At 34.9% G+C, this 72,089-nt stretch overlaps 1 protein-coding gene and 1 pseudogene across 1 annotated transcript; both read right to left on the reverse strand.

The window, feature by feature from the left end:
* Positions 1 to 19,998: 19,998 nt before the first annotated feature.
* Positions 19,999 to 45,852, reverse strand: LOC149159953 (putative pectate lyase 8; annotated as a pseudogene).
* A 1,605-nt stretch (positions 45,853 to 47,457) lies between these two features.
* On the reverse strand, positions 47,458 to 49,251 carry LOC149159954 (putative pectate lyase 18). The gene is made up of 4 exons (XM_089434473.1): positions 48,912 to 49,251; positions 48,143 to 48,788; positions 47,939 to 48,042; positions 47,458 to 47,818 (listed from the first exon to the last, which is right to left on the reverse strand). The coding sequence occupies exons 1-4, from the start codon at positions 49,112 to 49,114 to the stop codon at positions 47,458 to 47,460; spliced, it is 1,314 nt and encodes a 437-aa protein (XP_089290599.1). The 5' UTR covers positions 49,115 to 49,251.
* Positions 49,252 to 72,089: the final 22,838 nt, after the last annotated feature.

Genomic DNA, 72,089 nt, shown 5'->3' on the forward strand with positions numbered 1-72,089 from the left:
AGAAGTAGGGATATCTACTTGGGAAGGCATGTATAAACTGCTGGAAGAAGAAAACCCGAGAGTCATGGAGGTTGTAGTTACGACAGATGGTCGTCGGTCATCTGAAACATCACTAACAGAGCTTGCATGCTCGTTTCTACACCATGTTGCATTGAGGCCAAAGATACTTCATTACACAGAGATGGTAAAATGGGTGATAGACCATGCTGATATATATGACAGGCAATTCAAGATGCAAAACTAGGAGGTCATGGGGTCATTTACCCCACAAAATTTAAGGCACATGTATCACTTGCTAGAGCCTTAGGCCAATTATAACAAACATTTCGTGGAAAAATTCTCCAAAGAGAACAAGGATTTGGTAAACTACACGAAGAACTAGTTTGCAAAGGAAGAACCATTAAATAAGGACAAAAATGGTATGTACACCACTGGCTCCCTCGCTTCTCTGTATTGTTTTGTTGTTGCAATGTTGTGTAGGCTATTCGGAAAGCCTGATATCAATAAGTTTTCATCTGAGTGGTTACCTTTATTGGATGCAACCACCTATGCCACCATAATGGATTGGGCCCAAATATTGTCTGATAATTTAACGTCTACCATTCTGAATTATCAAACTAAAAGAAGTTTTGCTCAGAGGTTTTACCCTCCCTTCTTTCTAGCTGCCTACGTCATGGATGCTATTTGTTTTGTATCTGATTTTCCCATTATGGGATGGAAATGGACAGTACAGAACCTGCTACCTATTCAAGTCTACCATAAAGAAATGTGGGAATCCAATTTCATCCCACATTTCTATAAAATTTGTCATGGAGTAATGCTACCTATTCATAAGATGTTATATAATATAGACGCCTGATGATTCTCCCCAAAAGCCAAAATTGACATTCTCCCTATGGGAAGGTGGTTTGGGGAAGAATTATTCAGTCACATTAGGGTATTTTGGAGCATTTCTTCACCTCATGTGCTTACCTTGTATGTTCTTAACAAACTTATGGCCCGAGAGATAGCCTATTGGACCTGTGGTGTTGGGGGGGTGAGCAGAGAACTCAAGGATAAGAAGAAGGACATCTAGCCTTAATTCCCTGTGGTCTATGGGGCTTTTTCATTGTTCAATTTAGGTCACGCTTTCAAGGAAGTAGATAACATGTTATGTCTATGGCTACCTAAGTTCCCAGGGAGATAGTATGATCCCTTTTATGTTATAAAGAATTTTACAACGACGGTCAAAATAAAAGTGTTCACTAAAAAGGATGATATCTTCGACGATGTTTTTCAGCAAAAAAGATCACTCAGAGAAATCTTACATCTAGCCCAAATTCATTTTAGTCCAGTAGAACTCCAAGAGTTCAATCACTATAGAGAATGGAGATTGGCAAATGTCCCATTGGACAAATTGCGTATAGAACCAATAAGGGAGCCCACTCCCAGCATTAGCATAAGTGGAAGCTCGGGACAAGGAAAATACAAATCGAAGTTTGAAAGAGAATCAACTGAAAGGTATAAACAGTTAGGGATCAAACACAACCAAAGAAAAGGATCAGTTAAAGATATAATCTGAAGTGCCTCACAACCTCCGTCGAGAAGATAGCTCCAATAGGTGCTGATTCCGTTTTTGCAGGTCAATTGAAATTCAAGGTCGGTCAACCAACACTCGTGAAGCCAATGCTGGACATTTGCAACTTAAGGGAATAGATGCATAATTGATCATAGATACACTGTTAGTTTAAATACAGTTTATTTTTGCTTTGAATGAGGACAATCATTTAAACCTCCTCCTACATTTTTTGTAATAACTATTTTTAGTCTTTAGTTAGAAGTATTTAAACCCCTCTCATGCATTTAGAGAGGGGTACAAAAATTTGTCAAAAACAATTCTTCAGAACATGCACTTTTGCACTGTCTGAGGAGGTTTTGATAAATGAATGGAATGAGATTTCTTTATATCTGAGATTAATGTCTACTACTGAAATGCACTTCTTTACTCTTAGTGGATATTGAATTATTTGAAGATAAATCTATATTGCTGAAGCTCATGAGCATGACCTATTATCAATGGTACTTTTATCTATTAATACTTTTTGCTTATGTGCCAAGTGATATATTATTTTGAATTGTTTATATATGGAAACCTAAATGTTCAGTTATCATTTTTTGCACTTTTGTACGGTGATAACTATTCCTTTATGTCAAGTGTATGGATGACTTATTCTGCGATGTGTTTATCATAATTGTTTTAGCTAATTTGTTATATGAAACAATCATCTTTAACGTATTATTTTCTCGTAGTAATTGAATAATCTTTATTACCAATTGTTGTTGGAAATTATTCTAGATCGCATAAAAGAAGTGTTACTCCGTGATAGTTTAAATTAGATGTTTTCCTTGATTAGAATAAAATTGCACATGTTAGATTAGATTTAGAATAAACCATTCTCCCCATAAAACTTTTAAAAGAGAAAAACATTATGCCCTTAGTGTACCATCATAAACAAATTGGGAAACTAGTCCCATTACCCCCAGTCGGAGCCACTATTCCAAACTGAAAAGGAGTTGCTTTTAAGGTTCAGACCACGTGGTTATCCCCCTTATTGTAGACCCGATTTTAGAGGCTTCAACACATTACAAAAATAAGTTTTGATTTTCAATTACTATATTAAAAATCTATTAAAAAATACTAATTAAACAATTATGAAAGAAGAGAATTTAAAGATTACCTCAAAAATAATCAAATAACCGAGCATTTGAAACTAATTGGAAATATTTGAAAATTCAAGACGTTCGACGCGGAGTGGTAATATTTTAAAATTCAAGACGCTGGACACCGTGTGGGAATATTTTAAAATTCATTAAACAGCAGCAAGGTTAATTGAAATTTCTGAAATTCAAAAAACAATATTGAAATCAATTAAGCTTGGCTTTTATCCCTTTTAATTCCAAACTATTTCAAAATAAATAAATTTAAAACATTGATATAAATTAATTTTATATGAATTTATTTTTGATATGTGTTATGTTCTATTCCCCTTTGCATATGGAAGTTACGGCAATTCATCGACCATATGCAGGTTTCTCAGCATCCAAAAATGGCCTATTTCACTCCTCTCACTATAACTCCTGGACTGTCATCACAATGAATGCCCAAGTATTTTGGATTGTGAAGATGGGTATTAATGAGGAGAAGAAATTTGTGTTGTCAAATATGGCTCACCCTCCAATCTGATTCTTACGTATCTTCTGCAAATTTGAAATGCCCATTCCAGAACAGTCGGAGGATCTTTGGCTTTGACCCAAAAGCAGTGAGTGACATGATAGGAGTGCGGGGGCTTTCATTGTTGAGCCTCGAAATGGTGGGAGTAGTGGATTTTCCCACACTGAATAGAAATTTCAGTTCAGCCCTAGGGAACACAAGCACATCCCAAACCCCCAAAGTTTGAGGGAAGAGTTTATTCAATGTGTCCCGAACCCCACGAACAACTTTCCTTTAATTACGAACACAATCTCGAAGGCTTCGGGATGGAGGTCCACTCCCTCGATGTTGAATCATGATAGGTTTTACTACTGTTCAGTGTGACGTTGAAGCCGAAGGGGTCGGCGCTTGTATTCCCTGTGATGTCTAGAGATGAAGTCTTAACAAGGTTACATGTAGGATTGTCTATGTTGGCTCCCACGGCCAGTCAAAGTTTTTAGAAGACGTAGATCCATTTATGAGGCAGAACCGGGTCGGACATTTTGCATTCCCATGTGTACTAGTTGGAAGAAGGGTAGGATGAGAATCACCCCTTTGATTTGCAGCGACCTCACACTGTTTCCCCCCTTAAAATAAAAACATTTTGAAATGCATATGTTGAATATGAAACTGATTGGAAATCCATGTTGCGGGTGCTGAGAAACGGATGGTCTCCTTGAATCTGAAACTGGGTTTTTCTTGTTATTTTATAGTGACATAATGGCTTCTACAAACATATCATATCTAAATTCTTAGATGAATATCCGTCTTTCGACACAGATTTCTCAGCCAATTGCTTCAATAATTGAACTGGCAAATCTTAAGTCGATTGAAATTTCCAATTTCCAATTTCTCTTACTTAGTGCTTATGATTTGTAGGTGGCACCTCTAGTTGCAGAGGAAAAGTTTGATACTCTTGGTCTTTGGTCCTCTGGGTGTTGTCAGTCGTGAAGGTGAGCCTTGGCCTTTCTTTTTTCAATTTTGAAGTTATTCTACTCATGTTGATTTCTCAAATGTACATAGGACCATCACAATATGAAATTAGGGTTTCTCTAGCCTATAACGCTCCTCGGTAATTCTCTCTACCCATAACCACATCGAAAATTCACGTGTATAGTTCATATAGAGAACTTTTGTATGAAGAAAAATTATGACGGTAACTAATTCTTACCCATTCGACTTGGTATCTCTGGATAAGAAATGGATTCTCCTGTTTTTCTATGTAACTTATGTTTTTCCAATTAACAACATTTGGTGGTAACCTCGCAACGAATTTTCATGGGATTTTTCTTGCGCAGATGAGTTTGGGAAATTTTTGGGAAAACTAGCTAGTCTCTCTCAAGGTAAGAATTTATTATGTTTTTTCTCTTTTTTAGCTTTTTGTATCACACCAATAATTATATTTCAGACTCGTTTCATTTTATAAACCCTAAGTGGGTCATCCACTTTCGCACAGTTGAATTCGTAGAGTTCATGCCTGAAGATTGATGTATTTAGGGTTGTTTATGATTCTAATGACTTTTGTCTACCTCCTGTTTGACGGAGGCTCTATAAACTACTGGTTGTACATTTTGGGTTAATTTCGCTTCATCAACCATCTCAAAAACTGAAAGGTATATGTAAATTCCTGTGAATATATAAATAAAAATTGTTAATTATTTTTAGAAATGTGTAATTGTTTTAAAGAGATGTTGATACATGATAGAGAAAATACACATTATAATGAAGGTAGGCCATATGATGAAACTCAGAAGGTATCACTAAAGGACATGTTAAAGCTACATGAAATCCTCAAATATCAATGACCACGAGCCTCTCACCATGAGTAAATGGAAAGTAGAAAATGTTTACTTGAATGAATGATCATAACCTCACTATTGGTACTGATTATACTGGTCTCAATATTAATGTTAAAGTGGATCCAATATTTTTTGAAAGATATCCATTATATGTATCCAATTCAAAATTACATTATGAATAAGTAAATTCGTGAAAGTAATATTTAGAAAATGATAAATACATGCATTTCATAAGAGTGGGAATCCTGGGTAAAAATACATTTTATTTCTATATGGAATTTCAAATGGAAGTTAGACATTAACAATATGTATTAGTATAAATTTAATATACTAACTTGCATTTTTCTTAAATGGAATATCACATGAAAAAATAAATAAAGTTATAAAAGGTAATAGGAAACATTGAAAATTGGAACATTTTTTGAGAGAGGAAATAATAGTATACATTTTTAGAAACTAGACTTATTTATGGAAGAGACATGTGGATGAACGAATAATAAATATATTAGTGAATACATAATTAAAAATTTTGGATGAGTGGAAATGTCTTATTTTGTGCAAATAATGTAATAAGAGTGAGCAGCTATATAAGACATCTAGATTTCATTTTTCTTTGAAATATTAAAAATAAAATTTTAAATTTTTTTCTCGTAATTATATTGAATTTTGATTAAGTTTTATTTCAAAATGGGTATTCCATATCTCTTTTATAGCTATATAATTGATTAGTGAAAAATTAATTGGAGTAATTTAATTATTGTTAATTTGTAAACATTCATATAAGCTCTATAACTTCAGAGAAATAGCTCCACTCCCTCTTCCTTTCACAAAATTGGACAATGCAAAAATGTCAAAAGATTAGCATAAAAACCTCTAAAAATAAAAATATCCAATAATAAATTACAACTTAAATTCATAAAATCACTAAATTAAAAACAATACACATAAACTTAATAGGCATAAACTCATTTTAGTTTTTTTGAAGTTTTATATTGACTTATTGTATATTCATAAGACAACTAAATTAAAAACAATATTGGCTGCAAGGAAGCTAGTTCTTGCCTTAGAAAGACTACAAAGTTGCTTGAAGTTGCATCAAAGTAGTATCAAAAAGTGGAGGACACTGGTATACTGCTTGGCACAGTCAAGGAAAGTCAAAATTTGGTAAAAAAAATCGAGATTATAAATGCAAATAAGGTCAATCGTGAATGAGCAAAGGGATATTAGCAGGATTTTGTGCAACTGGTAGAGAGGGCTCCCATGGATGGGAAAAAGCCCTAATGATCCTGACGAAACCGAAAATGGAGGGGATAGTGAAGCAGAGGCCATGAGCAAGTGAATTTGGTTGGGTAATTAAAAATTGAAATTACATATAATGTGATAAGTTGTAGAAGTGTTATGACAAATAGACGAGTCATTCATGATCTCTGATATCTCATTTGGGACGTGAAATAAGGAGGGTTATTAGCAGGATTTTGTACAGCTGGTAGAGAGGGCTCATATCCATGGGACAAAGCCCTAATGATCCTGACCAAACCAAAAATGAAGGGGATAGTGAAGCAGAGGCCGTGAGCAAGTCAATTTGGTTGGGAACTTGAAAATTGAAATTGCATATAATTTGATAAGTTGTAGAAGCCGGCTATGAAAAATGGATGAGTCATTCATGACCTTTGATATCTCATTATATTGATAAGTTGTAGAAGCCGGCTATGAAAAATGGATGAGTCATTCATGACCTTTGATATCTCATTTGAGATGTGAAATAAGGAGCTAGCAGCTAGTTTTTCCCTTGAAAAGGGATCGAGAAGGGATTTTTTTACTCACCCAGAATCTGTTTTCTAAGTGTGAAATTTTGAGGTATCAAAAGCACTGAACTAGAACATCATGTGCTTGTCACTTCACAAGTATTTAATGTTTTTGTGTATTATTCTTCCACAACTTCCTTCCTTGGCTGAAGGCTTTGTATCTTCCAATGTTGTTGGGTAGTCTCTTGGGCTTAGGCTCCAAGGCTTGAGGTTGCAGCGCTTCTAACTAGGCCTATTTGTTTTTCCGTTGTAGTTACACTGTTTGGACTCATTTAGTGCGATAATGACTTTATTATATATATAGATATATATAGATATATATATAGATATATATATATATATATATATATATATATATATATATATATATATATATATATATATATATATATAACTTGACACAATCAAGACTATTTGTTTTCCAAGCATAAGAAGGCCCTCCAATCCTTCCATGGTAAGATCAACTTATTTCGGAGGTTTAAGGAGGACATGACAAGGCAGCAAGGAAAGGGACAGAGAGGCCTGAGAATAGAGTGCATCATGCATTGAAGAAGCCTAACCCAACAAAAAAATGAAGCGATCGATATTTATTTTTTCATAACATGCTCCCTATAAGCATCGTAGCAGATTGAAAACTACTAATGTCAATTTCAAATAATTCCTTACCAACCAATGTCGTACAATCACCAGGTTAATCTTTCCTTTTGGAAGTTACCAATGAACTGAGCAGAGCAAGGCAATTGATTGCGAGTTAGCAAGTAAAGCGATTGTGAGCATGGAAATCGATCTTAATTATACTACAGAGAATTATTGGTTCGATTGAATGGGAAGGGGATAGAAGTAGGTAAGACTGCAATACAACCTTGATGAGTGCTTATACTTAAATAAAGCATTTCAAATAACCAGTCATTTCAAAATCTTTAATAAGAGAGAGAATTCTCAGCATACCAAATTTATCCAATCATATGAGTATGATTACTGCAGTAACCAAGTGAATTATGCAAAATACTAGCAGAAGAGAATAAAACCAAGAACTTGAGCAAACCCGATGCTGTTTTCTTGTTCTAGTTCAATATATGTGAAATTGACAGAGGATTCTACCACAATAGCTTTGGTGAGTGTTTTGATAGAATTATATTTATTCTTAAAATAGAATATCGGTGACCCCATACAATCTTAGGTAATAGAATATCGGTGACCCCATGCAATCTTAGGTAAGTATGTAAAAAAAAAACATAAAACTCATCATGTTTATCACATTCATAACTACATCACTTCAGTACCTAAAAAATACCCAGTGATCCTTCCAATCCAATATGGAAAATATTTCCAGAACTCATTTAATATATGCAAATCACTGCTATTGCAGGAATCCAGGATTAGTTTCCAATGTTTCTTGGATGTGCATGTTTTCTAAGGACGACTGGAATCGCAAAATGTGTTTAGAGCGGAAATCTACAGATTTGACAACAATTGTGAGACAATGATTTTTTTTGGGAGTTCATGATTACTACGGAGGTCTAGATTTGGATAGGTTGTGTTGCAAATTTAATAAAAATCAAAGTGGCATAGGAGTTTCTTCAACATTAATATGACTACTTATCTATTTATTTGAGAAGGAAGGATGGTTGGTATTGCCAGCCTGAGTAGTTGAGTGCTTTGAGCTTCCTGTAGGAGGTATTGAATAAACACTTCCAACTATTGAATTCATTTCATGGAAAGACATGGACATAGGTTAATTCATCACTAGTAGATCCAGATACAGATTCTGGTGTTGAAGTTGTTGATTATACTGTTGGGTGAATAAGTCAATATAGATGAAGCAATCATTTATGCTATTTTTGATCGAACTTATCTAGCACTAGCTTATCCACCAGCACAAACACCAGTAGCAGTAGAAAAGTGGAAGTGTGAATTAATGAATATTGCTAGATTAGCACCCGTGAACATTGCAGAGGCTAATATCTACCTGCATTTTAACTCATTTCAATGAATTGTCAAATCAATAAAATTGAGAAATGCAATTATGCATTGCACTCTGCACCAACACCTCAACAAATATTTTACTGAATTGAATTAATCAAATTCTAATATGGTTGAAATTCATTGAAAACTAATATAGATTCTTTGTCTGGATTCATGATAAACAAACAAATTAATCACTACAGGGAAAGAGAAATAGGATTGATCCATCAATTTTTTGTTGTGAATGGATTGAATATGGACCTAGCACAGACCCATCGAACAAGGGTGGAGTGTTAGGACATTCTTCATTGAACACTGCCCCTGCAAGACAAGGTGTGCATTTTGCAAGCCAATGAAGTCCAAAAATGCAACAAGATGTAAAGATGAAGACAACACCTTTTTGGATATAGGTCCCTTCTTGTATCAATAACATATACCCTTGCTATTCATAAATATTCTGTGCACAAACTCCACATATTTTTCGAAATTGAAATATGGTATAGTACTTCAAAACAATCATAGCATCTAAATATACATACTGATTAACAGTGGTTTAGCCAAGGAACATAATTTTTCAAAATCGAAATATGGTCTAATACTTCAAAACAATCATAATATCTAAATATACATACCGATTGACAATGGTTTAGGCAAGATAAATAATGTCATGTTACCAACCCGTCAACATCCTCTTTAGCCTTCTGCAACCAGTGTAATTGATTGACATGTTAACTAAATATAAATCCCTATGGGCCCATGATTTTCGCACTTGTTTATCTTTCCATAACCCAAGATAACCCAACATGCAGATGGAAAACACAAAAAAAAAAATCTATTACCATGGCACCTCTAGTTACTCCACAACAAGGATAGATTCAAAAATTGGTGAAGGAGGAGGAAGGCTTGAAGTAGTTACTTTGCAGCAAGGACATATTCAGAAATTAGTGAAGGAGGAGGAAAGATTTATTCAAATGCGCCCCCACTACATGTCCTCCGGCGCTTGGTCCTACTCTTGGTCCTCAAAATTCACACAAAGAGACTCAACAGTGAAGCTTTCAACCACTAGCGTTACAATATAAAACACACAGGTGTCCCCTCCAAGCTACCTATTGACCCCATACCCTGCCCTCCCTCTACAATATATCCATGGCATCCTAGGACACCACCATCTCATTTATGCAAATATAATATGCTCTGCCTCCAAGGGAAGATATTGATGGTCAACCTTGACTGAGTTAGGAGGAGTTCAAAAGGAAGGGAGATTTAGAGGAATTCAGAAGGAAGAGAAATTCACTAATGAAATATGGTGTTGCTTTTTCTCATCTTTCCTGCCTTCTATAGATAACAGAAGGGGCATACGCTAGGGGCTGGCTATGTTGCTAATGTTAGTGATGGCTATGTTGTTAATATTAGTGATGTTGTGATACTAAGATTTGGACCGCTTGTCATTTAGGTTGGAAAAGATGACAAAAAAACTAGGTTCATGGCCATATGGATACCCACCAACATAGAGTGAAGGAGATGGTAGAATGGGCACATGGGTTATGTGAGTTCATGGAGTTCCTGCTAACCCAAGTTCCCATCTGTGAATCAAGAGGCAACCACTTGGGTTGCAAAAGAATCAATGCCCTCTAATACTACAACAACACAACATTATATGCATTCATAACCTCCTGTGGCTATGACCGGTACCGTTACTTACAATCATAACATGCCTCCTCAAAGCAATCTATATGTTGCAACAACACCAGCCACTGGATCTACAAGGAGGAGTGAGTTTTATGGTCTTTTGTTTTGGAAAATTATTTTGTAATGAACTTGTATAGACAGATTACGCATTGAAATGGAAAAGTTCAAAGTATACATGCTATTTCGGTAAAGGCATACTAGATATGGAACCTGAAGGAATGTCTGCCCTAATCTTCTGCACTTCCCTGCACTTCCCTGAGGAACTTATGTGCTATTGTTGAAGTTGGAGGCTGTGCACTGCTCGGTCAGGTCATTGCCTGATGTTGGTAGTTGGTGCTTAAGTAACTGCGTTTCCATGGACACAAGGAGGGGCTAACAGGCGGGTCACTTTTTGATGCAGAAAGACTCAAGGTGAAAGTGACTCAGAGGCAGTGACAAGTGTCAAGTGTTTATGCATAACATATGCAAAGATCATAGATATATCCAGAACATCCAGAACACATGCAAAAAGCATACAAAGATCCTTGCCTGGCTCATTGGCATGTCATATTTAATGCCTTAAAAGTAATTCTAGCATTAGTTTAGTGATTCAAAATGCTAAGAAAATGAAAAAAAATACAAAGAAAATAAACTAATATGACATATGGTTCTAGCCTCCTTGCCTCGAGAAGAGGCCAAATAAGACAGTGAAATAGATTAAAATTGTCACAATCATAAAAACTTTCGATAACTTTGAATAATAACCAGCTAAAAGTAATATCAAGCATAGTTACCAAGTTCGGCCGTACTGCAGAAAAAAATTCGAAAATTTGCCGGTTCGATTCGATTTGCGAATTAATACGTCAATTCGAGTTCGGTACGGTGTATTAGATATTAGGTTCACAATTATAAGTTCATGGATTAACGGATTAAGACCAGTGCAGATTTTTATGCATTCATGAATCATAAGCATATTGAATGGTATTTAATAACAATATGTTTCTCCCATGCGAGACATAATGTCATAGAGCTATAATAGTTGCCTATTATAGGCCTGAACTTGCACTTAATTCTGGATAGGTATAGTTGAAATGAAGTTTTAATAGCAAAGCTTGCTTCCAAAGCGTTCTTCATAGAGGAGCACTTGTATTTATGGTAATCTACTAATCCTCCAAACAATGAAGATCGCTACAAAACTCATAATTAAGCTTTCTCTTCTTTATCACCGCTGGTGAGATGCAGAGAATGCTGGAGTTATTGGAATCAAATGACCCTCGGGTGCTCTGTCTGCTACCACAGCTGCTGCTGCAGCAGCTAAAGGTAGCGTCGAACACTCCATCTGGGCTGCCAGGAACAGGAATATTGATGGTGCTGCTCTTTCTTTTCAAACCCAAAGAGAAACTGCCCAAGGATGACCAGTGCAGATTTTTAATCGTAACGAGATTTTTAGCTTTCCATTTACGGTTCAAAAACTTTTCGGATCTATGAAATGGCAAAGATTATGGTTAAGATCTCATTTTATGCAATAAGAATTTTACAGGGAATTCCTCAACAACTTAGTAATTAGAGATTTAGATTTCCATACACGGTTAGAAATTTGATTATTTTAATTTTAGTTTGATTTTGATATTTTATTATACATTATTTACAAATTATTTTACCACATAATATGGTATAATGGAAAATAAATTACTAATACAAAAATCTAATTTTTTTATTAAATAATTAATTTAATTAAAAATAAATCAATATTATCATTGACATTAAATAATATAAATATCTCTTACACATATTGAGAGATGAGTTAGTAATTTCTATATAATTGCAACTAAAAGAAATATAACTTCTATTTTAACAAGAATTATGAAATAATGAATTGGTTGTGAATTGGTACCTCTTTTATAAAAAGAAAAAATCTAATTTCTATATCGTGTTAAATGAATAACTCTTATAAAAAAAAAAAGAAGATAAATCAATATTATAAAAAATTATAAAACATATAAAATGGTAAGCTTCCAAATCCACAATTTCTATTAAAAAAAAATAGAAAAACAGTAACTTCTATATTACAAAAAATTATAAAATGGAAAAATTCATTACTATAAAAGATATAAAATGGTAAGCTTCCAAATTGACAACTTTTATAAAAAAAAAATAGAAAAACATTAAGTTCTATATTATAAAAAATTAAAAAATAGCAAAATTCAGTGTACAATGGATAAGACTTATAAAAAAATAGAAAAAAAAAAAAAAGATAAATCCAATATTAAAAAAAAGAATATTAAGTATTTGTAAGACGTATAATGTCAAATTTTTTCCGTATTGAATTTTATAGTGTCGAATTTTTTCCGTATCGAATCGAAATCAAATTCGAATTTGGTAACTATGATATCAAGCACATCGTTTCGATTACTATAGTCTCTACCTTGCGTGCAGCAGAAACTAATAATACATACCAATGTAATACGCATTAACTCATTTTAATATCTTTTGAAGCTTTATCCTAACTTATTGCTAACTTGTACACATTCCTATACACGCTGTTTATTGTATCTGGATGCCAACTTTATGTATTACATGAGAAAGCGATGAAAGCGAACGATCCCTAAAAGTTTGCAATATTCAATTATCTTTTGAAAAAATTGTGAAAGGTTGGAGGCTCTAAAGACAAAATATCGAAGTTTGTTGTATTGAGATGCAAATTTAACTGACATGGGGAAAGCCATTGGCTTTCCGAATCCTCATTTCTTACCATTAAATCTCTACAACAGTATTTTCACGACATAAGTTGCATTGCATGTTTAATATGAATTTCTGATAAAGTTTAATATGTAAATCTTAGGTAAATATCTAATCGTTAAAGAGATGCGATTAAGTTTAATATTCGAATGGTAGGAAAATGTCAATAAATATTAAGCTTAATCTATAAATTTAAATTTAACCAAATTAATATTAAAAATATATCTATTAATTTAATCAAAATATATAAATTTAAAAATATATAAATATCGTCATATATTAGTATTACTTTTGAGTAAAAATATATAAATTTTATATATAAATATCATCATACATTAATATTACTTTTGACAATTATTTACGATAATGCTCCATCATCTAAGCATTATTTTTTACGGACTACTCATTTGATAAGATTTATGAGTGGAAATTTATACCTTTTGAGCTTATCTATGATTGTAAGATTATTATGTTATATTTTTAAATGTAATTTTAATATTTTTAAAATTTATATTATTAAATTTTAAATTTTAAACATTACAATTATTTTTAATAATATAATTTTACAAATAACTAAATAAATAAATATAACTAATTTTATATAAATATATTTACGTATATTTAATTAATTTTTTAATATATTTAATCTTACATTAATCTATCTTTTAAACATAAAAAAAAAAAAATACTATATCATCACTTCACGCTAAGACAAACACTACTTCAGCCAAGCACAAACACACATATAAATAGGTAAAAACAAGAGCTGGTGTATGCAAGTGAACCAAACACACTTTTCTTGAAAATATTTAATCAATTTTTATTTGAATATAAAGATGCACATGTGAAGACAAAGATATATTTTTAGTAATGAAGGTTTAAGTTTATATATATAAATGATATTAATTTCATTCATTAGGATAGTAATATTTGCATTTTGATATTTTAAATTATATATAAATTTATATAGTTGATAGATTTATCTAAAATTTTATTTGGAATAGGGTTAGCCAAACTTTGTAGTTTTTACGATTTTATAATTTGTAATGGTGTAATTAAGTGGCCAAACTACAACTAAATGATTTGTATTCATGGACTTTAACTTAGTGTTGTAGATTATGTAATATTAGATAACCATATTTCAAGCCAAATTAGAAATCTTAACCTATTGAATGACCATGATCTTGACTTGACCATCATATTGAATCTCATAATAGAACTTTAACCTAGACTCTAAACTTTTCCATACAAAACAAGCACATGCATGACAATTGAGAGAGTCAAAGGTAACTACTTTTGGACAAGAGAAAAAATTGTTAACCTATTAAAGTATTTAAATAGGGATTTTCACCTCTTAACTTATAACGATAATGTTAAAAACCTCTATGATAATTTCAGAATGACCATTAACAAGTTCTCTAGCAAGGTGTCAAATAAGAATAATAATAGAACTACCAATCTTTGGTATCACAATGATTACAAAATTGCTAGAAAAAATGTTAGAGATGCTCCTAAGTTTGATAATATAAATTCCTACAAATCTTGTATTAAAAGAAAGAAAATATATTTTACAAGTAGAAAGAAGGAGAAGTTACTACACTACTTTGAGTTTGATCCTAAAAAGTTTTAGAGGAAAATTGTCATTCTTAAGTCTAAAGAAAATCTTTTAATTCTTTTGAAGAACTAGAATATTTCCATTAAAAATTCTAGGAATCTCCTAACACCATGGTCACAATCTTGAATGCCTTATTGAGAATGATATCTTTTTTTTGGAAGATATTGAGTTTGGGGTTAAGCAACTTGCTAGTGAGAAAGCTAAGAACATTGGAGGATACAAAGTTGAAATTTTTGAAACAATAGAATCTGTCTTCATCTTGCACATACACAACCACTTTAATTTAGCAATGACCCAAAGCTTCCCTAATACATGGATATAGAGCCTTATTTCTTCTATATTTAAGAGTGGGGATAAAAGAATTCCTTCTAATTACAAGGGCTTTATGTTTAGCAGCATTTTAGCCAAACTATATTGGCTTTTTTTTGGAAAAGAAGATTAGCCTTTGGCTTGAAAACCATGGTAAAAGAGCTAAAGGCCATGTTAGGTTTAATAGATATCATTCAACCATAGACCATGTTGTTACTCTTACGATAATTGTAGAGGAATGCTTCAATAATAAAATTGATCTCTTCTATGGTTTTGTTGACTTTAGAAAAGCTTTTGGCGCCATTTCTAGAAAATAGTAATAGAAGAGGCTAGAAGAGATAATGATTCCTATCGAGTTCAAATATTTTATGGCAATGTGATATGAGAATATTATTGGAAATTTTATGGCCACTCAGGATTGTTTGGAGGAAATTATATGAAATATTGGAGTCAAGTAAGTTTGTCCCATATCGGTTACCATTTTTGGCATATAAATTGATTAACTATAAGAGTTTTTGGAAGATGTACGTTGTGTTGGCCTCATAGTCACTTGTACGATCATAACACTTCTCCTTTACATTGATGATATTGTTCTTTTTGCAAGGAACTATTACGATCTTGGCAAATGAATATGACTACAAATACCAACAAAACTAAAGTCATAATATACAAAAAATATCACCTATGATATTTTCATTCATGAAAACAAATCCTTGCAAGAAGTTAGTTCATACAAATATCTGGGAAATGACATCCATCATAAGCACAACTCGAATTATAACATTGAGAAAAGGATAAATGGAGGCTGAAAAATTTACTATGGGTTGAAAATGATTGCAAGCTCGTAGATTTTTAGAATTGCTATAAAAAAATCCTCTTTGAGACTCTTGTCACTCCTATTCGTTTATAGGGGTATTAGGTTTGGGGCTACAATATATCTAGATATTCATGGAAGAAGATTGAAACAATCCAAAATCAGTTTATTACCCAAAACCTTGAGAATAAAGGAAATGCTCCATACCTTGTCCTATTGATTAAAGAAAGACATTCCCATATAAAAAAATTGGTTATGACTAGGTTTCATATGGATAAGAAGTCATACAACATGAAGGGTAAGAGGCTTCCCAATATTCCTTCCAACTCTAGTCAAAATTCCCACCAACTCAAGAAAGGGCGACATAAGGATCACTAGTATTGGCTAGATCATTGGGGAATAAAGGAGGAGATCATCTTTCACAATTTGGATAATACTAAAAATATTATTACTTCCAAATTTAAGGAGAAATTAAAGAAGGAGGTCATCTATGAAAATTTGGATAATAGAAAAAATATTATTACTTCCAAATTCAAGGAGAAATTTTGGGAAAATAAAGGGGTGGAGGGAAAAACAAAAATAAGATATTATAAGGAGGTGGGTAACCTCAATCTCAAAAACCAAAATTATCTCTCTACCTTGAGTAGTGCTAAGAATAAAATGAACATTGCACATATTAGAACTAATTATCACGAGCTACATAGTGAAACTAGGTATTGATTGATTTCCAAAATTCCATAGGATGAAAGAGTTTATAACCTCTATTATCGTGGGAGGATTGAAGAGGGAAATCACTTTCTATTATATTTTGCATCTTATACTCATATTAGATCTATTTTTCAAAATATTTTTAATGCTATAAACCTTTCTAAGCTTTTAACTTAGTAAAATGATTGTGATCTAGGAGTGCTCCTAGAATTATATTTTATTTTAAGGAAATCAATTTCAGGTGAATTATGGATTTCATGGAGGCACAAATTCCTTTGGCATGATGGAAATTGTTTCTGGTTTGTTGGTGCAAAGAGGAAATTTGTTTTTTTTTTTTTTTTTTAACTTCATGGTCTCTCCTCTCAATGTATTTCAACTTTGATAATAGTGTAGGGAAGTACTTATAGACTTGGTGTCATTTTGTCCTGTTTGTATCCACTGCGGAAATGATAATTATGGCTAGATGTAATGGAGTGAGAATTCTGCTCTCTGGCTTTGTTGTACCTGTGTTTTTTGGTTTTTATGTTTTACTGGATGGATATGAATGCCAAGCTCTATAATCAATTTTTTTCAAATGAAATATAAGTAATTCAATTTACAAAAAAAAAAAAATGGAAATGAGAACTAAAAGGAGAGGAATACTATTTTGAAAATAATCAAAATATTTAAGGGTGCTTGAATTGAATCATGATATTGGGTAAGAAGTTGTAGTTAAATTTGAGTCTTTTTATTTTATGAGAGAATTCTTGTATTCCTAGTGATTTATTCCATAAGGGAAAACATATTTGGTGTGAAACTATATGCAATTTCACATCCCAAAATTTCATGTGATATGAATAGCTAAGCACCACATCAATTTTTGGTTTCTAGTTTAAATTCTATTTAATTTCATTATTGTTTTAAATTGGCTTAAATTAAAATAGTGGGGTTTGAACTTCCATGGATGGCATACACTTTCCATGAATTCTAGTTATTTTTAATTACATGTATGTGTCCAAACCAACACCTATATTCATGTAATTCACAATTTAATCTACAAATAATAATATTAACAATGTTGTTCTTTCACAACAAATGAAAAATGATATAGGAAGTGGTAGGAAAAAACAATGATTAATATTCACCTTGTCTTTTGATGCTCAGCATCTCCGCCAAAATTGTTGTTTATACCCACATAATTCTATCATCATGGAAATTGTTAGTAGGACCCAACATTAACACCTATAATAGGAAAACAACATACCAACCTAATATCTTATCATTGTCAATCTAGAAGAGAATGAATAAAATAGTGTGAATTGAAATGAATCAATTAGTTAATACATTGTCTGTGATTGAATATTGAAGTTCACCTTGTTGCGGTGAGTGAAATAAATGTTAAAAATGGGAATATACATGGATTAATTAATTATGTCAATGAGACCATCTTCATAGTTATACATGGAGCACTGGTCCATCCATATTTTCCTCCCTGTGAAGATTGAAATCCCATATCCATCACTTAATTTCATGAAGCCACTATGAAGGATAGATATGTTTACTATAATGTTCTTACATGCTTATAGCTTTGAATGCACATGGAAGGAATGATTTTGTCTATAACATTTTTTATCATGATACACAAGCTCTTAGAAATATGCATGTTGGTTTCTCATCCATAGATTGCTTTGACACTATAAATGATCAACTCTTAATTTAGTTAGATAACCATGTAATTGTAGAAGATGGCCTAGAGTAGCTCCATTTGAAGCACACCTTCTGACACTCCACTGTCACTTAGCTAAGGGAAATTAGGAATCAACTTTTCCTTTATTACCGTATTTGTTTAAGAAGTAAAATGAACTCGACAATACATGAATGTGGCTTGAAAATGGACCAAATAAGATAGTAAACCAAGTATATAGGTTGATGGTATAGAAGGGTTGATGGTGTAGTTGAGTAAATCAACTAACAGATCTAGTAGACTAGAGTAACACATATGCTAACCCATGGGTGTAGACTCTTGTCCAACTCAAGATTTTATTAATCTAATTTTATATTTTATATGGATTCAATTTTTATTTTTCAAGATGGCTCACAAAACTTTGGATTCCAATGCTAATCATGCCACTAGTCTCTAATTCTTGTTAGCACCATTTTAAATACTTTAGTTACATATTGAGGGTGGATTACTAACTAAATTATTTTGTTCTAGTTCCCCTGTACCAAAATTTTAATTTATTATGAGGGTGCCTTCATGAATTCAGTAATCTAGGAACAACTGAGAACCTTTAAAAATACGCAAATGTTCATAATGCTATAGATTTACTGCTCCCCAGATCGCCTCAAATACATGTCAGTTTGGATTTTGAAGAAGATGTGCACAATTTCAAATGCTTGTGCATGCTTTCAAGAATGTGTATTCATTCTAAAAGCACGAGTTAGCCTTCAACAATGTGTTGGAAATCTAAAAAAAAAACATGCTTTCAAGAATGATTGTGTATTTTCAAAACATGTACGTTCTTTTATGTATATAATCTTTAAGATGTAGGGAGGGATGGAGGGAGAGAGGGATAGAGTTTGGGTTTGGTTGTAAAGGATCGATTAAAGAAGAGATGGAGGTATGGAGGGATAGATATGGAAATGAAGGGAGTGGAGTGAGGGTGGAGAGACAAAGGAGGATAAAGAGAGGGAAACAGGAGGAGAGTGGTGTAAATGGATAAAGAGGGAGGTAATGAGTGAGAGGAAATGAATAAAAGCGAGATAGAGTGATGGGGTAGATAAAGAGAGGTAGGAAGAGGGAGAGTTAGAGAGGGAAAGGTGGGGGATATGGGGAATTAGGCAAGGGAGTTAGAGGGAGAGTAGGGAAGAGAGATGAACAAGGAAATATAGAGATTGAGCATGTGTATGTGTGTTTGTGTGAGAGAGAAAGGGATATGGGTGCCCCAAACTTTTTTTATGGTGTTGAATCTATTTCCATCATCGAAAACATGATTTAAACACTACTACTGGAAGATTTTTTCAAAGTTGTTTACCCAGATTCAAACCACTTTTAAATGACAATTCCTTGGCCACTATAGACCCTTCCAAACATAACTCTTCTGATTAAGTCATCCTTCATTGCAGATAAAGTTTAAAATGACTATTTTTAAAATTTACATGTTGATATAAACATGAGTCTTTTATACTTGTGAAATTGAAAAAGTAATAAATTGCATATTAGTATCAACCTGTTGGATAACTTATTATTATAAAAGATAATGAGAATTATATGAAGGGAGACATTGAAGAAGACACAATTTAGAACAAGTAAGAGAAATGTTTATGGATACTCAAGTTTGATAATCATGAGAAAGAAGTAACAGTTATCAGCGAGTTCCTTTCTTGCACAAGAGCACGCCTGCGTTCCTGGTGATCTCTTCCATAACAACTGCACTCTTTGGTCTACTACTATATGCAGTTGCATAGGTCGAAAGCCCTTGAGATCCTGCCAATATGAAATATGCACCATTTAGTAGCATATCATCTTCTGATATCGAGTTCCACTTTTTCCATTCACTTTCTGTGGTGTTTTGCCTCTTGGCTACTTCTTTAGCAAAGGGATTTGCAGATGCCATAAATCTACTGCCTTGACTCAGTATGGTGGGGTTTGAATTTCCACCAATGGTATATATTTCCCACTCAGTGTAATCACTTTTAAACACATGGAAGTATCAAAATCAACACCTACATCCATTTAATTCATTATTTAAAATCTAAATACTATAATAGCCATATCATACTTTTCCTTCACAATTTCACAGCAAAGAAAAATATGACAGGAAACGATTGAAATAACAATTAATCACTCACCTTGGCATTCGTTGCATGAGACCTTCACCAAAATGGTTATGTGAAACCATTGCCTGCATAACTTTGTCATGATGATGGTCATCACTGTGACCCAATAGCATCAACTACCATTGGAGGAAGGTAGACAATTATGAAGGTAGAAGAGAAGGAATAAAATAGAGTGAATTGCAATTAATGAACGAATGAGTATGTGAGCTTGCTTACCTTGATGTGGCAAGTGAAATAATTGTTGGAAATGGTGATATGGGTGGATGACTTGACTGCGTCAATGAGGCCATATCCGTAGTTAGAAATAGAACAATGGTCCACCCATATGTGCCTCGCTGTCGAGATGGAAATCCCATCGCCATGATTTATTTTTCTATTCATAGGAAAGTTGTTGACCATAACATTTCGTAGATGCTTACATTCAAGAATGTGGATGCCATGAATGATGACGTTTGTCACATTTTTTAGGGTGATACATGGCCCCTTAGGAATGTGGACGTTCGTGCCTCGTCCATCAATTATTTTGACGCTGTTAATAAACAACTCTTCCTTGAGTTGGATGAGCATGTCATTGTGGAAGATGATCCACAATGGCTCCATCTGAATCATGGCATGACGCAGCATTCCATGGGATGGATTGATGGCATCATCACCAGCATCCGTAACCACATAAAACTTGTCGTTTTTTCCTCCGATGCCATGCTTGCCAAATCCAATGCCGCAATTTGCCATCCGTTTTTTGTTGAGCTCCCAATTGGGGTCACAACACCAATAGTCATCGATGGGATTACTCGTTGCACATGAAAACATGCCCAGTTCCTCTTGTCCTCTTGTACTGTTGCTAATAATGCTTCTGCTTTTGTTTGAATACCCATATATTAAATCATTCTCATGTCAATTCTATTAAAATAAGATAATTATTCCTGCATGAGGAGTTAGATAAAAATAGAGAGTCAGTTAATTCAGTGATTGCATGATTGAGTGTTTGAGTGTTGAGTCAAGTTAGTTAAGTGATAGACTACTTTGAGTGTCAGATTGCATGTAGTTTCATGTGAAGATATTTTAGGTAGTTAGCTAGTTGGAAAAGGTTTAAATACCCTTCACCAGGTTCATTGTAATCATCATGTTTTTGTGAGAAATAGAAGAGCAGCGGCTCATGTTTTATGTGTGAATTATGTTTTGTCTCCTCTAATTTTCCAACAAATCAGTATCGGAGCAAGGTTTAAGATTGAGAGATTCTATAGCCACATCATGCGTGTGCGAGTAAGAAAATAGTCAGAAGTTTCTCACATGTTGTAGCCAAACTCATTTGGTTTGTAAACAACATAGATGGAGTTTAATGAAGAAGCAGTTGTAGCTGCCGTGAACACTGTCCCCTGGAAAATTGATTGGTCAACGAGTGAGCAAGTCGTAGTTTCACAGAAAAATTATCATATCGAAAGGCTTTAAAAGTCACATGATATTTTAAAGCTAGGTGGGTATGATTTTGTTATGTAGTTTTATCATATGATTTCTTTTGAAGTGATTATAAAGAGTTTTTTTTATATAAAGATTTTTTATATATCAATATTTTTTATATAAAATAATTTTTATATTAAAAAATAATAAAGGGTTTTTATTTTATAAAGGAAATTTTTGAAGATAAGAGATTTTTTTTTAAAATAAGCTTTGCAAAGCTTATTAAAAGAGAATTTTTTGGAGAAATATGGCTTTCTCAAATTTGCAGCCCTACTTCCCACTATTTACAGGGAAATATTGTGATGTGTGGGCCATTAAGATGGTGACCATGTTTCAAGCACGTGATGTTTGGGATTATGTGAAGTTTGGGTTTACAGAGCCTATGAACGAAGAAGAAGAAGCAGCTCTCACTAATGTAGAGAGGAAACAATGGAAGAAAGACAAGAAGAAGAATGCACATGCGTTGCAGCTTATTCAACAGGGAGTGGACCTAGCAGTGTTCCAGAAGATTATGACCACGTCTTTAGCAAAAGTAGCATGGGATACTTTGGCAGAAAACTATAAAGGTATGGCCAAATTCAATATTGTTAATTTGCAGAATACTAGGAGAGATTCTGAAAGTCTGCAGATGAAGGAGATAGAGGACATTGATTCTTTCATGAATCAGGTCATAACTGTTGTAAATCAGTTAAAAATTTATGGTGAAGATATAAAAGATCAAAGAGTGGTTGAGAAGGTCCTCCAATCTTTGTCTACCAAATTTGATGTTGTGGTAGCAGCCATAGAAGAAGCCAAGGATTTGGTGTCATTGACAGTTGACGAGCTTATGGGATCACTTCTATCCCATGAGGCAAGGATAGACAGAAATAAGGATTCCACTTTAGAGACCACTTTCAAAAGACAGGTTTCTGTTTCAAGAGACAGAGGTCGAGGCAGAAGTAGAACGAGAGGTAGAGGATGAAGCGGAAGGTATGGTGGTCAGAGAGATGACCGAGAAGAGCATGAACATGCAAGTGGAAGCAACTACAAAAGCTTCAACCATAATCAAAGAGTTGACAAATCAAAGGTGAGATGTTATTACTGCAATAAATTTGGTCATTATACTCGTGATTGGAGGAAGAAAATAGTTGATCAAGGGAACCAAAGAGCTAATGTCACTATAGAGAGTACTAACTCTATCTTCCTAGCTCGCCATACCATTCATGAACCTTCTGCTAGTGTGTAGTTGTTAGACAGTGGTTGTAGTAACCACATGATAGGCAACAAGGATTTGGTTGCAAATTTCGATCAATCTATGAAAACATAAGTAAAGTTGGGGACTGAAAAGATTGTGGAAGTAGATGGAAAAGGAGTGGTCAACATTCTAACCAAGCAGGGGGAGCCAAAGACAATCTCATAGGTATATTATGTTCCTAGTCTTAAACATAATTTGTTAAGTGTTGGTCAATTTCCACAGAAAGGATACAAAGTTATCTTTCAAGGTCAAGAAGTTGTTATATATGAAAATCCCCCAAGCAAGCAGCTGATAGGAAAGGTGTAGATGATGAAGAATAGACTCTTTACTCTAATTTTGAATTACAGTGGTCAGGTGAGTTATTTTACAGTTGCATGTTCTGATGATTATTGGTTATGGCACTTTCGATTTGGACACTTGCACTTTTATAGTTTAAGATTGTTGCAGCAGAAAAAGATGATCAGAGGATTACCTCTCATCAAAGAGCCTACTAGTACTTGTGAGTGTTGCATCTTGGGAAAACAACGCCGTGAAATTTTTCCAAAGGGAGTTGCATAAAGAGCAAAGCAACCTCTTGACCTAGTGCATATAGACTTGTGTGGACCTGCGAGGACACAATCAATTGGTGGAAGTTGCTACTTCCTCACTTTCATTGATGACTACAGCAGAAAGACTTGGGTTTACTTTTTGAAGTTGAAACTTGTCTGAAACTTTTGCAAAGTTCAAAGAATTCAAAGCCTTAGTAGAGAACCAAAGTGATCGATAGATCAAGGTATTGAGGTCAGATCATGGTCGAGAATATGACTTAATGGCATTCCATGATTATTGTAAACAACATGGGATTAGAAGACAGTTTACAACCAACTACACACCACAACAGAATGGTGTAGTAGAGAAAAAGAACAAGATAATTATGAACATGGTAAGAAGCATGTTGAAAGGCAGAAACTTGTCTAATGAGTATTGAGCAGAAGTAGCTGCATGTGTTATTTATGTGATCAATAGATCTCCTGCAAAGAGTGTGATGAACAGAGTACCAGAATAAGCATGGTCAGGTATTTATTGCAGCGTATCTCATCTTAGAGTATTTGGATGTGTAGCTTATGCACATGTGCCTAAGGAGCGAAGAGGCAAATTGGATGATAAAAGTGAAAAATTCTTATTCATTGGTTCTAGTGAGCAATCAAAAGCTTACAAATTGTATAACCCTATCTCAAAGAAGTCCATAATTAGTAAAGATGTTGTGTTCAAGGAACAAGAGTCATGGAATGGAACTGTAGACAAAACAGTGGATGCACAAGTGCCATTGATGGAAGAAGATGATGTAACAGAAAAGGAGCAGCAAGAATCACAGGTGAAGACACCAAATAGAGACACACCAGAAAGGACTCCAAGATTTTCAGAGTAGCATGGATCCTCAAGCAGATCAACATATGAAGATTCTCCCAACAATCAATCAGGTGATGAATCAAGCAATGGTAAGAGAAACATGAGAATTTTGAAAGATATTTATGACGATTTGGATGTTAGTTGAAATTTTTCATTATTGTCGTTCCAACCTTCTTCGTTTGAAGAAGCAACCAAAGATGAAAATTGGGTGCAAGCAATGGACGAAGAACTTGAAGCTATTGAAAAGAATGAGACACAAGATTTGGTTAATTTACCAAAGGACAAAAATATCATTGGTGTGAAGTGGGTGTACAAAACAAAGTTGCATGAGAAAGGTGAAATTAATAGATTTAAAGCAAGACTTGTAGCAAAAGGATTCTGACAGTAGGCAGGAATAGACTTTAGAGAAACCTTTGCTCCGGTAGCCAGATTGGATACTATAAGAGTAGTTCTAGCCACAACAACTCAGAAAAAGTGGAAAGTATATTAGATGGATGTGAAATCAGCCTTCTTAAATGGAATTCTAAAAGAAGAAATTTATCTGCAGCAACCTCCAGGATATGAAGTTGAAAGTAACAAAGACAAAGTTTACAGGTTGAAGAAAGTGCTCTATCGACTAAAACAAGTGCCTAGAGCTTCGTATAACATAATTGACAGTTACACGATTAAGAATGGATTTTGCAGAAGCAACATTGAGCCTACCTTGTACACAAAGGTAAATGAACATGGACAGATTTTGATTGTTTGCTTATATGTTGATGACATGATTTTTACAAGTGATTTTGACATAGATGAATTTAAAGAAGCCATGATGAAATAATTCGAGATGATAGATCTTCATCTCATGAAATATTTTCTTGGCATAGAAGTTGAGCAATCTGAAAAAGGAATTTTTATTTGTCAAAATAAATATTCCAAATATTTGTTGAAAAGATTCAGAATGGAAAATTTCAAACCTGTCCCTACACCAGTTGCAACAGGTACACAGTTAAGCAAGGATGATGAAGGATCATATGTCAATCCAACTCTATTCAAAAGATTGGTTGGCAGCCTCATGTATCTCACAACTACACGACTGGATATCATGTAATGAGTGAGTTTGATTTCCAGATTTATGGAGACTCCAAAAGATACAAATTGGAGTGTAGGAAAACAATTCTGAGATACATAGTAGGAACTAGAGATTGTGGCATAATGTATGCAAGTACAGAAAATAAAGAATTGATTGGATATATAGATAGTGATTTTGTAGGCAGTTTGGATGATGGGAAGAGCACTTCTGGTTTTGTGTTCCACCTTGGTTCAAGTGTGATTTCATGGGCATCTAAGAAGCAACCCATTGTGAGACTTTCGTTAGTAGAAGCAAAATATGTAGCAGCAACATCAGCAACATGTCAAGCAGCGTGGTTAAGAAGAGTACTTGATGGACTCAAGCAGAAACAAAAAGGATCAACAACAATATATTGTGACAACACCTCAGCGATTGCACTATCCAAGAATAGTGCGTTTCATCATAAGAGAAAGCATATTGATACTAGATATCACTTTATTAGAGAACTTGTGAGCAATGGAGAAGTTCACTTGAAGCCTTGTAAATCTAGTGATCAATTGGCTGATATATTTACTAAGTCATTAACACAAGATGTGTTTAAGTTTCATAGAAGAAACTTGGGTGTTGTAAACCTAACTGAGACATAGACCAACATGCATGTTTGAGTTGTCATGAGTCATGTTTTAGTTTAGCAATCATAATTAAGGGGGACTGTTAAAATAAGATAATTACTCGTGCATGAGGAGTTAGATAAAAATAGAGAGTAGGTTAACTAAGTGATTGCATGATTGAGTGTTTGAGTGTTGAGTCAAGTGAGTCAAGTGATAGACTACTATGAGTGTGAGATTGTATGTAGTTGCATGTCAAGATATTTTAGGTAGTTAGCTAGTTGGAAAAGGTTTAAATACCCTTCACCCGATTCATTGTAATCATCATGTTTTTGGGAGCAATAGAAGAGCAATAGCTCATGTTTTATTTTTGTCTCCTCTGCTTTTCCAACACATTCAGCCTCCAACATCAGAGCAATAGAAGAGCAGCAATTCATGTTTTATGTGTGAATTGTGTTTTGTCTCCTTTTCTTTTCCAAAAAATTCAGCCTCCAACATCAGATAAAAAAAAAAACAACAGAAAGATTAACAAAATGTGAATGTAATGTTGCAGCGATTGATTTACTCAGTCTAGAACTATTTTCGCTTTGTTGCTCTCATCTTTCTCCACTGGAAACTTGGACCTACTTATATTGCCCAGTGCCTCGACTATCTTTCGTCCCATAAACTTCTCTCCATATTTTGATTCAAATGGCTTTGGCACCCTGCCATGAACGCAGTGGAGTATTCCAATCAACATCGTGCACCTCAAAATACAAATTTGATTGCTCATTTTGACAGCCAGGACTCATGTTTGTCTTCTCAAAAAGACAACAACACTAACAACACTGGTGGCCTGTCTTCTCAAGAAGACAACAATGCTAAGAACACTGGTGGTTGTTGCTTCTGCTCTGAGCCACTCTTGCAAATGCCTGGGCCTTCTTATAGCATCCATCGTTTCGTCGTTACTATCACTTCATCACACTTGGTAAATTGCACTATGAATTTCCTTTGCGCATGTTTTTATCATGGCTTAAGGAATGTAGAGACGTGCGTTGACTGGAGGGAGATGGCAAACGTAAATTGCGAATCTTTTAAATACAGCACATTCTTATATTCTTTTTAAATGAAATGTCACATGAACAATCAAGAAATTTACAAAATCAAGAAAGTTTAAAAAGATAATCGGAAATATTGGAAATTGGAACGGATCATTTACTGAGGAAATAATAATATATATTTTAAAAAATTAGAATTTTTATGGAAGAGAGGTGTGGATGGATGAATAATAAATATATTAGTGAATGGACGTATTTTATTTTGTATTAATAAAATAATACAAGAAAAATGATAAAAAACAATTATATAAAAAAATTTGGAATTTTAATTATATTAAATTTTATTTTGAAGTAAATATTTCATATGACTTTTATAACTATATAATTAATTAGTGAAAAGCTAAAATCAGTTAATTATTATTAATTTATACCCAACAACTTCACACAGATAACTCCCCTCCCTTTTCTATTCACAAAATTAGAAAATAAAGAAACCTAAACCACTAACATAAAAATCCTATCTTCACTTGCAAAAAATCTCCAGCAACAAATTACAACTTATATTCATCTGATAGCTAAATTAGAAATAATACATATAAATTTAATAAAAACAAACTCATTTAATATCTTACGAAGCTTTATGTTAACTTATTGCTGACTTGTATTTATACCTTCAAAATGAAGAATCCTCACGCTATGTTATATTATCTCGATGTTAACTTTAACTACTACACTAGAAAAACGTGGAAAGTTTTCACTAATTGATAATTTTTTTAAAATTTTGAGAATTGTTGGAGGCTTAAAAGTCCAAAAATCGAAGTTTGTTATATTCAGATGCAAATTTAAGTGGCATGTGGAAAGCCTTGCGAGCGAACAGTAAACCATCAAACGACCATCAAGTAACATATCTCTAATGATGTAATGCTGTGATATCAGAGATTCTTGGGTTTGAAAATCCCCGCATGTCACTGTGAAAACGTGCTACATGCGTATTTCATTTACGTCCAATAGTTTCGTTTGAAGGTGTTTTTATATGAAGTTGACTGGGCAAATACAGTTCACATTTTTGTTCCTTTTTATTCAAAATGATTAGACAAATATTTTTTTCATTGAAAATGTTTTTATATAAAATTAACTAGACAAACAATTTTCCTCGCTCGATTCGTCACCAGGCAATTTTCTTTCAGATTCATCTCATTTCCGCCATTATCCTTTCCAAGGTTTTGTAGCTAGGCACAGTGCCGTCATCGACGGATTTTTCAATGGAGTTGTCTATAATGCGACTTTTTGGAGATTCTGGTGACGGAATCTGGTGGAAGAAATTGAGGTTAAATCTTGATTTGTTGCAGTTAAAATGGTTTTTTAACTGCATATTTGGATTCAGCACCCTCGAAAACCCCTGGGACGCTTTTGTTGTGCAGAAACTAGCTATCAAACTTGCCATTCCAATAAATTCCTGCCGGATTTCGACCGGAAAAACCCGCGGGAAAAGCTTTCAAAAAGTCGCGTTATGGACTCTCAATGTCATGTTATAAACCGAGGGAATTGTCGATAACAAACTTTTCTTACACAAATAATATTAAAAATATATCGCTGAAATTAAATTAAAATTGTGGAAATATTAATATTTAAAAATAAAATTGTATGGAAATTGTAAAATTGAAAAAAAATTATAAAATAATTATTAAAAAAATTAATTTTATCAGATGTTTTTGTTGGGATTATTCCATGTCATTTGGTTTTTGAGTCAAATTACCAAGGGCGGAGCGAAAGCAAAGTTTTCTTAACAAGGCGGAGTTGTAGTGTGGCCTCTACTTTGCACTAGTACTCACATTGCAAGACTTGCATTAACCATTTGAAATCACCTACTTAAATGATTTTAGATAATTATGTTTTGGTAAACAATTAGATTCTTTAAATAGGGAAGAATTAAACACATGTTCTAAGTGACTCATTTATAGCTTTTAAAAGATAGTTATATCTTGAATTACATCATCTTAATAACTAGATATATGAGATGGTATGAATGTAATTTATCATAATAGTGTCAATTCTTTAATGTACATCTCATAACGATTCATATAAATTTGTCTTTTAAAATATCTAAGTTATTTCTTCCTTGTAGTATAATTTTCTTTTACAATGTCTATGAATAAAAAATTGCTACATAGTAGCCAATAAGTATCTCTTAGCTTAAATATAGTTAAATTAAAGTAAAAATATTAAATTCAAGTTAGTGTTAAGGTTTAGAGTCCACTTAATTTAGGTTTTACGGACTAGTAAATTGAGGTATTTTTGTTAAGTGTAATTTTGCATTGTGGTGGTGGAGAATCCAAACCTAGCCAACAACAACAATAATGTCTTCTTGTAATGATAATGTTTTTGTCCAAAATGGAATCTAAAATGTTTTACATTCTTTTGGGTAGTCTAAAAAGAGCACAAATTGACCCAAAAAATTGTTGAAATTCTGATCAAATTTCCAAAATCTTGTCCAAAATCCAGGTTACAGCTTTCAAATGTAATGTTCCCTAGTAAAAAATAGAAAGTAAGTAACTAAAAAACATTTACCCTATTACTGGATTATACAACAAGGTATACAAATTTGACCCTAAGTACATTGATTTCATGATTGAATAACATTATAGTGTAATGGGTTTATAATAATGTTTAAACAATGGTTTTTACCTTGAGGCGCCCATAACCCGAGTTTACTCTACCGCTCTTCACACCATACGAAGGATCCAGATGCCAATCTAATCGTCTACCACATGGAAGATCTCATTTCGGGATCAGTGGAAAATCTACCACGATAATGGGTTAGGGGATAGATCAATCGATAAGGGGAGTGAGAGGGAGTTAGAGAGTAACCACCCTCTCCTCCTGCGTGCCTCAGGTCCCTCATTCAACTCTGACACGGTTACAAAACTCTCCTCTGCAATTCCTTCAAGGGTTTCCTGTTTTCCTTCAATTTTCAACATTTCTAGATGCATACTCTAATTCCCGAGTCAGATTTATCTTTAGATAATGGTTGGAGCTCAGTTTGGACAAATTTCCAGTTGGAACATTCCTAATAAGACCTCATTCTCTTTCCTAAACTTTCATTTCTATTTTTGTCTTTGCTTATGTGACTATCTTGGGTTCGTATATAATTTCCACTGGTTTAGGTGTGCAAGAAATTACGCTCTTTAATTCAACCTCATCGCCTAAATTCTGAAATCGTGGCTCCCTTCACAAACCAGATTGTCCCTTCCGTTCAATTTATTCTTCTAGGTAATTCCCAACAACAAAAACTTGATGTTTCCCTTGGATAGGGTCGCTTCAGGGATGGTGGTCCCTCTCTCCTTCATTGATTTCATGTCTTAAACTATTTTACAGGTCAATTTCTCTTGAGTTTGATTTGCTCGTATTAGATCACTAATTTATGTTGATTTCTTGTGAAAGTAACATGGATGGAGCACATTTTTTCCGGTGCTATCATTTTGCGGAACTAGATACAAATTTTGACTACATTCTCTCTCAGGCAGCCAGGTGGGACTCTTATTATCAAGGTTGTAGTTTGTACTAAGTAAAGATATTTCATAACCTTCCAGTGAAAAATCATTTCCTTAATATATAGTTACAATTTCTACTATTTTATAGGATTCTTTCTTAGGTCTGTAGGCTAAATATGGTTAAATAATTTTAATTAGCCTACAACAAATCCAGGCTAAAAATGATTGCTGAATTATATCTACTCTTGAGCATTTGAATAGTAAGTTGAATGTGTTCTTTTAGTCTTATTTTGTAAATTTTGCGCCAAGACCCTAGCTTAATTTGATAGCCTTTTCTTTTAGATTTCTTCCATTTTCGTCTGGTTTCACATATGCTATAGGGAACAAAATTCATTTGTTTTGCAACATGGGTTTTCATATGGCTTCAAAAAAAGGGCTAGAACTATGGTAGTTCTAGAATGTTGTTCAAGGTTCACATATATGCACATTGTTCTTGTTTCGATGTTGAATTTCATTTATGAAAAACACATTAATTCGTTGTGATATTTGTTTTGAGTTCTTGGGAGTGTTCTCGAAATATTTCTGGCAAATTGTTTTATGAACGTTGTTCTCTATTTTATTTTATCTTCTGTGTTAATTAGTTTTTTTCGTTTTTTCATAGTAACCCAATATACTTGAACATGTAGGCCACACATTCATTTCCTCAAACTTTTCTATTGTGCTCACACTCTTAACAAATAAATTCTTGTGTTCCAAGTAATTACCCTTATTAGGATGAAAGGAAGTGAGGCTTTCCATGGGTTATTGTTTCCTGGCTTGACCCAACGACTACCCCAAACCCCTTTTCAGTAAGTTTCATTCTTGTCATTTCAAGTCGCTTAAAAATTCCATTTATTGAATTTCGCTTTGACAAAATAACTTCCACTCTCATTAGCACAATTAAATAGTATAACCTGTAGTACACATTTTTTAGTAAACATTCACAGTTCTGTAATGCACATTTTTAATAAATATGCATAGTTATGCAAGGTACATTTTCTAATAAGCATTCACAATTTTGTAATGTACAATTTTTGGTAAACATGCATAGTACCACAACGTACATTTTCTAAGAATCATTCGCAATTCTGAAATTTACATTTTCTAATAAACATGCACAGTACTGCAAGGTAATAATGAGCATTCACACCACAAATTAGTTCATTTATGTATTGAATACACTTACTTTTAGATTATACTCAGCTCTTATTTTGCTGATAAGATAACCCAATTTTCAAATACTTATCTGTATTATTCAATATCAACTACAATATTGTGGGAATTAAGATGTTCCTCCCAACCTACGAGAACCAATATCACTACTAGTACTCCCCCTGAGCCAATTTCATACTCAAAAACAGTTCTTGATTCAACCTAAACAGGTTTTCCCCTAGGCAACTTGGTCCCAACTAGCTCCAGTCACGGGTACTCAATGAGTTCCACTGGCAAACGAGCTGAAAAATTCAGAGTCTAGTAATCTACCATTAACCTTCGCAACGTCCTATCAGAGGCTTATAAATAGTCTTCCCTCTCTCCTTGATGTCTCACATCCCTCATACCCTTTTGGCTCATTTCTCCATCACGAAGTTTTAATTCCCCACAGAGAGGTTGGGTAGGAAACTGCTAGCCCATAGCTTCCTTCAACCATTCCTAAGTACAAAATTCCCTTTTCTTACATCATTTCCCGTAACTTGTAGCTGACCCCCATCACTTATTTTTAAAAGGAAATATTTGCAAGTAATTTTATATTTGCAAACACATCTGTAATTTATTCAGTTAGGTCTTTATTCTTGTTCCAAACTTTAGTAAATCAATGTAAATTCTAAGAGCTACCTAATTTACTAAAGGGGTATTACATCTTACCCCCAAAAGGTAAACATTGTCCTTGGTTTTTTATAGCCTCTAGAATAGGCTTGGATATGTCTCGTGCATAAATTTTTTATCCTGCTAGGTAGTCTACTCCAGGCTAAAGTTCCTCCATTTCACTTTAACCTCGGTGATAACTCATTTCCATAACATTGTTTCTCTCTAATCAAAAATATGCAATGTTTTGTCTGGGAATTCCCCGTCTGGTTCGACCTGCAATGATCCACCATTAATTATTACCTCTTAGTAGCATTAATTAAAACAACTCACAAAACAATTTAACTATGCTACCTATACATCTTTCCATTGAATAATATGTCTAGGGTCATGTATGTATTTTTTAGCAAAGAGACATGAAACACATTATGCAGGTGTATATGACTAGGTAGGGCTAATTGATAAGCTATTGGACCAATCTAAGAAATAATCTGGAGTTAACCATAGAACCGAGGGGCTAACTTAGAGAAACCACTCCAACTCAAGGTACTTATTTTGGGTTTTACACTCACATAAACATGATCCCCTACTTGGAATTCTTGGTAGGATCTTCGCTAATCAACATAGTTTTTCTAACAATCCTGAGCAACTTTCAAGTTGAGTCAAACCTTGTTTAATGTAGCTTCCATATCCTTGATCACATTAGTCCCTAATATTAACTTATCTTGTAGGATGTTCTTATTGATAAGTAGTCTACACCTCCTCCCATATAATACGTCAAATGGGCTCATTTTCAGCGACGCATGATAACTGTTGTTATATGAAAATTCCTCTAAGTGTGGATACTCTTGCCACCTCATGAGTTGCTATAGCACATACCTCCTAAGCATGTCTTCCAACACCTGCTTCACTCAGTTGGTCTTCCCATCCATCTATAGGTGGTAGGCTATACTTGATTGCACTTGAGTACCCAAACTAGTGAAGAGGGCCTTCCAAAAGGAAGAAGTAAACTTTACATCCCTATCAAAAATCACCATTTTGGGTATTCCATGTATTATGAAGATTTATTTCATGAATATGTCAACAACTTGCACAAACTTATGAGTTGATTGTACTCGTATAAAATGAGAAAGTTTGCTAAGTTTTTCCACTACCACCATTATGGAGTCATTTTGTCTTCTTGACTTTGGTATTATTGTAATAAAATTTAATGTCATGATCTCCCATTTCCATTCAGGGATAGGAAGAGGGTGGAGCAATCCAATTAGGTAGTGGTGTTCTATTTTCACTTGCTGGCATTCTAAACACTACACCAAGTATTCAGTTGTTTCTTTCTTCATACCCAGCCAAAATTTGTCTTTCCTTAGAGTTGTAATCATTTCCTAGTATCCATGATGCGCAACATATAGATTCCTAAGACATTCATCCAAAATAAATCGCTTGAGAAATTGTTGGAAGTACATAGATTTTATTTATGTAGGTCAACAGACTCTCACTATTAATATCATAACCCAATTTCCTTTCAGAGTTGTTTTCATGTTTAGCTTGCTACCACATGAAATTATATTTAGGATCTTTTAAAGAAACATCTCTAATCTAATTTGAGAAATCAATTTTTACTTTAAGAAAGGAAATCTCATAAATACAATTCAATCTCCTACTTAAGGCATCGACCACCCGATTCTCCATTCCTTTTAAATGTTTAATTTTAAAGTCAAATTTTCTTAAAAAATAGGTCCACCATTATTGATGAGCATTCAATTTTGGTTGATAAAAGAAATTGGTTAGGATACTATGATCTGTCATGAGAATAAACTTCTTTCCAAGTAAATAATGTCGCCAAACTTTCATAGCATGAACTATCGCTGTAAGTTCCAAGTCATAAGAAAAGGAGTGTTGCTCAAGCTCCTTTAACTTTCGTGATTCGTAAGCCACTACTTGAAATTCTTGCATCAGTACACCTCATATTCTTGCTTGACATGCATCAATATAGACAATAAATTCTTTTTATGGGTATGTTGTACTCAAAATTGGCATGGTAGTCAACAAGTATCTTAGCTGATCAAAGCTTTGTTGACACTCAGTGTTCCAATTAAACACTTTCCCTTCCTTCTTCAGAGATGTCAAGGGGTAGGATACTATGGAAAATCCCTCTATAAAGTGGCAGTAATACCCATCTATTCCTTGGAAGGAGCAAATATCTACCACATTCTTGGGAGAATGCCACTCCATTATTGTTTTAATCTTCTCTTGATCCACCACTATGCCTTCTTGCGTAATAATATGTCTTAGATATTGTATATGTTCCTTATAAAATTTACATTTACTATATTTGGCATACAATTAATGTTCCTACAAGGTATGTAACATGATTTGTAAATGCTTTTAATGTTCCTCCAAATTTTTAGAATAAATTAAAATGTCGTCAATAAAAATAAGCACAAATTTGTCAAGGTAAGGATGGAATATTCTGTTCATAAGACACATGAATGTAGCCGAGGCATTATTTAGCTCAAACGACAGAACTACGAATTCATAATTTCCATAGTGGGTGTTGAACATTGTCTTACAAATTCCTTCCTCTTTTATTTTGATCTCATGGTACCTTGATCGTAAATCAATTTTCAAGCATACACTTGCACCCTCGACTTGATCAAATAAGTTGTCAACCCTTGGCAGCGGTATTTGTTTTAATACATATTTTATATAACTTCCATTAAACAATGCATAACATTAGGGTCTCATACTTCATTTTAACAAAAAACACTAGAGCTCCCCATGGTGATATGTTGGGGTGTATATAGTTCTTGTCCAATAATTCCTATAATCGAATTTCCAGTTTAGTAAACTTTGATATACTTATCCTATAGGATTCCCTAGACAGTAGGGAAACCCCCATAACTAATTCAATAATCGAATATATATCACTTTTTGGTGGAAATCATGGTATATATCTACAAACTCTTGAAACATTGGAAGTTCTTCCAGTACGACTGATTTTTCCTTAGAATTAAAATAACCCGCCTGTACCACATAAATCTTTGCATACAGTTACCTAATTGGGAGGCGGTAATCAACCTCAATGGTACATGCCTCTTAATTCCTTGAGTTTCACACCTAAAACTTCCTTCATTCAACTAACTAATGATATTTTGTTTACAATTTACAAGAGACCAGTGAGCTTCAAGCCAATCTATTCCGATTAAAACATCATAAGACCCTAGGGGTAAAACATTCAAGTTTACTTTTATAGTTTGATCCGCTAACTCAACCAAACAATTTTCCAAATTTTCCACCACTCTTCTCTTTTCTCATGTGCCTAGTTGGACTAGCCACGGGTTTTTAAATTTGTGAGTTTGTAACTAACACACTTCTACCACCTTAGGACTTACATAACTTAAGCTGGCTATAGGATCTATCAAAATGGAAACATTATTCTTAAATAACTTACCTTCAATTTCAATCATGTTGGGTTGATATTCTTCTTGACGATTCTCTAGCGTAGCATTAATTTTTGGTATTTTTTTTGCCACTTTTCCCACCGTTGAAGCTTCCTGAATGGTTGTTATTTTTTCAAGACTTCCACGATCGGGGAATTTATTAATATAATGTGGTCCTCCCCAACCCCAACATTCTAGTGGTGGTTTTTGTAATAGATTTCCTTTAGACTTGGTGGGTTGTTGTACTATTTTCGACTCATTCTGTGGTCGAGATTTCTATCGACCCTCCTCTACAACCCTTCCTTATTTCCGTTTATAGGTTCTCTTGAAATTAGAAACTTTGTTATTCTTGTTGCTTTTCATATTTCTCTATCCCTTTTTGACTGCCCAGCTTTTATTGCTACCCTTCTTTTCCATCTGCTAATAACAAATTCGATCTTTTCTTACAACATCATCCATAGTTTTCGTTTGAACTTTATCTTTTTCCTCACATATATACGGTATATACCATAATAAAGAGGTAAATTTTTTCACATACTCATCCATAGTCAATTGTCCTAATCACAGTTCATGAAATTCTTTACCTTTCTCGTCATAAAATTGTTCAATCAAATATTTATCCTTCAAGTGTTTCTATAAGGTTTCCCAAGTAACTAGTTGTTCATCAATACCATACACTACCTTCATTTCCTCCAACCACAGGGTTTCCTTTCCCTACAATTGATAGATTTCTAATCGAGATTTGAAATTTTCATCATATTCCTAGATTTTGAAATATTGCATCATATTTACTCACCATAGCTTCATTGCCTCCTCAGCTTCACCATCATAGATCGAGGGATTTATCTTCTTGAACTCACCCTATAATTCAACCTTCTATTCATTCACATTCTTTTCCATGCCACTTCCACAGGTATCTCCAAACTCCTTCTCCTATGTGTTTTAGTTTCCTTCTGATTCCTATGTTTAACTCCATTTTGGTATATTGTCTTCCCTCCTCTTGTGAGACGCTACCCAGTTGTCATTTTCTGAACTGGCCTTGGAATTCTGATGGTTTTGTCTGTTTATCAAACTTTTCATGATTCACTCTTTCCCTCCCATCAAATGTTCATTTTCAGTTCGGAGGTTTTCCATTTACACTCTAAGTTTTTGTACAATTTACATCAATATTTTATTTCTATTGTGAGGTTCATTCTTTGGTGAGATCCATAATTCTAGATTAGTCTCGTCAAAGGGTATTGAACCAAATTTGGCAAGAAGTCTTGTTGGTGCTCTGAATGTTTGACCACCTCTTCTTGTCATGGTGCTTTCCCTATGAATACACAACACAAACTATTACTTCTCATTCCACTAAGTCATGTCACAGTGTAGCAGCTTAGCTTTGATACCACTTGCAATGTTTCATAGTCAATTTTCTTTTAAGTAACTAAATTAAACATCTACCCAATTATTGAATTATACAGTGGGGTATATGAATTTGACCATAAGTACATTATTTTTGTGATTGAATAACATTATAGTGTAATGGGTTTACAATAATGTTTAAACCATGGTTTCGACCATGAGTCACACATAACCTGAGTATACTCTATTTCTCTTCACACCCTATGAAGGATCCAGAAGCCAGTCTAATTCTCTACCATGTGGCAGATCTCATTTCAGGATCATTGGTAGATCACAACGACAATGGATTGGCGATAGATCAATGGATAAGAGGAGTGAGATTGAGTTAGATAGTAACTATCCTCTCCTCCTGCGTGCCTTAAGTCCCACATTCGACTCTGACATGGTTTTGAAACCGTCCTCTACAATTCCCTTAGGTTTTTTTGTTTTTCCTTCAATTTTCATCATTGTTGGTTGTATACTCCGATTTCCCAGTCGGCTTGCTCTTCGGATAATAATTGGAGCTCAGTCAGGACAAATTTTCAGTTGGAACTTTCCTGGTAAGACCTCATTCTCTTTCCTAAACTTTCTTTTCTATTTTTTTTCTTTTCTTATGTGACTATCTTGAATTTGCATATAATGTCCATTAGTTTATGTGTGCACGAGGAAAATTACACTCTTTACTCCAACCTCACCACCCAAATTAAAAAATTGTGGCTCTCTTCACAAAACAGAGTTTCTCTTCCCATCCGTTTATTTTTCTGGGTAATTCCCAAAATAATAACTTGACATTTCTCTTAGATAGGGTCACTTTACGGATGATTGTCTCTCTTTCCTTCATTTATTTCATGCTTTCCTCTCTTAAACTATTTTATAGCTCAATTTCTCTCAAGTTTGATGTGCTCATCTCAAAAGCCTAATTTATGTTGATTTCTTATGAAGGTAATCATGATGGAGCACATGTTTTTTGGTGCTATCTTTTTGTGGAAATGGATATCGATTTCGGCTACATTCTCTCTTAGGCCACGAGGTGTGACTCTTATTATAAGCGTTATATGTTGTACTAAGTAAAGATATTTCATAACCCTCGAGTTAAAAGCAATTTCCTCAATATGGAGTTACAATTTCTACTCTTTTAGAGGGTCTTTTCTTAGGTTTGTAGGGTAAATATGGTTAAATAACTTCAATTAGTCTACAACAAAGCTGACCTGAAAACGATTGTTGAATTATATGTATTTCTTGAGGGTTTGAACAATAAGTTGAATGTCTTCTTTTGTAAATTCTGGGTTGAGACCGTAACTTAATTTGATGTCCCTTTCTTTTAATACATTACTTATGTTTTCATCCACTTTCACATATGCTATAGGGAACAAAATTATTTTGTTTGTAACATGGGTTTTTATATGGATTTGGAGAAAGGGTCAGAACTATGCCAGTTCCAAACTATCATTCAAGATTCATATACATGCAATGTGTTTTTGTTTCGACGTTGAAGTTTATTTATGCAAAAACACATTAATTCATTGCAAAATTTGTTTTGAGTTCTTGGGAGTGTTCTTGAATTATTTCCGGCAACAAATTTTACGAAGGAGTTTCTTTGTTGTAATTTCTGTTCTATGTGAATTAGTTTTTTTTTGCTTTTTCATTGTAACCCTATGTACTTTCACATGTCGACCACAAACTTGTTTCCTCAAAGGTTTCTGCTGTGTGCACACTTTTAACAAATAACTTCTCGTGTTCTAATACTTACCCTTACTAGGCTGAAAGGTAGTGGGACTACCCACCAGTAGTTATTTCCCAGCTTGACGCAAAGACTGACCCAAACCCCTTTCTGATAAGTTTCATTCTTATCATTCCAAGTTGTTATAAAATTCCTTTTATTGAATTTCTCTTTGACAAAATAACTTCAACTGTCATTAGCAAATAGTATACCTTGTAGTACACCACAGCTACCGATCAAACGGGGAAATTACTTATTACTTATTCCTTTGAGATAGAAAAAATATTACCCAATTTTGAAAAGGGGTTATTTAGAACACACCTTTTTTTCTAGCATATTTTTTACACTTTAAATTTTCTTATGTAACATTTTTTTTAAACGTTATTGATTTTCATGCTAATTTTAAAAAGTGTTGATGCAACATCAACCCATTTTTTTTAGAGAGGTTAATTTTTACACTTTAAGTTTTTCTTATGTATCAAGTATGATCATTTTTTTAAAATGTTAGTGATTTTCATGCTGATTTTGAAAAGTGTTGATGTAACATCAACCATTTTTGTTTAGATGGCTTATTTTTTACACTTAAATTTTCTAATATATTAAGTGTGGATATTTTTTTTAAATGATGTTGATTTTCATGTTTGTAACAAGACATAAAAAAAACATCACGAAAGAAAATAAAATATAAAATAATATATAAAAAAGAACGAAAAAAAACCATAAAAATGTAAAAAAAATAATTTAACATGTAAATGTAAAAAAATTAATATATATAAAAAGAAAAAAGCAAGCTTCATTTTTTTAAATTATATATATATTCCAAAAAAAGAAGATACATTTTCTACCCAAGGCAGCTTAGGTCGATTCTGGGAATCGACTTGGCAACTGAGGGCCACCAGTTCAATTCCCTGAATCGACTTAGGGTGCCCAGGCTGTGTGGCCTCGGGGCAAGGCAGGGTGATGTTGTGCAACGTCGTCCCACGTAGGGCCGAGGCCCCATGGCCCTAGTCGGGATGACGTTGTGCAACATTGTCCCACCCAAGCCTGAGGCCCTGTGGCACTGGTCGTCCAAGGTTGAGCTTGGTCATGTTCGCCCAGGGCCACGGGGACTTGGGCATGGTGGGGCGGGCCTGTGCTGGCCCACCCCACTAAGGCCCGAGGGCTTGCATCCCTTGCGATAATGGTGGAGCTTGACCTTGGTCACCCAAGGTCACGGGGCCTCACGCCTCAGTGGGCCGTGGTTGATGGCTGCCTAGGTCAACTCTGAGAATTGACCTAGCCACTGGGCGACAAGCCTAGGTGGTCAAGTTGATTCCAAGAATCGCCCTATGTTGTCTGGGGCAATTTTTTTTCCTTTAATTGATTTATTTGATTTTTTTTTTAATAATGTGGTTTCAATTTTTTTTTCTTCTTACAACTTAAAAAAATAAAGTGTTTTTGATGTTATTTTGTTAATTATTTGTTTATATATATATATATTAGTTATTACGAGTTAATTTTGTTTTTTTCCTTACATTTTTATGGGTCTTTTGTCTTTTTATATATTTTTTTATATTTATTTTTTTCTCGTGGTTTTTAAATTTATTTTATGTTTTATTACTGGTTATTATTTTAAAAAAATGTCTTTGTTTTATTCTTTTTATACAATGTTTGAATTTTTGTTTTTGGTTTTATTCTTTTTATACAATGTTTGAATTTTTGTTTTCATATATATATATATATATATATATATATATATATTGCAAGGTCCGCATCAATGCTTGACTAACAATCCTATCCCATTATTTGTAATTTGATAGTTGATTTTAAAATTTTCGTTATAATGAATCGAGTTTGCCCCCACAATGTGTCCATTTCATGGTTGGTCTTTCAATTTTCACTACAATGGGTTGAGTTCACCTACATTGCGTGTTAATTCGATTGCTGATTTTTAAATTTTTGTTGCAATATATCAAGTTGTCTTAGGCTAAGATTTTAAAATCGATATACATTTTGCATTTAAAAAATAAATTACTATTGGTATAATAACTCTTTCATTCACATGTTCATTTTTAAAGTTTTTTTACCCTTCAACTTTTTACATAATGTCATGCGTGAAATATTTTGAAAATATGGGTTCTTTTGTAATCAAAATATTTGGTTTTAATTCCATGGTTGAAAAATTGTCAAGATTTCAATGTTTTTCTAAGTCATGATATTTAATCTTTAATTTTATGGATGAAAATAGTTTTAAATATTTTTTATTTATCACCATGACTCAAAATTGTTTGAATTTTAAGGTTTTTCAAAGACGTGATATTTTATATTTAATGCCATCCCTAAAAGTCTTTGGAATTTAAGGCTTTTCAAAGATGTGATATTTTATCTTTAATGTTATGCTTGAAAATCATTGGAACTTTAAAGTTTTTTAGAGTCATGATATTTCATCTTTAACGTCATTATCAAAAAAATGTTGAAAATTTACCCGAAAAAAAAAAAAAAAAAGGAAGAAGACATTATTCCAACATCAAGACTTTTCATTTTCAGGGTTTCTTTTGCACAAAAAAATTGGTTTTCACTTCCACTTTTAAAATGTTGAAATTTTAGTTCAAAAAAAATGTTATTCCATCATCAACACTTTTCATTTTCAACCTGTTTTTTATTTTTTTTGGGGGTTTTTTGGCTAGAATTCTCATTTTGAAGTAATAATTCCGGTTTGATCAGTAAGTTTGTTGTACACATTTTCTAATAAACATTTACAATTTTGTAATGTACATTTTTAATAATCATGCACAATTCTGCAAGTTACATTTTCTAATAGGAATTCACAATTCTGTAATGTACATTTTGTATTAAGCATGCACAATATCACAAGGTACATTTTCTAATAAGCATTCACAATTCTGTAATGTAGATTTTCTAATAAACATGCATAGTACTACAAGATTCATTTTTTAATGAATATTCACACCACATATTAGTTCATTTATGTATTGGATGCACTTATTTTCAAATTCTCGACTCTTCTTAAACTAACTAGATATCTCAATTTGAAAATATCTATCCACATTCTTCAGCTATCAACTACAAAGAATTATGATATTCATGTGAAATATAACCTATTTAACAGAGGAAATTAAGCCAACCTAAATCTATATTAACTTTGGATCTACCAAGCAACTAGAAAGATCAAATTTCTTAAACATTTGTATCCTTTGAAATTCGAAATAACCTTAAACTAAAAAAATGTGAAAATGCTAAAAGAGAGATTTTTTTATGTATTTATTTCTAAAAAATTTAATATGGAACTAATTTGAAAGCTCAATATTGTAAAACTCAAATATCCTACAAAAGATAAAATCTAATTTTGCAAAATCTATATTTTTGTATTAACATATCTACATTTTTTAAATTTATATAAATATTTTTATATAAATAAATTACACATTTAATGAGATTTTTTTAAGTTACTAAGAAATGGATTTTATTAGTTTTTTCTTGAAAATAATTTTTCCTTCTTTTAAGTTACGCAGAAATGGATTTTTATTAGTTTTCTCTTTAAAATATATGTTTTTTATTGTATTGAGAGATTCTCTCCCACTCTTATCTCTTTCTGTTATCCATTTGTTCTAACTTAATGTTTTATATTTTAATTCAAATCACATTAATAAAAATAAATTAAAAAGTATAATATAATGTAGTATAGGTTTTTTAATTTAGTAAAAAAAAAAATAGAAATAAAAATAACTCATAGTATTCATGTGGAATATAACCTATTTAAATGAGGAAATTAAACTAGCTTAAATCTATGTTAATTTTGGATCTATCAAGCATTTAGAAAGATCAAATCTCTTAAAAGTTGCATCTCTTGAGATTTGAAAATAACCTTGAACTAAAAAACATGAAAATGCTAAAGGAGAATAATTCTTTTATATATTTATTACTAAAGAATTTAATATGGAGCTAATTTGAAATGTCAATTTTGTAAAACTCAAATATCCTACAAAAAGATAAAATGTACACTTTGCAAAACCTATATTTTTGTATTTACTTGTCTACATTTTTTAAATTCATATAAATATTTTTATATAATGAAATTATAAATTTAATGAATTTTTTTTAGGTTATGAACAAATGCATTTTATTAGTTTTATCTTCAAAATAATTCTACATTGCATTGAGAGACTCGCTCTCACTCTTATCCTTCCCTGTGTTATCCCTGTATTGTAATTTAATGTTTAACATTTTAAGTCAAATCAAATTAATTAAAATAAATAATAAAATGTAATATAATTCTTTTAATTTAGTAAAAAAATGAAATAAATAAAAATAAAAATAACTCTAAAAAAATAAAAATGACTAGTGATATTTATGTGGAATATAATCTATTTAAACAGAGAAAATTAAATCAGTCTAAATTTATGTTAACTTTGGATCTACCAAATATCTAAAAAAATCAAATCTCTTAAAAATTTGCATCTCTTAAGATTTAATCCCTCTTAACACTTAATAGATTTGAAATTAATTAATTATTTTTTATCCTTAAAATACATACTCCTTTTTAATTTAGATTTTCTATGATGACATTTATCAACACTCTATTATATCTTCAACTACCTAAATCATTAGTGCCCCTCTCTAATGAAAAAACTTATATAATGAAATACTCTGAATAGTTTAAAAATATACTTAATCTTATATAATGGAATACTCTTAATAGTTTAAAAAGAATTTTATTTATTTTTTAAATATGGAAACCACACTCACTCTTAAAATAATGGGAAATCAAAAAATTTGGTTCGAACACTCTATAACTGCTTTTTCACCCATCAAAGTCATTAGCGCCCCTCTCGAATGAAAAGAATTATATAATGGAATAATCTCATTAGTTTAAAAACATACTTAAATCTATTATCTTTTAAAATATGGAAACCTTTTAAACCAATGGAAATAAAAGAATTTGGTTCTATGGAAACGATTCTTACTCTTGAAACAATGGTATATGTTAATTAAGTGGAAATCAATAAATTTGATGACAAATTTGATGACAATAAATGTGTGTTTTCTGCGGTTCCACACAGAGTCGACGCTTCGTGAAGGGCTGTACGTAATGTCTATTGCTTCCCTTGTCGCTTGAGGGATGTACCTCATCATGGAGTTCAGGTCTTCTCAAATTTCATGGAATTACCAACTCACGAAATACCCCTCAAACTTATGTTCGCAACACTATTCACAACCTTTAATGTCAGCTGTTATGGCTTTTCATAGATGCAAGTTCAAATTAGCAGCTCAATGCGAATACGTGTCAAATTCACAGTTTAATCGAGCTAAATCAAGATGATATTTTTCATAACGGAATGACCAATTTTATTAATTGATATTTTTATTTTTAAAATTTGTATGTAGAAATATTTATAGTTAGATATGGCTTAGTTTAACTAATATATGACAGAGTTTTTTTTATTAGAATGGGTAATACACTTTCAATTGGAAATATGATTTTTTTTCTTTATATTTAAATGTAATTTTAAACGTATAAATAGATTTAGTATTTTTTCCTTTGTCAGTAAAAAAAGCTGCATTATATTATTATAATTTCAAAAACAAAATAGATCAAATGTTTATCAATATATCATCAGTATTACATTAGGCAAAATAAAATTATCTGGATACATTATTGCTGTCACATTAGGCAAAATAACAGGGTTGAGAGCTAACAAGAGTTATTTTCTCGACAAGATTGAGCGTGTGAAGAAGCCAAGACACCCTGTGTCATTGTTTATTTCTGAACCAAAAGTAGCATAAGAAGATAATGTTCCAGAATTACACATTACAAGGGTGGGTTAGGGGGAAACGGTGGCGGGGCTGCAAAGAACACTCGCTGCTCATGCGTGTGGTAATCAATATGCTCCACCCACGTCTCTAATGCATGGAGGTGGTCACTTGTTCATTGAAGTTGTCGCCAAAGGCCATATATGGAGTCTAGGAGTTCATTATGCGTGTGTTAGAGGTCATTGATGTAGGCCAACAGTTTATTCTAGTCATCGTAATGTTGTTCCCTCAAAGTCTCCATGCTTAGATAGAGATTTTTTAATTGTTCTGCAATGGAGTCCAGGGTGGCGAGGGCCTCTACACATCTCGAGGAGCTACCTGGGGACATGGATGCCTGAGCATCAGAGTGGTGACTCTCGGTCCACTCCAAGCCTGAATTGGGCACATCCTGCGGTGGACAGTTTTCCATACAGTGACTAGCTCCCCCTTTGCGAGTGCGACCTCTATATCTCGACATACAATCGACTCCTCCTCTGCCATTTTCACCACCGCGACGACAAATCTAGCTGTCCTGTGCAACCCACTACACAAGCCTAATATGGACCAAACACAAAAATACACTACTTACCTCCCCGACGTCAGGGTTCACTATATACCTAGTACAATTCATGTACCCCTCCCCAATGTCTGTCGATGAGCTGGGGGGTGCGCTACTAATCTCTAAAGTGGATAAGCCACTCAAGGGAAGAGGCACGACACAAATTTTCCGCCACACCACCTCTCCAAAGGAGAAATCCTGTTCCTTAAGTAGAGCCAGAGTGAGATAGGGGACGCGAAAGCCCACCACCCACGCTCTCCAACCCGAGGATGGTAATTCTTGTCGCGACATCTATTCCAGTTCTCTCGTGGATCCAAGGGCCAGAGTGCTTGCAGGTTTCAGTCCCCCACATACCTGTTTCCATCGAACTCGTCCTGCATGTCGCCCCAAGCCTTCGCCTAAGAAACAACACTAACACCTCACTGTTCTCCTACACCCAACACTCCCTCATCATCGCCCAACAACTGCAAATGACCACCCTACTATGTTTGTTGCACATTAAGTAACACTTGTAGGTGGAGCCCAAGTCCAATTGACTTTTGTGACATACGTCCTATGCATCGAGGCCCATCTGGCTCCACACTCCAATGCACAACCACATGTTGTGATAATTGGACACCCCACCACGAAATAAATAGATTTAGTATCTTAAAATCTCTAAATTTTCATAGATTAATTAACTTAAACTAATAATTTTTTAAAATCTAAACTAAATTTTCAAAAAAAAATATCCAAAAAATATTTAGGAAATATAGCATTTTATTTATTAATTAAACTCCACCTTTAAATATTACCTAAAAATTAAGTTTCCATCTAAATTTAAATAAAAAATATTACCTAAAAATCAAGTTGACTATATAAATTTAAATAAATAAAAATCAAATAATTTTTAAAGCATACTATTAATAGAGGTATTTTAGTTAAAATAATTATGTTAATTAAAATAACTCAACCATATTTTGTTGTCTAAAATTATGAACATTAAGGGAATCCATTTTAAAATGATATTGTGATTTTCCCGTGATATTGTACATTTTAATACAGAGATAGAGTGATGGGTATTACTATATAAAACAACATTACGAACATTAAGGGAATCCATTTTTAAATGATATTGTGATTCTCGCGTGATATTGTTCATTTTAATATAAAGATAGAGGGATGGGCATTAGTATATAAAACATTTTAATATAAGGATGGAGGGATGGGCATTAATATATAAACAAACCTTGAATGAATAAGATTTTCAAATATATATATTTATTTAATAAATTAATATAAAGATAGAGGGATCGGCATTAATATATTAAAAAAATCTTGAACGAATAAGATTTTCAAATATATATATATTTATTTAATAAATTTGTATCATGACATCATAATCATGCTTCCCACCGCTAAAGTTAAAAGGAATTTATTTTTAAATGAATTGTGATTCTGACTGGATATTGTTAATTTTATTATAAAAATATAGTGATGAGTATTATTATCTTAGAAGAACCTTGGATGGATAAGATTTTTGAAAATATATTAATAATAGACTTTGAATTTTTTAAAACATATTTCTTCTCGGAGACTTTAATTATTAAATCATAATCATGCTTCCCACGACCATAATAAAATTATTATTATAATTACAACGTAGTTTTAAAATTATTTACATTTATTAAAATTACTACTTAAACATTTTGATATAAACATGAATCCCTTATATCTGTAAACATGAATCTTTTATATTCGCGAAACTGAAAGGGTAATAAATAGCGGATTAATATCAATATGCCGGATAACTTATGAAAAAAAATAATGTGAAGTAATTGCTCATAATTTATAACGAAAGTTGCAAGCAATGCATAAGAGCTCCGATCATTTCTTGGAACTGTGAGAAGGGAGACATTCAAGAAGACAGTACAGTTATGAAAAGTAATGACAATGTTTGAGGGCACTCAAATTCAGCCGTGATAATGGCGGGTAAGAAATTGCAGTTAGCAGCGAGTTCCTTTCTTGCACGAAAGCACGCCTGCGTTCCTGGTGATCTCTTCCACAACGGCTGAACTCTTTGGTCTGCCACTGTATGCAGCTGTATAGGTCGAAAGCACCTGCGATCCTGATGGCGTGAAATATGCACCATTTAGCAGCACATCATCTTCTGATATCCAGTTCCACTTTTTCCATTCACTTTCTGCGCTGTTTTGCCTCTTGGTTACTTCTTTAGAAAAGGTATTTGCAGATGCCATAAATCTATTGCCTTGACTCAGTATTGTGGGGTTTGAACTTCCACCGATGGCATACATTCCCCACTCAGTGTAATGATTGTTAAACACATGGAAGTATCCAAATCGGCACCTACATCCATTTAATTCATCATTTAATCTCTAAGTAATATAATAACTATTTCATTCTTTTCCTTCACAACAAAATGCAAAACCAGACGGGAAATGAATGAAATAACAATTAATTACTCACCTTGGCATTCGTTGCACGAGACCTTTGCCAAACTGGTTGAGTGCAACCGTTGCCTGCATAACTTTGTCATGATGGTGGTCGTCACTGTGACCCAATAGCATCACCTACCATTGGAGAAAAGCAGAGCTTTGTGAAGGTAGAAGAGAAGGAATAAAATAGAGTGAATTGCAATTAATGAAGCAATGAGTATGTGAGGTTGCTTACCTTGTTGTGCCGGGTGAAATAATTGTTGGAAATGGTGATATAGGTGGATGCCTTGACTGCGTCAATGAGGCCATCTTCGCAGTTAGACATAGAGCAATGGTCCACCCATATGTGCCTCGCTGTCGAGATTGAAATCCCATCTCCATGATTTATTTTTCTCGACCCACTCTTCAGAGGATACATATTTACCGCAGCGTTTCCTAGACTTTTACAGTCATGAATGTGGATGCCATGAATGATGATGTTTGTCGCATCTTTTATGGTGATACACGGGCCCTTACCAATGTGGACTTTGGCACCTCGTCCATCGATTGTTTTGAAGCTGTGAATAACGAGCTCTATCTTGAGCTGGATGACCATGTCATTGTGGAAGATGATCCACAGCGGCTTCGTCTGAATCACGGCATGACGCAGTGTGCCATGGGATGGATTCAGGGCATCATCACTGGCATTCGTAACGACATAAAATTTGCCGTTTTTGCCTCCGATGGCACGCTTGCCAAATCCAATGCCGCAATCTGCCAGCCGTTTTCTGTTGCGCTCCCAATTGGGGTCGCAGCGCCAACAGTCATCGATGGGATTACCAGTTGCACATGACAACACAGTCAGCTCCTGTCCTCCTCTTGTACTGTTGTTAATAATGCTTCTGCTTATGTTTGAATACACATACATTCTCGTGTCAATTCAGCCTCCAACATCAAATAACTAAAGAAAAGAACAGAGAGATTAACAAAAGGGAATGTAACGTTGCAGTGAGCGATTTACTTACTCGTGAACTATTTTCGCTCCGTTGCTCTCATCTTTCTCCACAGGAAACATGGATCTAGTTATATTGGCCGGTGCCTCGACTATCTTCGGTCCCATAAACTTCTCTCCATATTTTGATTCAAATGACTTTGGCACCCCGCCATGAACGAAGCGGAGTATTCCAATCAACAGCGTGCAGCTCAAAATACAAATTTGATTGCTCATTTTGACAGCCAGTACTCAGCTTTGTCTTCTCAAGAAAACAACAACACTAAGAACACTGGTGGTGGTTGCTTCTGCTCTGAGCCACTCTTGCAAATGCCGGGGCCTTCTTATAGCTTCCACCGTTTTGTCGTTACTATCATTTCATCACACTTGGTAAATTGCAGTATGAATTTGATCCTTTGCGCATGTTTTTATGATGGCTTAAGGATTGTACGGACTTGCATTGACTCGAGGGAGATGGCAAATGTAAGCTGCGAATTTTTTAAACACAACAGAATTTAAACGTTGATGTTTGACAAACTTGCCATACTAAATGGTAAAAACCGCCGTCCACGACATATTTTTATGTTCGTGTGGGGCTGAAGAGTCAGAAATATATAATAACCACTTCCTCTTATGAGATATTGCAATCATTCAACTAGCGGCTTTATGAAACGCGTTCAAGGAAGGATCTCTCACAAGCTAATATGTTATAGCTAAAATTAGCATCTATCAAAATTTTGATATGAAAAACTGAAATCCAAAGAAAATGGTGAACCCTTACCAACCAACCCTGCAGTACAGCTTTTCAGAGACACAAATTGTGAAGGGAAACTCTAGACACAATACGGAATATTGTGAACTCGTGACCATTCGTGTAAGGTCCTCGAGTTGTAACAGAGGCGCGGGCGCACGGTTGGGCGCACAAATGCGACGGGCGCACGATGGGCGTGCGGCGGACGATGGGCGCACGAGCGCACAATGGGCGCGCGGTGGGCAAAGGCACGACGGGCGCACGATGGGCGAAGGCGGGCGCGTGGTGAACGACGGGCGCGCAGGTGCACGAGCTTGGGCAAGAGGCGACGTAGTGCGAAATTGACTAAGGCATGAAGTGCAACGATGGAGACTTATACTCGTGAGCGTGGGAAGATGTGGGCGCAGGCCGACTTATGGATATGGACAGGCCGACACATATCAAGATGCATGCAGGGGTGTGTTAGACTAGTTTTGGGTGTCGCTGGAGAGCCACCACCCACACGCAGAAACACATATATATTACCAATTGTTGGAGCTTATTTGGCATTCGATCAAGGATAGCTCACATAGCTCAAGGAGGACAAGAAAAAGTGCACGGATTTAGAGGGAGTGCGCATAGCTCATGCGCAAGTCTTGAGGGCGCAGTTTTGGATGTAACTTAGAGTCGGTTGTGGGTTGGACAAGGTTGTCTTGTGTGCAGATTTGTGCTGGACTTGACAAGGATGTCTTGGTAACTCGGGTGAGCACTCATCCTTTGTGCAAGGTGTGCAAATGTTATTGTAAAAGACTAATTTGCCTATGTTGTAAAATATTCTAAGTATTGGCTTGGAGCTTGCCAAGAATTACTTGTATGATTGTATTATGAAAAAATATTGCTTATAATATATATTGTCGGGCAGACTTGTTCGGGAGTTGCCCCTCCCCTTTATACTGTGCAATTGTTATTTTCTTTATAATTGCTGTGGATAATGAATGAGTATGGGTGTTCATTGGTATAAGGGATAAATGCATTTTTACTTGGTTGCGAAACACAAACTAAGGACAAGTGAAATAGGCGTAGTCCATGAATGTTAGTATTGGTGAAAAGAAAGCGTTCGGTGGTGCCGCACCTTGCTATAAGCGGTTGGAAGACTATCGCAGGTGTAGGGGCGTGACAGTTGGTATCAGAGCTAGTCTGAAGACTTGGAGGAGTCTTGCAAGAAGCTGGGTGAAGCAAGTGTACATACACTTGACAGTTGATGACAGTGGAAACAGGTACTTGCAAGTGAAGGAAGCTAGTTTCACATACAAGTGGAACAAGGGCCGGTTCATGGTTGCAAGGAACTTGGTGAAGCTGATGAATGGTGAAACAGGTTTAGCAGGGGTGAAGCTTAGTGCTTGGGCCAAGATGAACGACAAGGCATGGCAGGTTTGGAAGAATGCGAAGGGAAGCTCTTGCTTACCTTATACAGGTTGAAGAGGTTGAAAGAAGAGAATCCCCGGATTCGAGATAAGCTTGAAGTCTTGGAAAAGAATGTTGAAGACGAACTTCTTCAACTTGGTTGGACAATGGAGCAAGGTGAAGTTGCAGATTGTGCTAACAAGGAAGAGGAAGTTGTGATGATTAAAGATGTTGCAGATGTGACAACGATGGAGGATGAACTTGAGATTGATCAAGCTGGACCAGGATCGTGCAGTTTGTGGACATGGATGAATGAGGATACTCATATAGAGGAACCTCATGATGATGTAAGTACCATTGATACTTATGTTTCATTTGGGCATTTGGTGGATGGACCGTATGTAGGGAAGGGCAAAGCCAGTTTGCCAATGCTAGGGAGCATCTTACCATGGATGTTTATCATGAGACCCTGTATGGAGAAGCAAGGATTGTTGATTGTTGCAGGACTTGTTGGGGTTGTTTGTGACCTTATGGTAGAAGGTACAAAGACCCGTGACAAGGGTGGAACTTGATGATCGTTGTGGATGAGTGGGTCATGTTTTAGTCACTTTGGCTAAGTGCCCGGCATGACTCATGGACAGATTGGAGGGCACACACTTGGGTGGACTTCTCATGGCCGAGACCAAGAGATAGTCTTGGTGGACACTTTGGTGGAGGAGCTATGATGGATGGACTCATGACATGATGATATGGTTGGGTGACCGAGTTCACTAGACCAAAGATTGCAGCTTGGATGAAGATGATCGATTGTTGTGATGGGTCTACTTGGTTGGGCTACATGGGCAACTTAGTCGTGGACATCAGGTTGGAGACATGGAGCATGGCAGTCTTATGCAGGGCCATGATGCAAGAGCACTTGTAGAGGTGTCACTTATGGACATCCAATGAGGAGTGTCAAGGCAAGGATGTTGTGCAGATGGATCTGCTAGTGTGACATGGAGACTTATGAGCCGATGGAGAGGTTGTGCACTTTTGTACAACAAGGCCATGGACCTGGATGGAGTTGTGAGCAGACTATGGAGCATTCCTACTACATGGTGAGCTGAGGCATCTTGCAGAGACCTTTGGGCTGAGACTTGTATGCTTGCTGAGGTGTTGGTTGGAGATGACTCATGGAGCTCATGATGACATGAGATTGTTGTGACTTTTGGGGACTTCATATACGGTGGACTTAGAGGATTTGATGCATTGAGGAGCTGAGGTTAGAGACTTTGATGCAGGATGGGGTGCATACTTTCAATTACATGTATGGGAATGGTTTGAAAAAGTGACTTGATGTGGACGATCGATATGAGACACTTTGGAGTGATGGAGTTACGATGATGATAATGCCTTGGTGGCAACACTTGGGCATGGGTTGAGCCGAGACTCAACTACTTTTGACACATGGGAGCTGATTGATCTATGATCATAGGTAGCACATGGATAGATGAGGCAAGTGTATACTTGTTTCTATGGAGACTTGAGGGTTGACACATTGCAGATGTGATGGAGGTAGCTTCATGGACTTGGATGTGGCACACCGAGAGTTGGAGACTGATGAGATGATCTCTTCATATGGAGGAGATACATACATGGATGATGTTGGGATAGATGCGGCTGATTTCATGCAGCACATTGACACCAGACATCATGGACAACATGTTGCAGATGAGATGAGGACTACTTCATGGACCTGAGCATGGCTTACATTTATATGAAGATGGATTCTTAATCAAGTTGAGGATGTGGCAGGATGTTTTGAGAAACAACTAATGGTGGCATGAGGATGTGCATTCTCATGGTTTGGGCGTGACGGTTGGATTAGCTACCCAACTAGTTCAAACATGAGGACTAGTAGTATACAGAGATATGTTAGCATTGTGTTGGAGTATCATGGCAGCAGTTCACATGAGGACGACACATGATGAGGTCTACATGATATGTTGCAGTGGGCATGTAGCTTGAGATGGAGGGGCCAGCCTTCCACGATGGAGCAGCATGTGGAGATTGTGACATGGTGGTTGATGATCATGGATTGAGATGACTTTCGATATATGACATATTGTTGAGATGAGATGTTGGCACATGGTTGAGGTGTGTTAGTACTTGTTGACATATCATGGGCAGTTTTGCACATGGTGGTGATGACATGATGGAGTTTGACACATTGTTGCGGTGGACATGTAGCTTGAGTTGGAGGGATCAACCTTCCATGGTGGAGAGTAGCATTGGGAGATTGTGAGAGGGTGGTCGATGATCATGGACATCTGATATATGACATAGGTTGGTATGGAGTATCTTGGTGACAGTTGGTTGCTAAGATGAGACATGGTGGAGATGGAGTCCTACATATGTTGCAGGGATGTTTGCCATATGTGAGGGGAGTTGACATCATGGACATTGATGTTTGGGGGATGATATGTTGTCAAGGACGACAATGACTTCAGATGGAGGAGGGTGTAAGGTCCTCAAGTTCTAACCGAGGCACGGGCGCACGGTTGGGCGCACAAATGCGACGGGCGCACGATGGGCGCACGAGTGCATGATGGGCGTGCGGTGGGCAAAGGCACGATGGGCGCACGATGGGCGAAGGCGAGCGCGCAGTGAACGACGGGTGCGCAGGTGCACGAGCTCGAGCGAGAGGTGACGAAGTGCGAAATTTACTAAGGCATGAAGTACGACGATGGAGACTTATACCCATGAGCGTGCGAAGATGTGGGTGCAGGCTGACTTATGGATATGGACAGGCCGACACATATCAAGATGCATGCAGGGGTGTGTTAGACTGGTTTTGGGGGTCGGCTGGAGAGCCACCACCCACACGTAGAAACACATATATATTACCAAATGTTGGAGCTCATTTGGCATTCGATCAAGGACAACTCGCATAGCTCAAGGAGGACAAGAAAAAGCGCGCAGATTTAGAGGGAGTGCGCATAGCTCATGCGCAAGTCTTGAGGGCGTAGTTTTGGATGTAACTTAGAGCCGGTTGTGGGTTGGACAAGGTTGTCTTGTGTGCAAATTTGTGTTGGACTTGACAAGGATGCCTTGGTGACTCGGGTGAGCACTCATCATTTGTGCAAGGTGTGCACATGTTATTGTAAAAGGCTGATTTGCCTATGTTGTAAAATATTCTAAGTATTGGCTTGGAGCTTGCCAAGCATTACTTGTATGATTGTATAATGAAGAAATATTGCTTATAATATATATTGTTGAGAAGATTTGTTCGGGAGTTGCCCCTCCCCTTTATACTGTGCAATTGTTATTGTCTTTATAATTGCTGTGGATAATGAATGAGTATGGGTGTTCATTGGTATAAGGGATAAATGCAATTTTACTTGGTTGCGAAACACAAACTAAGTAAGCACAAGTGAATTAGGCGTAGTCCATGAATGTTAGTATTGGTGAAAAGAAAGTGTTCAATGGTGCCGCACCTCGCTATAAGCGGTTGGAAGACTACCGCAGGTGTAGGGGCGTGACAATTCGCTTTCCGAATCCTCATTTGTTCCCGGTCGAATCTCTACAACAGTATTGTCACATGTCATCTGTTGCAATTCACGTTTAATAAGAATTGAAGATCATGTTTAACATTTATTTCTTAGTTAAATATCTCATCGTTAAAGAGATTAAGTTTAACATGTAAATATTTGAAAGATGTAAAACCATTGATGATTAAGTTTAATATATAAATTTAAATTCAGCCAAAGTCGTCTAAAAAATATATATATATTCATCAATTTGATCAATAGGGTCAAAATAAAGATTTAATTAATTAAAAAGAAAACATTAGTTTTATATATAAATAAAATAAATCAATATTACATTTCACAATTATTTGCCACCACTCATGAGACACCATTTATGATTGAAAACTTATACCTTTTAAATTTATCTATGAATCTACGATTATTGTGTGATGTTTTTAAAGTTTATTTGAAATTTATAAATTTATATGATTAATTTTTATATTTGAAGCATTATCATAATTATTATTAATATTTTTTATAAATAAATAAATAAAATTATATACAATTAATTTTATATTATATATATATATATATATATATATATATATATATATTTAAAATTATGTCAAGTTGTATTAGCATAATTAATTCAGGATGAGCTTACTTATTATGTGTTTCTTTAGTAAAGCTACTAAAGATTAAATCTCATAAAGGTTGTTGCACTTTTGTTAGGGGAGGAAACATGCTAAAAATCTAGTCAACTTAGGGTTGGTGTGGCCTGGGTCGGGGCTATCCCTAGGTGACTTTGAATGATTTGATGCCTCTCGTTCGTGACTTCTCAAACCACAAGTCAAGCGTAAAAAATCATAAACAACTTGACAAATAATAAATGCACAATAAAAGTACTTCCTTTAAACGTTATTCATATATATTTCTTCATGTCTTTTACGTTATGTATTTTGTATTCTTCATTGGATCAAAATATGGAAAAATACATCATAGTCATTTTCTATTTATCTCATTAAATTCTCTTTAGATAAATGTTTATAGCGAAACATGCATTACATTCTTTAATTTGAAAGAAGTTGTCTTAATTTTTTATGCAAAACATTTCCCTTTTTACATAGAAAAATAATACATTATAAAGCATCATAAACTCACATATTTATAAATATCACATCATTTATATAGCATACAATATTTTTAGCATTCAATATGTACACATTTTATTAACGCCAACATTACTTCATAATTTTCTAGAATTTGAACCAGCACTACAACTTAAAACATTTTATGGAGAGAGTTTCTCTTGTACACAGATAAATATAACTAACAATAAATAAATAGCTATAGTTATCGATGAAATATTTGATTTGAACAATATTTAAGAAATGTAGAAACCAATTGTATTACCATTTTAACAATATATGCTTTAACAATAATCCAAAATTGAATTTTGATTTTCTATAACTTCGTTTTAAGTTGTATTTAATTGTAGCGATGAAAAAGGTTATAACACTTTCTTTTGTCTAGTTGGAATAAAATATGTGATTTATAATAAGAACTAAATGTATTTATTTTATCTTTTATATATTTATCATTTAGATAGATATGTTTTCGTTAATATTTAATGTAATTTTTGCATATCACATGCCCATTCTAATTGACGTTGTTTTCATTATTAATATTTATATTTATATTTATATTCATATTCATATTGTTATCCTTGTAGATATTATTTTGATTAAATTTGAAATAATTTAAGTTTCTTTAAAAACAACTAATATATATGTTTGAATAATGTCATGATATTTTTTATAAAATAATCTTATTATGACAGTATCAATATTGTATGTTGATAAAGTTAATATTTTTTTTTAGTATTATAATGTCCTTCTTTTCTTTGTAATTTACACTAATACTTGAGTGCATTTTAGATTTCTTGATTACCTAACTTTCTTGACTGATGTGCTTTAAATAGATTGATGTTTAGTACTCTTTTGGATTACACATTCATCTAATAATTATTCATGTCATGAATATATCTAAATCATGAACATATTAAGAGTTGTTTATAATAATGTAATATTGCTTTAGTAAAAATAATTCATATTATTAATTTCAGTATTTTATGTTTTTTCATAATTATAATAGTTAATTTCCACAACTAATAGTTTTTTAATATTTTCATATATATTGACCAAGGACTTTCACCTAAGAATGCAAATTTGTTATTTATCCTACGAGTAGATCGATTTTTTCAATTTTTTCTGATGAACTGCATTAGATGGTTCTAAAATGATGTGATTAATCTGAAAATTGTTCTTAAAAGTATTAAGGTTTACTTAATTTTGCTAGATAGTTTGATTGAGTGTATAAATTGTACTATTCAAGTAATCTACTTACAAGAATCTATTAATAATATCTCAAGTGGATATGAAGAACCACTTGGATATGTACTAAAAATTGAGTTAAGTTACACACCTAAGTTGTGCATAGCACATTATCTATCCATTTGAATATGATGTTGTGAACATGCTAATATGATTTAAATCTTGTTGGATAATCTCTCAAGAAGCTATGAAGAACCACTTGGATATGTAATGAAAATTGGGTTAAGTTACACACCTAAGTTGTGCATATGAAATTATCTATCAATTTGAATATGATGTTGCGAATATGCTAATATGATTTAAAACCTATTGAAAAAATCAGCTATTTGATGTGTATATGTAAATGCTTGTGAATATATAAATAAATATTTCTAATTATAGTTTATACATGTGTAACCATTGTAAAGAGATGTTAATACATGATAGAGAAATTACACTTTTCCATGAGGGTAGGCCATATGATGAAAATCATGAGGTATTACTGAGAGGCACGTTATAGCTACATGAAATGTCTAATTGAACGGATGATCATAACCTCACCATTGGTACTGTATATATTGGTGTCAATAGTAATGTCGATATAGATTCAATATTTTAATAGATATATTTTTTTGTGTACTTCCAATTCAAAATTACATTATGAATAAGTAAATTTGTGAAAGTAATATTTATACAGGAACAATTACATGTGTTTCATAGAGTGGGCATTCACCATAAAAATAGATTTTATTTCTATGTGGAATTTGAAATAGAAGTTAGACATTAGCAATATGTATTACTATAAATTTAATATAATGTTTTACATTCTTTTTAAATGAAATATCAAATAAAAAAAAGAAAATTAGAAACTATAATAGGAAACATTGAAAATTGGAACAATTGTTGAGAGAGGAAATAATAATGTATATATATTTTAGAAATTAGAATTATTTATGGATGAGATTTGTGGATGGATGAATAATAAATATATTAGTGAGTATATAATTAGAATTTTTCATGAGTGAAATTTTTTCATGATTGGAGTGATAGAGAGCTGCTATAGAAAACATTTATTTATTTTTTTCATTGGAAATTTTCAAAATAAAATGTTAAACAATTTTCGCTAATAATATTAAATCTTGATTAAACTTTATTTTGAAATAGAGTCCATATCTCTTTTATAACTATATAATTGATTAGTAAAACGCTCATGTCATTTAATTAATTTGTACATATTCATATAACTTTAACTTTTATAACTTCAAACAAATAACTCCACTCCTTTTCCATTGACAAAGTTAGACAATAAAGTAACCCTAAACCATTCCCATAGAAACCTTATCTTCACTTTAAAAAAAACAATAAAATTCTCCAACAACAAAATACAACTTATTTCACCCTACATAAAAATTTAATAAGAATAAACTCATTTTAATATCTTAGGAAGCTTTACAGCAAATTACAACTTATTCATAAAATAGCTAAATTAAAAATAATATATACAAATTTAATAGGAATAAACTCATTTTAATATCGTTAACCTATTGCTAACTTGTGTTTATAACTTCAAGAAGAAGAATCCTCACTCCGTGATATATTATCTTGATGCTAACTTAAACTATTACATGAGAAACGAGTGGAAAGCGAACGATACCTAAAAGTTTTCAATAATCGATCATTTTTAGAAAAAATTGAGAACTGTAGGAGGCTTAAAAGAAGTTTTCAATAATCGATCATTTTTAGAAAAAATTGAGAACTGTCGGAGGCTTAGAAGTCAAAAGATCGAAGTTTGTCGTATTCTGATGCAAATTGCAAGCGAACAGATGTGGAACAGTAAACAATCAAACGATCATCACGTGGCATATTTCTGATGATGTAATGCTGTGAGACGAGAGATGCTTGGGTCACATCATATCACTGTTGAAACGTCGGCCTACATCCGTATTTCCCTTACTACGTCCAATAGTTTCGATTGCATTGGCCGCCTGAGTTTAAAAATTAACAAAATAATATAAGTAACTAATTATAAAAAAATTAAGAACATTAATTTTATATAATATAAGTTTATTTAAATGATTTAATCTTTTACTAGTTTGGTAAAAAATTAGTTTCTTTACATGTATCGTACCCAAACACATGGCCTATTTTAAACTTTTAAGAAATAGTTTATACAATTTTATAACTCAATCTTAATAGCTAAGATACTTGTTGAATTGAGGCTTCTGTGAATTGTGGCAGACTACCGCAATAAGATGTTGGATCGTCTTCATAATAGTGGAAGCTATAAGAAGCTTCCCAAAAACCCGTTAAAAAAGTTTTCCAGAAATGTTGCCCTTGCCATTAAATCCTATAACTCAGTGAGCTCCCTGCACCATAAACTCATTGAGAGCAATCCTATCACTCATAGAATCTATGGGCTCCCTAAAATTCATAAGGAAAGAGCTCCCATTAGGCCCATTGTCAACACCATTGGTGGTCCTACCTATCTTCTTGCTAAGTTCCTTGCCTTAAAGCTTAAACCCTTAGTTGGCCATACAGAGTCTTTCGTTAAAGACTTTGCTTCCTTCATTGAGGAGCTCAAGGACATTAAGCTAGACTCTGGAAACATTCTTGTCAGTTTTGATGTTGTTTTTCTGTTCACTTGCATCCCTATAAATGAGGCCATGGAGGTGATCAATTGTCTCACAGATCCTGATACCGCTCGGTTAGTGGAGATCTGTCTCACTTCGACCTTTTTCAGTTTTGAAGGAGAGTTCATTGAGCAAACCTGTGGGGTTGCCATGGGCTCACCCCTATTCCCTCTTGTTGTGAATCTTTTGATGGAAGAATTTGAATCCAAGGCTCTAAGCTCAGCCCGCCTCCTGCCTAAGCTTTGGAAAAGATATGTAGATGACACTAATGTCATCTGGTCTCACGGCCAAGAGGAGTTAGATCTCTTCTTCGATCATCTCAACAATCAGTCCTCGGCCATCAAGTTCACCAAGGAACAAGAAGTCGATGGTTGCCTCCCTTTCCTTGATATTCTCATTTCTAAGAATAGTGATGGTTCCCTCTCCCACCGAGTGTTTTGTAAGAAAACACATACGGAGCAGTATCTTCATGCTAGTTCCCACCATTTCCCAGCTCAGAAGTTGGGGGTTCTCAACACCCTTGCTACTCGAGCCATAAGGATCTCTGATGAAAAGAGCTTCGAGGAGGAAAAATCCCATCTCCTTGATGTATTTGTGGAGAACAGTTATAGTAGACACATGGGACAGAAGGCTTTCCTCAAAGCGGCCAAGAATTAGTTAACTAAAAGAGAGCCGAAAGAACGAATTCCAGGTGTCCATCTTCCGTTTGTTCAGGGAACCACTGATAGGATTGCGAGGATTCTTAAGAAGCATAATGTCCCCTTGTCTTTTAAAACCCTTAGCACCATCCGTAAGTCCCTCAGATGTTTGAAGGACCCTATTGACCCTAAGGACATCAAAGGGGTTTATCTCATTCCTTGTTCCTGTGGGACCCCTATATTGGTGAGACCGGTCACTCCATTCATCAAAGGATTAGTGAGCACGCAGCTACCCTTAACCATAGGAGAACCAAGTCCTCTGCTTTGGCAGAGAATGTAGAGAAAACCAATCATCATGTTTGTATCGAGGAGGCTAGTGTTAGTGCTAGAGTGTCGCAATTGTATCACTCGAAATTTAGGGAAGCCCTTGAGATTGAAAAAAGGCCGAGCAATCTCAATAGAGAGGATGGCTGGAAGATCAGTAGTTGCTGGATCCTAGCCCTCTCTTCCTAGTCGTTTTCTTCCCTTCTCCTCCTCCCTCCCCTCACCCCAAGTTATAGCTTGTTCTGGTTTTCTTGTGTAGCATATTTCCCCTTGGTTTCTCATATCCTGTGGCCTTGCTTCTTTGAGGAGTAGTTGTTACGGTTTGAGGTATTTTAATAGCATTTAGTTTATGGTTTTAGTTATATACTAATATTTTTATTTTAGTTAATAAAAGAAAAATAATCTTGAAATCAATCTTTGTTAAGATATTAATTTAACACTTAAATAAAAAATTAATAAAACTATATCATCTAAAAAAAAGAAAAATATTTCTAACCCTCAATTCACTCTAATATTTATATATTTATAGTTAATAACTTTAGAACTAGTTTATTTTAATATATATTTCTAATTAATAGTTTATAAAATAATTTAAAAACCTCTATATTCATATGGCCCTTTAACTTTTAATATAATAAGAATACAACTAACTATCTATTTAATAATCAAATTAAATTAACTTATTTAATTTAATAAATAATCTGGATAACAATCTATGGTAATATGTTGATTTAACACTTAAATAAACAATTAATTAAATCCAAATTATTCTTTTAACCCTTAAATCACTCTATTATTTATATATTTATATTTAGTCAGTAACTTTTATTACTAACTAGTAATTTAAAATTAATTTATTTTAATAAATATTTATAAAATAGTTAATCCTTTAACATTTAATTTAATAATAATATAACTAACTATCAATTTAATGATCAAATTGATTTAACTTATTTATTTAAATAAGGGTTATGCCCCTTCTAGCCCAACTAACCGTTTCTCGGTCAAATTTAGCCATTAGTCAATTTATCCGTTACCTGGTCAAGAATTATAGCCGTTGGATGTTCTGCTCTGACTATTTAACATGCAAAGCTACATCTGATTCTTCAACTTGTCCTGATGATGAACCACACTGGTTGGTTCGAAACGTGTCAACAAATGAATTATCATGTGATTTACATCAAAAAATATCTCATAAAGCTAAGATACTATGAGATGGTATGAATATAATCTATGGGAATAGTGTTAATTATTTAATTCACCGATAGGCATGTCTATATTGACCTTATCTCTCTAGATGTATCGATGTCGAGTTTATTTATGAGTCAACATTTTTAATTTTAGGACGACCAAGATTGAACCCCAACAGAATATGCTTTGTCTAAGTTCGAGATCGATGGTTGTGGCAGTGGGGAGTGTGAAGCGTTGCTGCAGAAGTTCTTTATGAGGGACTATTTTTTTTGCCGTGAATTGGAAGAGGTAATGTTTCCATGCTCTGACGGTCTATTAGCGTCGACCATGGCAGTGGCCATCGGGACCACGAAGCGGTGGAGTGAAAATATATTTTTGGGGAAATAAAAATATGGTTCACCTACTTCCGAGTGTTGGGCGAAAACGAAAATGCATGTATGTGACTATCCAGTGGGAGTTATGCATTGCGTCCATCTCTTCCCAAGCCAAGTCCATGAAGATGAAGAAATCTCGTGAACGCAGTCATGATAATAAGGTTTGTTAAACGAATCGAATTTACCAAATAATTCACAAGATGAATTGACAAGATTTGTTCCCATGTTTGCATCTACCCATGTAAAAATAATAACGGCTACCGAAATACTATTGTGAATTTCTCCATGGTCTCTCGATTTGATGTAACATTATCATTCCTTGAAGACCACTATGTTTCTTGTAAACCACCACCACAATTCGAATCCTTATTATAAAATTCCATGGTTCTTTAGATGTTAATGAATACCATCAAATGTAGCAATTACTCTTGGAATAAAAACCTTGGATAGAAGGATTAAATTTATGATCATATAAATTTACAGTTTAATTTAAAAAAATTCTCTCAAATTCATGCAATAATCGGTCAAATTCAGACTATGATATCCACGCATGGTACACCATAGTGATTATGAAACTTTTCTAATGGCTTGTGATGAGCCCCATAAATGGGTAATTATATCGGCTCATTTTGCCTCCTAACATAGTTAAATCAACCATTCTCTTAGCTTATTGCATGTTTTTTTATTATATTTATGCTTATGGAGTGAGTTGAGTTGGTTATGATGCCATGAGGTCTAATATGTGTTTAATGCAGATTTTTGTTGAATTTTGAAGACAATGTCAAAGATTCAATGGACAATTGGCAGCAATAATTTGAAGTGGACAAAGGAGAGGATTTACAGGAGGGAATCCCTCTCATTTATTACTCCCCACTTCAAATTCCCTTTCATGCAACTTGGAGTACAAACAGCCAAATCAATGCACTAGGAGGTAGCTGAGAAAGTGGAGGATAACTTATGTTTATTTCGAGTTTTGGGGAGCCAAGCCTCTCTGATTTTAAGGTAGCTATTGGGAGCTTTAGTTGTATAAGTAGAGAGGCCTAAGGCCTCACTAGGGTCAAATTTTTGTTTTACTTTTTCTATTGTAAAACTCTGCTCAACATCAAACTTACTTTTGGTGACAGTTTCATGTAATCCTATTACTATTTTGATAATAAAGATGAGATTCTTTTTGAGCTAGGACTGAGCTACCTCAGAGGGCTGAAGCTCTTGGGTTAGGCCCCAATCCAAGTAGCCAAGCTCCTCTTTTTTGTATTTATATGCTTTGTTTTAGTTTATGGATTAATTTCTGTTAGATGAATTTCTTTCTTGGTTAAGAATAGGTTGCTTTTGGTGATTTAGAATGTTGTTCCCATTTGTATTTCCCATAGTAGGTTAAAAAGTGATAAAAAGAAGATTCAAAAGGCTAGAAACAGTGCCTTGGCCTCTTTTCCTCCCTTTGGGACTATGAATTGAGGCAAAGACCCTCTTGCTGCCCCAAAAACATAGATTTTCCTTCTCCATAGGATTTCTAGTTTTTGCAGTTTGTTAGAAGGTTAATGCTTTGCTTTAGATCTCTTCCACCATGCTCATTTCTGTATTTGCAATAAGTCTTCTTCCATGCTTTATTTTCTTGTAGCATTGCTTAGCATTCACTTCTATAGATCATAGTTTAGACTAGCTTGATGCAAAATTCTGTTTTTTAGATGTGTTCACTTCCTTGCTTGCTTGATCTTATTGGTTGACTGTCTATTCTTTTGTAGCAGATCTATCCTCACAACATGTTATCCTTCAGTCATCACATTCTCTCTTTGATCCATGCCCTACAGGTTGCCCCTAAAGTTCACCTCAAATCTACCTTAGTTTTCTGCATTTTTCCATAGGACTTCTTCCTCTCTCCCAATCATCTTTCCCTCTCCTAGTGATTCTTGGCGGACCCTATGCACCCTAACACATCATCCCAACATTCACCTACCCTTTCCACCCACTCTCACACCCTCAAAACCTCCAAAACTGCTCTCGGCATCCTCCTGTAGACTTCTTGTAGATCCCCTATGTCCTCTTGTAGATTTTCCTGTGGGCTTTCTTTTGAAGGCCGCTTGTGGGAAAAGCCTCCAGAAGATGACCTGAGACCTACTAGGACCCATCCACACCATCCTATATCTTCTCAAACCCCAAAGTATCCCTTCAACACCACCTATTCGCTTCCACCTTCACACACAATAAAATACATGCATATCAATTTCACATAAAAATACATAAAAATACAAAAAGATGTTTTTTGCTCATTTACTTCTAGAAATAGCTTCAGTAGATGTTGTTTACTTCCTTGAGTAGGTAATGGCATTAATTTCATGGTTTTCATAGTGCTTTCTGCAAAAGTAGGATTAGTTGGTTAAGTAGCGTTTGCTAGGTTTACTTTACATTTCAATCTTTTTTCTTTCTGTAATTAGAGTAGCCTCTATAAAGTAAGATTTCCTTTCTTTCATCACATATAGAGCTTCCTCTGGAATCGATAGAAGTTGGATTGACCTCCTAGTGATCTTGCGCTAGCTAACCAAGTGACATCCTGCAGTAAGAACTAGTACTTGTGCATATAGCACGATCACTTCCAAGTTTGTTATGAACTATAGGGTTGATAATAGCAAAGTAGGCAGCCCAGGAGTTGCAGCATTATTGCTGCAATACTGATGGTCACCACTTTTTGGCACCATTTCCGGGGAAGTGCCAGAGTATTTTGTGATCACTACTTTGTTCTATTTTCTATCGCAACATTCTGCTAAGTAGTTTATTTCAGCAAAAGTAGAATAGTTGTTTATTTCAGTTTCTGCATTTCCTTGGTTTCCTTTTCAATTCTGCAAATTTCATTTTAGCAAGAGTAGACTAATAATTTCTTTCCGTCTCTGCATTCCCTTTCTTTCCTTTTCAATTATACAAATTTCATTTCAACAAGTTCATTTCAGTTAGTTGCAATTTGTTTTTTCAATCCATTTCAATTTTGCAGGTACAATTAGTGTGAAAAAAAACAAAACCAACCAAAAGTATTTCCTTTCATGCCTCATAGGAATAGAGATAATTTAGGAAAATTCTTTCCCAACACCCCCACTACCTCACACAGCCAACGTTCTCTCTTCTTTGGTGGTAGTGATAAAGAAGAACCTTTAGGTGAACAACCAGAGATATTTTAAGAACCTATAGGGGAAGAAGAAGAAGAAAACATCCCTCCTGAGCCACTAGTTGAAAACATAAATGCTAGGGGGAATGGAGAGAGAATAGAGGGTACCTTTCCCATTAGGGAGACCAATGGGGACACCATAATGAAGAATATAAGCCCTTCAACCCTAACTCACTTCCATGGTTTGACTATAAAAGATCCTAATACCTTCTTGTTTGAGTTTCCTGTCATCTGTCGAGCCTATTACTATATAGAAGATGAGCAAAAGATGAAACTATTCCCTTCTACTCTCAAGGATGCAGCATCGCACTGGTTCATGGGGTTACCTAGCAATAGCATCACAACTTGGGCTCAGATGTAGCAGGCCTTTGATGACAAATATCGAGACTATTATAGGTCAAAAGATACCAAAGAAGAAATCTTTCGAATGACCATGGGAAGTGATGAATCCTTGGAAGATTATGAAGAGAGGTTCCAGCACAGCTAAAAGAGGGCTAGGTGTACACTTGACCCTAAATCTCTGAAGTTGGTCCTGCATAGGGGAATTCCGAAAGACCCTCTAGACACACTCCATCTACTGGCTAGGGGAGACATCTACCAACTATCTTATGAGGACATAGAGACTACTTTTAGAAACCATTCTAGAGCAGCCATAAAGAAAGGTAGGTGTAGTTAACCCATAGCCAATACCTCCTCTTCCAATTCATCCATTAAAGGTGAAATTGGAAACATGCTGGAAGACTTCAAAAGTGAGATGTTGCAGACTCTTGCCATGCAAACGGTTACCTTGCATATCAAAAGAAAACAAGAGGAAGCAGAGAGGGCTTTGGCCATATTTTTTCCTAGATGCACTAAGAGGCATCCTAGGAACGAATGTCCATTGAACTCTACAGAGGTTTTTTCAGTCTATGAAGAAGATCATTCTATAGATAAGTGCCCTTCCTGGCCTAGACTTAAAGCTATATACGAAGGGGCCAAAGGAGCCACTGAACCACTCTATTTCATCAACCAAAGGATACTGCATGGACGTAGACCATACTAGTGGGGGGATGCAAGGGACATCTCAGGCATACTACAACCCCAACCAAGTCACTTCCATACCTTCTTGGGGCCCTCCTGGTCATCCTTCCTGGTCCACGCCTCCTCCTTGGTCCTTCCCATCTCAATATCATGCCCAACCAGCCGCTCATTCATTTCAATCCTATGTTCAACCGCAACCTCAGGGGAATGCATCTCATCAGGGTGGAGGCCCCAGTACAACTCTCCTCCTACTCTTTTTCCTCCACCACCTACTCAACCATAACCATTACCTTCTGCTCCACCAAGGCAACCCCAAATTCCTACCCAGCCGAACCTGAACTTGAATAATAGACAGGCTCAGCATGTATATAGTGGGGAACCTTCATGCCCAACTTATGCTATGGAGATTCAGGAGATTAACCTGCAATCTGGGAAGGTTCTCCCAAATAGCGAGACTCCACCTAGGGAGGTTGAGGAAGATAAAGAGGAAAGTAAACCTAAAGAAATTCCACCCTTTCCTGAGAGACTATCCGGGACAACATAGCCTACCCTAGAAGAAACTGAATTTCTGGGAGAACTTAAACAATTATGTGTGAAGATACCACTTCTCCAAGCCATAAAAGATGTGCCTATCTACAATAGGTTGATCAAAGAGAAGTGCTTTAGGGATCCAAGAAGGCACAAGAGATATGCCCCAACCATCAATGTCATAGGACAACTGTTCGACCTGATATTGGGGCAGGTAATCTGTTCGAAATACCTGGACCCTATAAGCCCATTAGTTGATGTCCACATCAATGGCACCATGATCCCACATACCTTCATTGATTTGGGAGCTACCATTAATGCAATGACAAAGGACACAATGCTCAAACTTAACCTCCAGGGCTCCTTGTGGAAGACCATGACAGTACTGTAGCTAGCAGACCGCTCCACCATGACCCCTAAAGGGATTGTGGAAGATGTGATGGTCTCCATTGATTCTTGGGATTACCATGCTGATTTCTTAGTTCTCTAGCCGAAGGCAAAGCTCACTGGGTATCCTCTCATCCTAGGAAGACCCTGGTTGGCTACTACCGATGCCTACATCAGTGATCGAGCTGGGAACATGACCATAAAGAACAGGCATATGCCCAAGCAGTTAATCCTATACCCTCCTGCCCAACCCTTGCTAGAACATGATCTAACTCTCTAGTTGGAGGAGGAGGATGAGGATGAGGTCTATTCTGCACCACTTTGTACATTAGAAACCACCATGGGGGGGAAGCTGCAAGATGAGGATGATATAATTGAAAATTTGATTCAGAATCCACCCCCTAGTGTCTTACCATTAGAGGACATAGTGAGAGAAAACCAGAACAACCCCTTGACTAATCTCTGTGTGGCCAACCTGACCTCTGTTCATGTTAAGAATATAGAGTTTAGACCAAAAACAACCTTGAAAATCAATCCATCCCTATCCACTTCCCAGGGGAAGGAGTTGTGCAGCTTATTGAGAAAACGTTTAGATGCCTTCGCCTGGAGTTATGAGGAGATGAAGGGAGTGCACCCTTCAGTATGTACTCATCATATATACATTAAGGAAGATTGCAAACTAGTTAGGGAGCCTCAAAGGAGGATGAATCCAGCACTTAAAGACATTGTTAAGGAAGAATTGCAAAAATTACTTGATGCAGGATTCATCTACCCCATCTCTGACATTGAATGGGTCTCTCCTTTGGTGCTTGTGCCAAAGAAAAATGGAAAGTGGATAACCTATGTCGACTATCGGGAATTGAACAAAGCCACTAAAAAGGACCATTATCCTTTACCGTTCATAGATCAAGTGTTAGATGGTATGGCGGGGAAAAAGTTTTTCTCCTTTCTAGATGGGTTTATCGAGTACAATCAGATTCAAATCAGCCCGGAAGACCAAGATAAGACCACTTTCACTTGTCCTTGGGGTACCTTTGCATACCGAGTCCTTCCTTTTGGTTTGTATAACGCTCCAGCCACTTTCTAGAGAGTGGTATTGAGTATATTTTCTAAACTGGTTCATGATGCAGTGGAAATATATATGGATGATTTTACTCATGGTTCTTACTTTTAGGAAGCTTTATCTAACCTAGGAAAAGTTCTAGAAAAGTGTATTGAAATGAACCTGTCCCTTAGTCTAGAAAAATGTGAATTTTTGATGACTAAAGGAACCGTGCTAGGTCATGCGATATCTCAACAAGGATTGCAAGTGGACCCCAACAAAATTGCCATCATCCAAAGGGTCCCACCTCCTCAAAAGGTGAGAGATGTTAGAAGTTTCCTAGGCTTAGCTGGGTATTAACGAAGATTCATCAAATATTTTAGCAAACTAGCCTCTTTTTTGTTTGGCCTTTTAGGTAAAGATGTCAAATTTATTTGGTCGGAAAACTATCAAGGAGCCTTAGATACCTTGAAGAGTAAAAGTGTGACTGCCCCAATTTTGAGAGGCCCAAACTGGGCGCTAGCTTTCCACATTCACACAGATGCCTCATACAAAGAAATAGGAGTAGCCTTAGGACAAATTGATGAAAAGTTACCTTATGCCATATCCTTTATAAACAAAAACTTGTTAAAGGCGGAGTTGAACTATACGGTAACCGAGAAGGAACTCCTAGTTGTAGTGCATTACTTAAGAAAATTCACACATTATATCACAGGCTATAAAAACTTTGTTCACACTAATCATGCTGCAATTAGATATTTAATGAAAAAAAATAGATGTAAATGCTCGCATTATTAGATGGTTGCTTTTACTACAACAGTTTGATTTGACCATTGTTGATAAGCCTGGTAAAGAAAATGTTGTTGCTGACTTTTTGTCTAGAGTAAATTTGCCTACAGGTGAAGAAGGAATGGTGGATGACCAAATGTCAGATAAACATGTGTTTGCTATTTCAGTACTCTCTCCATGGTTTGTTGATATAGCAAACTACTTGGTTTCAGCACAGGTTCCACCACACCTGTCCTCAAAAGAGAAGAGCAAGATAGTAAGGAAAAGTGCCCCTTTCGCCTGGATTGGGGGTAATCTCTTCAAACTTGGCCCAGATCAGATCTTGAGAAGATGTGTCATGGAGGAGGAATTCTTTGACATTCTCCTGACCTGCCATGATAGGCCTTGTGGACGTCATTTTGCAGCAAAGAGAACTACCTTCAAAATATTATGAGTAGGCTACTATTTTCCCACTCTTCATCAAGATGTCAAAGGATGGGGAAACCTACTCTAAAGGATGGGGAAACCTACTCTAAAGGATGAGATGCCCATGCAACCTCAAGTGACCTTTGAGCCATTTGAGAAGTGGGGCATGGACTTTGTGGGTCCTATCAGCCCTCCTTTAAGACAGAAACAATACATCATTTTGTGCAACGATTACCTAACAAAGTGGGAAGAAACAAAAGCAATAAAAGCAACAACAGAGGAAAAAGTAGCTGAGTTTTTGAGAGAAAACATATTTTACAAGTTTGGGTATCCAAGAGAATTGGTCACAGATCAAGGCAGTCAGTTCACTTCCAATTTTATTGAAGACTTGCTCACACATCATAAAATCAAGCACAGGACTTCCACCCCTTACCATCCACAAGCCAATGGGCAGGTGGAAGTCACTAATAGATATTTGGAAGGAATTCTAACCAAGGTAATGAGCAGCAGTAGAAAATATTGGGTAGATAGATTAGTTGAGGCCACCTAGGCCTACAACAGAACATGGAAGACACCTACAGGGTTCACACCCTATGAACTAGCCTATGGGAAGAAGGCTTTGCTATCAATAGAATTTGAATTCAATACACTAAGGATGGCATCTCAGTTGGACCTAGACCTCAGCCACGCACAAAAGGAAAGATTACTCCAGCTCAATGGATTGGATGAACAAAGATTATAGGCCCTTCTCCACATAGAGGTAGTTCACCTTCACAGGAAAATATGGCATGACAAAAATATCAAGGAGAAGCAATTCCAAGAGGGATATTGGGCACTGCTCTATGATTCAAGGTATAAAGACTTCAAAGACAAGCTGAGGACAAGATGGATAGGACCCTACACTATGGAAAAATGCAATGACAATGGTTCAGTTCTGATCAGAACCATTGATGAGGAAGCCATCCCCATGCTTTTCAATGCACATAGGTTGAAAACTTACAAGAAGTGCCTCTCTAAGCAAGAGTTCATTGAAGATCTGAATAAGACAGTGATGGTAGTGGAGCATGTCTTAGCCTCCACTTCACCCACTCATTGAGGAAACAAAAAAGAGAAATAAAAAAAGGACTGAAGTGAAAACCTCCATGAGGTGCTTGAGTCCTATCATTGGGTTGAAAACCTCTTCTGAGGCAGCCTAGTGATGCCAAAAACAAAATAAGGGGAAAAGAAAAAGAGAATAAGATCCCTCGGTGAAAACCTCCCTTGGAGGCACCTAGGGCAGGCAATTAGGGTGAAAACCTCCTTGAGGCGCCCCAGTTGTTTTCAAAAAAAAAAGAAGAGAAAAAAAAAGAAAAAGAAAATTGAATTTTAATGTGCATTGCAGGTTTGCAAGAGGACCATAGGGAGCAAGAGAAGATGCAACAGAGACCTGATACTCACACCATCACCTATTTCATCTCCTCCACACTCTTCTCCCTCATTTCTGACCTTTCTTCCACCCCACTGTGCTCTTTTTTTAGAAACTGTGTGTTCTATAGGAGGCCCTGTGTTTTCTACAGGAGGCTCCTGTAGGAATTACAGAGAGCCTGAAATGGTTCCAAAAAGTAGTTTGAGGGCTTTGAAGCTTTATGAAGGACATGTAACCCTCCTACATCTGTCAGCCTTCCTTTCCATCCATTCCACACCTACATCACATCATCATCATCATTTTTTTCCCTTCTTGTCACAGAAAAGCACAGAAAACCAGTTTCTAGTAAAAATAAAAAAACAAAAATAAGAGAGGAAGCAACACCTCAAATATCACCTGTAGCTTACCTAGTACCTTTCCATCTCCATCAGTGTCTCTGGAATCATCCTCACAACTCCCAACAGAGAAATAAGATGGAATTCAAAGGGAGAAGCAGCTACAGGAGCTCCTATAGGAATTCTTGTAGCAACTGATCCCATTAAAATCAAGCCACAGCAAAAAAAGAAGTCCAACCATGAGGATTGAAGGAGAAATATGAAGCTTAGATCTAGCCAGAGGAATCTTGCACAAGGAAAACATCCATACATCAAAAAGAAGATAGCATGCAGCAAAGGAAATACAAGCATGTAGTAGTAAAAGGAGCCAAAATACCTCACAGCACATACATTCGACTCACAGGTAAGTGACTAACCCGCTCCTCTGTTTGCATTTGTGTAATTGAAATATATGCATGAGCAAATGAGATGGTTGAGGTTGAACAAGGAAAAGGTGGCCAGTTAACTTGATCACCTTCATCTAGTTGACTGCACTCATCCGAAGATGTCACCCACATGTGCGCCTAGTCAACTCAGAGAAGGATACCAAGGACAGGTAGTGGAGGGTATGCAAACTTTGATGAAATGATGAGAGGTGATTGCATGAAGAAACCATGATGAAAAGGCAGGTGGGGACCAACAATCCAAATATGGCCAACGTAGATTTCTACCAGCTCGCCCCCACGACCGGAAATATCTAAAAGGAATAATAAGTAATCTCCTCAAAGCACTCTCACCACCTTTTCTTTTATTCTATCCGCGTCCACTTAGCTTCAGCAAGCTCCTTATCACCCCACAGCCTTGAAACCATAGTTCTCCATCTCTCTCATCCATCCTCCTACTATCGACATTCTACAGGAGCACTTATAGGTTCTATAGGAGCACCTATAGGCAATTTTACAGGAGGGGTAGTGAGCTGTTTTGAAGGAGAAAACA

This window comes from Pinus tabuliformis, chromosome 5_2, assembly GCF_031772625.1.
Source record: "Pinus tabuliformis cultivar Carrire ecotype Pingquan chromosome 5_2, CPIR1, whole genome shotgun sequence".
Classification (NCBI taxonomy): domain Eukaryota; kingdom Viridiplantae; phylum Streptophyta; class Pinopsida; order Pinales; family Pinaceae; genus Pinus; species Pinus tabuliformis.

Excerpts from the sequence above, each read along its gene's own strand:
- LOC149159954 (XM_089434473.1), bottom strand. The coding sequence starts at position 49,114 with ATGAGCAATCAAATTTGTATTTTGAGCTGCACGCTGTTGATTGGAATA. Across the intron at positions 48,789-48,911 it reads GGAGCGAAAATAGTTCACGA|AAGCATTATTAACAACAGTA; the intron begins GTAAGTAAATCG and ends AAACATAAGCAG. Across the intron at positions 47,819-47,938 it reads CTCGTGCAACGAATGCCAAG|GTGCCGATTTGGATACTTCC; the intron begins GTGAGTAATTAA and ends AAATGGATGTAG.